At 36.7% G+C, this 71,542-nt stretch overlaps 6 protein-coding genes and 1 long non-coding RNA gene across 10 annotated transcripts; 5 read left to right on the top strand and 2 right to left on the bottom strand.

Moving 5' to 3' along the window:
• The first annotated feature begins 4,999 nt into the window (after nt 1-4,999).
• Nucleotides 5,000-7,341, top strand: LOC124402088 (homeobox protein Hox-C9a-like). The gene is made up of 2 exons (XM_046874755.1): nt 5,000-5,640; nt 6,885-7,341. The coding sequence occupies exons 1-2, from the start codon at nt 5,226-5,228 to the stop codon at nt 7,121-7,123; spliced, it is 654 nt and encodes a 217-aa protein (XP_046730711.1). The 5' UTR covers nt 5,000-5,225; the 3' UTR covers nt 7,124-7,341.
• Nucleotides 7,342-10,131: 2,790 nt separating this feature from the next.
• Nucleotides 10,132-39,910, top strand: LOC124402091. The gene is made up of 2 exons (XR_006928654.1): nt 10,132-11,896; nt 37,771-39,910. It is a non-coding gene; the product is annotated as an uncharacterized LOC124402091 (long non-coding RNA).
• On the top strand, nt 14,641-20,070 carry LOC124402087 (homeobox protein Hox-C6-like). The gene is made up of 2 exons (XM_046874754.1): nt 14,641-17,888; nt 18,455-20,070. Exons 1-2 carry the CDS (start codon nt 17,501-17,503, stop codon nt 18,730-18,732), a joined length of 666 nt encoding a protein of 221 aa, XP_046730710.1. The 5' UTR covers nt 14,641-17,500; the 3' UTR covers nt 18,733-20,070.
• Nucleotides 20,840-23,731, top strand: LOC124402090 (homeobox protein Hox-C5-like). The gene is made up of 2 exons (XM_046874757.1): nt 20,840-21,675; nt 22,592-23,731. The coding sequence occupies exons 1-2, from the start codon at nt 21,438-21,440 to the stop codon at nt 22,786-22,788; spliced, it is 435 nt and encodes a 144-aa protein (XP_046730713.1). The 5' UTR covers nt 20,840-21,437; the 3' UTR covers nt 22,789-23,731.
• LOC124402089 (homeobox protein Hox-C4-like) lies at nt 27,196-30,635 on the top strand. The gene is made up of 2 exons (XM_046874756.1): nt 27,196-28,201; nt 29,872-30,635. Exons 1-2 carry the CDS (start codon nt 27,862-27,864, stop codon nt 30,162-30,164), a joined length of 633 nt encoding a protein of 210 aa, XP_046730712.1. The 5' UTR covers nt 27,196-27,861; the 3' UTR covers nt 30,165-30,635.
• A 5,419-nt stretch (nt 39,911-45,329) lies between the features above and the next one.
• Nucleotides 45,330-48,692, bottom strand: smug1 (single-strand-selective monofunctional uracil-DNA glycosylase 1). Of its 2 annotated transcripts, none has more exons than XM_046874593.1 (3): nt 48,543-48,680; nt 46,542-46,839; nt 45,330-46,210 (listed from the first exon to the last, which is right to left on the bottom strand). In XM_046874593.1, the coding sequence occupies exons 1-3, from the start codon at nt 48,566-48,568 to the stop codon at nt 45,683-45,685; spliced, it is 852 nt and encodes a 283-aa protein (XP_046730549.1). In that variant the 5' UTR covers nt 48,569-48,680; the 3' UTR covers nt 45,330-45,682. The 2 variants fall into 2 exon arrangements, with proteins under 2 accessions (XP_046730549.1, XP_046730548.1); XM_046874592.1 differs by having other exon boundaries at nt 45,331-46,210; nt 46,542-46,842; nt 48,543-48,692.
• Nucleotides 48,693-54,957: 6,265 nt separating this feature from the next.
• On the bottom strand, nt 54,958-66,274 carry hnrnpa1a (heterogeneous nuclear ribonucleoprotein A1a). 3 transcript variants are annotated; one of them, XR_006928723.1, is made up of 12 exons: nt 66,140-66,274; nt 65,252-65,368; nt 64,792-64,938; nt 63,086-63,296; nt 62,909-63,001; nt 62,766-62,819; nt 62,616-62,687; nt 62,370-62,525; nt 62,146-62,277; nt 61,957-62,040; nt 58,477-58,559; nt 54,958-55,586 (listed from the first exon to the last, which is right to left on the bottom strand). XR_006928723.1 is itself a non-coding variant. In XM_046875454.1 (11 exons), the coding sequence occupies exons 1-10, from the start codon at nt 66,149-66,151 to the stop codon at nt 61,964-61,966; spliced, it is 1,071 nt and encodes a 356-aa protein (XP_046731410.1). In that variant the 5' UTR covers nt 66,152-66,274; the 3' UTR covers nt 60,295-60,465; nt 61,957-61,963. The 3 variants fall into 3 exon arrangements, 1 of the variants encoding a protein (XP_046731410.1); XR_006928722.1 differs by lacking the exon at nt 54,958-55,586 and adding an exon at nt 57,721-57,822; XM_046875454.1 differs by lacking the exons at nt 54,958-55,586; nt 58,477-58,559 and adding an exon at nt 60,295-60,465.
• Between the last annotated feature and the right edge of the window lie 5,268 nt (nt 66,275-71,542).

Genomic DNA, 71,542 nt, shown 5'->3' on the forward strand with positions numbered 1-71,542 from the left:
ATCAGTGTCACTGTATTAGATCCGGATCGCCTGAGCTGGCTTTTATGATCTGCAAATTACAATGTGGTGCTGCCGCAGTAAAAGTGTTTTTAAGGTTGGGGAGGAGGATGGGCTTGATGTGCTTGCTGTGCTGGGCAACTGAGAGGCGCTTCTCCGCTTCATATGCTGTAGGACGAGTCAGGATCTTACTTTGTGATGGCTGGATTTTTTTTAAACATTGCGAGGCGAGGGATGAAGCAACGCAGTGTATGGGGAAGAAGTAACTCGTATAAAAGGAACACAGAGACGCAGTGAAAGGTAAGATCTTGGGCAAAGACACTGGCATTTTTTTTTGTCTTGGGCTGACACACTGGACTTCATGGCCGTTCATCACCGATGGGCACTTAATATTGATTATATCGTCTCATTGCTACGGTTTATCGACAATTTTTGACGTCTGCTGTGGCGGGAAAATTAAAACATTGGGCTGTTTTATTTGCTCCGTCAGGGTGCACTAGGTTTGTTTTTTGCTTTTTTTTTGCAATTCGATTTATAGTAGGCGGTGCAGTTGATGGCTTGTAGAAGGAAAATGCTTCTCTTGATTGTCTTGCAGGTGATACTGATGTGTTTTGTGTCTTAACGTTGTGATCCTTTAATGTAAATAAATGCAATTCTGTTTATTTTTTACAATCTACGACTGCAGAACTCATATATGAGAATATCCAGATGTTCAATGTTTTAATTAAATGTGTTTTTATAGCACTTGCATACACGCGTTGTTGCACACAAACTAATCAGTGACGGCATTTTAACGCTTTTGGCTGAAATTAAAAGAGAATCATGGATGCACGGGTTGGTTGTGTTTTATGTTGACAGGTCTGTGCTATCTCTCTAGTAGAAGTGTTTTCTATTCCAATAAAATATATATCATTTAAGTAATAGTTTACTTCATTCAGGAGATGATATTGTTAGATGGCATGAACTTAATTCGATTTTTGCTGGTGTATATTTGGTAAACAGACTTCTGGCTACAGCTTTGCATGTGAAAGAAGCTATCTAAGCCATGCTTATTTTAATTGTCTTTGTCTGAAAGTCGGTGACTGGAGAGCCCATCCCTTCCAGCTGATGCGTGGTTTAGGTAGTTTCATGTTGTTGGGATTCAACTTCCTGCCTCGGCAACAAGAAACTGCCTTGATTACGTCAGTTCGCATTCATCAAGGGCGTCCCTGACTAATTTATTTCAAATTACCTACATCTCTCTCTCTCTCTCTCTCTCTCTCTCTCTCTCTCTCTCGTTCGTCTCCTTCTTCCGGTAATGGCATTTGAAATAATCCACCGTCTCGCCTCGCCTCTGTTATCTACAGAAAACCCCTGCCTGTTCCCTTTGGTTTTATGTGTCAATAAAAGTCTTCAGTCAGTTAAATTGGGGCTGTAAAAGAGAAAAGGCGAGCTTGATGCCTCAAGGCATACAGATCTCGTTAGAGGAATTGATAGTTTTTTTTCTGTCTTTTTCTTTTTTAAGAATATTTATTTCATTAGTTATGCAACAGATTCCTCAGTGTAACGTGGCATTTATTCAGATATAAATACAAGTTTTAGAGTTTTTTTATCAGTTAACATTTCTGATGTCACTTATTTATTTATTTTATTATTTTTATTTAAAATGGTAAATCGGTAAACTGCATTACTAATTATACTACAAATGTATTGCGTTATTCAATAACATTACTGTTTTAGCAATATAACATATTGTTTCCTTATATAGAATTAAGGTGTGGGTATTAAAGTTTTTGCAACGCTTATTTGGAAAAAAAGAAGAAAATAATATATTTTTTAAGTACAGATTGTTGTGCAGAAAAGCGCCCTGATATCTTTAGAATGATCTGGTCACATTATACTGAATATTATTACTATCTTACATAAACGGCCATACCTTACGTCAGTTGAAATTCTAATCAAATTTTCAAGCTACATAGAAATCCAATATCTTCCATACTTCTACAAGTCTGCTTTAATTACTAGTAAAATGATCAGTTCGTGTTTTGTCTGCTTTGTGGATTCTTTTCTCGCAGTAATCACTTTAATTTCAGTTTTCTCAATGTCGTCTGTTGTTTCGTTTTATTTGCTTCATATCTTTACATATGTGTAATTTATTGAAATATTGATTATCCTTTGTGCTCAGTATTGTCTCTGAACTCCCGGAACTGGCAGCAGCGTCTCACAGGCAACTCCTGTGTCAAAGTGAGGAATGGTTAAGGTTATGGTGAAAGGCGGTATGGACTTAGCGGCTGTAGTTCAGGACGGAATGTAAACATACTAAAGATTTCGTGTTAATTTTCTCCACATGCATTAATGTAATTTGGACGACAAACTATTACAGATTCGCAGATAATATATTACCATAAGTTTTTATACACTTAAGTTGCTATAGCACTCTGTAAAGAATTAAAACCATTGACGAACTGCGTTCATGAAAAAAAAAAAAAAAACATTTATACGTAGAACTCTTATTCTTAGAATCTTTAGTAGAGCCTTCGGGGTGTTTATGAGTAATATTTCATTTGCACTCAATTAAATCAACGAATAAACATCGACAGCAGCTGCACGTTATGAATTCTACAATCTTACTATCTTACAATCTTACTACTTACTAAAAGACGTTAATGTCAAATGAACACCATGTCAAAAATGTTCTTGAACGTTTGTAAACTAAAAAAATGCAGCTGACATTTGCATTGCGTTTTATTTAATATAGCCAAAATTGATTCTCTTTGCAGTTACGCTACTTTTCGTGCATGGCACCAAGACAGTAGGTTTTAAAACTCAAGTACCTAACACCAAGCGAGACAAATTGCATCATATACTACCATGCTGCTTGTAGAGCTAAATTTGTTTCCTGTAAATAAAGTGAATGTAAACGATAAACATTATTAATAAAAACTAATAGGATTAAAATAAATTACTTTTCCTGCACGGAAAGCAAAAAGAGCTATAAACGATAAAGTCTTCATTCAAATTCAATCAGCTGACCGTTTAAAATAGTTTTAATAGTTATAATAAAAGTAAAATAGAATAGTTCACATAAGTCTTCACAAAAAAAGACTTAAACCACTGCTTAAATATATCTGTGAGAAACCCTAAACTTGCTCCACCACGAGACAGGAGTCTGCTTGTCTGTTATACTGCAGTTGGCTTCTTTAAAAATAAATGAAGAGGTAAAAACACTGCAGCATTTGTTTTCACAGAATTCATCTTCGGCACGTGTGTAATACAACAGGAGATCATTGGAAATCATTTTACATGTATTGCACATGTGTAAAAAACAAATAAATAAAATAACAACAATTTTAACCTCACAGATTTGAGCATGTACTTTATATAAATGTTTCCCAACTGATATTTTAACAAAAACAATCATGCAATCAAACTGTTATGAAAATGCAGATATTATGAATTTCATTCAGCCAAATCTTATACACAAACCAGAACTATGAAGAGAAGAAAAAAACTGTTTAATCCACACGAGCCGAAGCCTGATTAGAGATCATTAAAAAAACATTAAAAATATTTTCTTTTAAACGCGACACCGCAAACACACACACACACACACACACACACACACACACACACACACACACACACACACACACACATCTATACACACACACACACACACACACACACACACACACATCTATACACACACACACACACACACACACACACACACACATCTATACACACACACACACACACACACACACACACAAGCTTGTATGCATTTTTATCACATTGGCGCTAAAATATTTACCTGAAGGCATGAAGGAACTTTGTTTAACTTTGCAGTTTTTCAGTCCTCCTGCTCTGTGATCTACAAAACCGAATGGCTTCTAAAGGTTTAGCTTAGCAGTGTAAACGATTTGAGTTTAAACCAGAGATAAAGTTATAGGTTATACTAATTACCGTTATTCTAGCTATGTACAGCTAACCTTAATTTACTAGCGTGATATTTAAAATAAATAAACCATACAGGATTTTTATATATTTTTAAAGCCTACTTTATATTTTCTATTGACAAAAAAAAAAGAAGTATCGTGGAGAAATAGAAGATTTTTTTAATTGCTTTAATTAAGCAGTAATTTTTGTTGTTATAATTTTCAACACAGTTTTAATAAATTAAATGTTCGCAATTAACTTTACTGATGCACTCTACATGTAGATATTTGAAAGAATCCAGGGGCAAACGTTACTTATTTTTTTATACCTGACTTTCAACGAAGCATTAAATGAAATATCGCTTTTAGTTTTTTGGGAAAATGTTGTGCTTCACATCCGAGATCAATTCTATTTATTTGTAAAAAGCTGGCAATATAAACACAAATTTAATCTCTAAATATAGTGATGTGGATAAAATCTTCATTACTTTTTTAGCTGTTGCTGTTCTGAAAACGCAAAACAAAACAAAAAAAGACTGAAATGCAAGTTGTTTAAAGAGACCGAGTGTTTAAAATGATTAAAGTCTTTAGCATGATTAAGATATTTAGCAGTTCGAGACACGGGGCACGAGCTCAGGACTAAACTCCGAGAGTTTTAATGTTAATTTAGCAGTTTATTGTCCTGTGGATTTTGTTGCTTTAACTGTAAGTCGCGCGTTTCATGCGTTTCAAGTTCATGCTGCGCATTTTATTTATTTTGTGTTTTATGATTTTACTACATCCTGCTCTGGCTATGACTTGTTTAATCAACGACTCCATGCCCGGATACAGTGCACTGTTGTAAAGTAATACTTTGCTTAGCATTTTAGTTTTAATGAACCATGTTGCAAAAATGTGACTAAAATAATATCAAAGCGACAACATAAAATAGTGGTTGAGGAAAATGACGAACCCTGGTGGCTTTTGCTAGAACCCTGACTAGGGCGGTGGGGGGTGGTTCGGGGGATTTCGATTACAGTTCGTATTAGTAACTTTCGTCATATTAAATAAATCCGGTTTGATAAAACTGTTTGATTATTGTTGCCATAATGAGTCACTATAGTGCGTGTAAAAAATAAGACCGAACAAACCGACTGTCCAAATAGTTCCACAGTGTGGATTCTTTTTCTCCTCACGTGTTCAATGTCAACCAATGGCTGTAAAGAAGACGAGAGAGGAATATTTACCTGTATTGACTGTACCACTAAACACAAACATACATTGCACTACATATTAATCCAAATCCATGCTTAGGAGGCTGAGAACGTCGTCATGGCAGCGAACTATTTTGTAAATTCACTGATAAACAAAGAACCTCAAAGTGTGTTCAAGACCAGCGCGCAATTCACAGACATGTGTACATCGCCATTTTTATCAGCAGACTCTTCACCCATTTCTTCGTGCAGTTTGGAATCCAAAAATGCCGTCTTCACGTCGCTGTGGGATCCTTTATGTTTACAAAACCCCGTCTTTTTTACTAAATATCTGGGCACTGGAGCAGACTTGAGGTTTTTACAACCGTGGATTGAATCTGCAGTGAGCAGCAGAAATGAGTTTAAATCTGATGACTTCTCAGAAAATTCGGGTTATTTCTATAAACCATCGACCCCCACAAAGACTCAGCAGATCAACTCTTCTCCACTCAACCCCGGGAAGACTAAAGCAGACAAACCTGGAGTAGATCCCAGTAAGTTTCCCACTTTACAATTAATTTGCAAATACTGAAAGTGGATTTATTTACTGCAAAACACACACACACACACACACACACACACACACACACACACACACACACACATTTGATGCGTTTTAAGGCTAATTATATATGAGACATATGGGCCATGTTCACTTAGGTGTTAGAAAGTTATATGTAGAAATGACATTATTAGATCGAATTAAAACTGTTTTTACTGGTTAGATGTTGCAACACTGAATAAAATAATAATAATGCAGGGTGAGTTTGATAATAAAAATATTTACAAACTTTAAGACAGGATGAATTAAAACTTGGCTCGAATAAATGAAATAAATTAGATACATTTTTGGATGCAATTATTTTGGTCGAAATCATTTAGAATGCACTCAACATTCAATCCAGTTTACAAAGTGTATAAAATATAAATACTATGTAGTAAACTAAATATGAAACATTAATGTGTCCATAACTGTGTAACTTTACAATCAAATCAGATATATATTAGTTTAGTAAGGAAAGGATAGATAGATAGATAGATAGATAGATAGATAGATAGATAGATAGATAGATAGATAGATAGATAGATAGATAGATAGATAGATAGATAGACATCATGCAGAAGATTCTAATGCACTGAGGTTAATCTGACACTTTGAAAGGCGATACATGGGGATTGAGTTGTCAGCTATGTGCAGTTCATATTTATATATTAAAGTGTTTCCACACAGGATTTAACTTTAATAAACACGAGCTATGAGGAGGTTATAAAATCCATAGTGGAGGAGAGTAGAAAAAATACATCAGACACTTCTTGCGAAATGTTAAAGAAAATTCAATCAAAATCATCTCCACACACACACACACACACACACACACACACACACCGTATCAGTACAATTTATATTTTTATTGTTCTTTCATAACAATTAAAAGTCTTAACAGGCGGATTTAAAAGCCTATTAAGAACATTCTTGTTTTTATGAGATATATATATATATATAAATTATACATTTTTTTGTCGTCTATTGCGGTTTAAACACAAATTGACTTGCTAATGAAAGGATTTAGAGTAAAAGTAGTTTTTTAAATAATCAGCCTATTTTTGATTGTGTAAATAATTAAAGAATACATTTAAAATTGATCTTAACTCATGGACATCAGACAAAGGCAGAAAGGGAGTGAGTTTAAAAACAGCAGGATAATAATGATTTATTTGTTATGAATTATTTCTCCAGATAACCCCGTGGTCAGTTGGATAAGTGCAAAGTCGACAAGAAAGAAGCGTTGTCCTTACACTAAATATCAGATTTTAGAGCTGGAAAAGGAATTCTTGTTCAGCATGTACCTGACCCGGGACCGTCGCTATGAGATGGCACGCGACCTCGTTCTCACGGAGCGACAAGTCAAAATTTGGTTTCAAAATCGGCGAATGAAAATGAAGAAAATGAACACAGACATGTTTCAATGCAACTAGTGACTAATGAAAACATTTTTTAACCAAGACTTTAATTAAACCGAATAATATCATATTAAATAACCCTTTATTGTAATAAATATTATGCTTCCAAAAATTATAACATTCTATTAACTTTATAATGCGAAAAATTTAACATTTTACTTCCCCATTTTGTTTTTCTTTTTAATTGTACAGATACAATGTGTTATTAAAGAACCATCTGTGTTAAAGTTAAATCATTCTTATATCTTTGCAATGTTGTATTAAATCTGTTCTTCCGCTGAGGACGAAAACAAGTGGAGTAAAGTGTCGAAACTCTGCAGCTTTTTTTACACTGAAAACAGCATCAACATCTATCTATCTATCCATCTATCCATCTATCCATCCATCTATCTATCTATCTATCTATCTATCTATCTATCTATCTATCTATCTATCTATCTATCTATCTATCTATCTATCTATCTATCTATCTATCTATCTCTGCATTCTTTCCGTCGACGTGTGCCCTTTGCCCGGAGAAAAAAAGCAAGAAGAAATATTTTTATTTTGGTCAGTAATGGCAGGATGTAAAGAGATGTTAAAGCTGTATCTTGTCAGAACCTTCCGTTCGGAGCAATGCAACTTTACGACCCTGATTCGGAAGCGCTGTTTGTCTCGGGGGGTCAAACAAAACAAAACGGAACTGGCTAGACGTCTGGCCTAAATTACTTTATTGTTTTTATTGGAGGCGACACGGAGGATGGTTACAATGGGGTTATTGCACTTGTTTTTAGTCCACGAAAATCTCGTCCATACTGTTTTCCTTTATCACACTCCTGAAGAAGGGGGTCCAAATGTCTAAATCTGTGCCTTTTCCCAGGGTGAGTGCGATTCTACAACATATACACGCTCAAGGTTTAATTATTTATCAATCTTTTTGTTGTATATATTAAAATAGCTTAAAATACAATTTCTCTCAGTGCAGTTAATGGTAACTTTCTTGAAATTTCGAGTCGTTACGGATCTGTTTTTGTAAGTTACTGACGAATATCGCTTAATTAATGTTCAGTGCTTTAAAAATGTATAAATAAGTTCATCTGAAAACGTGAGGCACGTAAGAAACCTTAAAAATTACTTATACTGGGACGAGCCGCTAGAAAATAAGCAAACTGCGTGTGTGTGTGTGTGTGTGTGTGTGTGTGTGTGTGTGTGTGTGTGTGTGTGTGTGTGTGTAGATAGATAGATAGATAGAGAGAGAGAGAGAGAGAGAGTAATAAATATATTCTACTAAAGCAAAACATCAAGAGAAATCAACAAATATGAAAACATTATTGATGAATAATTCGTTGTAATTATTTGAACAATAAAAAAATAAAAGTAGGAATTAAAGAATAATCAATGTAATCAATACATTTACAGTGTGTGACTGTGTGTACGTGTTAATACCAGGCACGCGACATACTTTTGTTCGGTGTAACACTGATTTTAAAATGTTGTTTATATCAAATAAAGTATTAAAATAAACACACGTCTATATAATAAGATAAATAGGAGGCTACTGAGACTGCGCAAGCAGTAAATAGAATGACCAATAGATGTCGCTGTTTATCCATGTTTTAACAATTCGATGCCACAAAGGTCGAGTAGTGAATATGAAGCGAGCTGAAGATCCAATATTTTGAAACACGAAAATATAGAAATGGTTTCGGTTTTTATAAAGTGCACAACTATTTTATTTAGGTAAAACAAAAACATGAAAACTACATGTATTCTGTATTTTATTATATTCTGTCTATCCTTTTAGACCTCACAATAATTTAAAGTCTTTAAAATGTAAGTTATCTTTATCCGTATGTATTTCGCAAATTTCTTAAAAAACAAAACAAAAAAAACCCTACAAAGTAATGACGTTCTAGAGGTTTTTTTTTATTTATTCCCTTAACCTTTACCTGTCATAAGAGTTTTGAGCATTGGGAAGGTTCTCAGGCTCCATGTTCTGTGGTTTGTCTTTTTTATTAGACGAGAGTTTTTTACATTTAGGAATTTTAAATATATCCTAAAATAGATATTGTAATATATATTCGTGTTAAAAAAGAGTCTGGGTCAGAACAGTGCATCAGAACAACGTAAATGAATGAACACAACAGGAAATCAAGATTATTGCTTGCAATAAAAACGTATTTCTGTTTGTCAGTAATGAAATGAGAATGTAAAGATCACTATGTTGCTCTGTTGTTGATGAACGCTGAAGAAAATGTATAAATCTGTAAAGAGAAGAACATCGCGAAATATTCAACAAAAAAAAAACATATGAACACATGAAATATTTTGCTATTAACTGCGGGCTTATTACAAGAATAGTCCGTGAGAACGTTTCATTCTTCTTAGGTTTGTGTATGAGCTGTCCACGACTCCACAAATCTCATCCACTCGTTCTTCTTCCGTCTCGCCAGCACGAGCTCGGGAAGATCAGTCACACTGACACCAGGACGTGTAAGAAAGATATCGCAAGATTATCGATATGGAGAACACACACATGCACAGACCCCTGTGACGAATATTCAACTATTTAGTTACATATCAGCACATGATTATGTTCTTCTATTGTTCTTGGTACAAACACAAGCATCTATTATAAAGATTTGACAGTCGCAGCATGATCATTTGCAAGGAAAGAAAATAATAATAAGTCACACAAACTAGATACATTTCTCCTGTTAGAATAACAGAATAAGTGATGTGGAATATTAACTAACAATACATGGCTGTTTTTAATATTTATTGCAATAAATAATCAGTTAATTCTACAATGCTTTTACTATTAGATAGATAGATAGATAGATAGATAGATAGATAGATAGATAGATAGATAGATAGATAGATAGATAGATAGATAGATAGATAGATAGATAGATGGACAGATAGATAGATAGATAGATAGATAGATAGATAGATAGATAGATAGATAGATAGATAGATAGATAGATAGACAGATAGATAGATAGATAGATAGATAGATAGATAGATAGATAGATAGATAGATAGATAGATAGATAGATAGATTTAAAACATTAAATATAAAACATATGCATACATATCTAAAGTGTAGTTTAAAGTGTAATTACTACATTAAATATAATTTATATTTACTGATTTACAAACTAAGAAATCGGCCTTTGCACAATTTGTCATTTTCACCAGTTAAATATGACAATGGTCCATTCCACCTTTCAAACGAAATAGGAATCATAATATAAGTAAAAACAATAAAAAAATAAAACTTCTTTTACCTGCACAAATGGGTTTTACTTCACTAGTGAACTTCAGGAAGTTTTCCTTCCACGCTGAAGTGGCATTTGTTTGAGATGTTTTTCCATTCTTCAGATCTTTGAACTTTTATGCCAGTGAATGAAACGCCCTGAAAAGGTTGTAAAAGCCTGTAAACTTTATTGGTGGACAATAAACTAATTAACGTCTATAAAGGGAAAAAACGATATCTTTTTTAGCTCCAGTTTGAGTCCCTACATTTCAACAAGCTAATAAGCGCTGAGATTATCATCATCTGACTATTCTCATAACGCTACTACAGAGAATGTCTAAAATTATTATATTATTTATACAGGTTACTGAAAAAAAACCCATAATATCAGGAATTGAAATATATATAATAACTATTATTGTATTTTTTATTATGTAATAAGTGATTATTTATTAATTACCTTTTCGTTGTCCCATTTGTCCCATTAAGGTAATAGTTCTGTTTCTTTGGTTTTAAATTAATATATTATATAACTCAGAGTTTGACTATAGACATGCCCCGAATTGTTACATTTCATTGTATACTTAGGGGAACTCATCCGTCTTCAAAAATAGAAATTGAACCTGGTCTTAAAAATTAGTAAAATAAAAAAAAATTAAACACGACAAAATTTTTTTTTCCAAACATTCAATTAAGTAAAAAAAAAGTTAAAAACACAGAGGGTTTAATAATAAATAAAATCTTATAAAAATCGAGAATTTAGAGCTTTATTAGAAAAATCTTCATCAGTACCGAATATTTCAATCAACTTATCAGCTAGATAAATTAGATTCCTTTTTTATTCAGTAATGTAACTGAGGTCATTTCTGATATATTCTGACATTTATTTCTGTTTTTTAGAAACGGATCATCCAAATACTACTCCTATATTAGCAATATATTAGTTCTTGTACGAGCTTTTCATGGTAAACAGAGCTGGATGTGCAGTGTGTGTACTGAGCTGAGGATTTGAGAGTTAAGTGTGGAGAAGAGTTGAGAAGGTAATGAGCTGAGTGAAGCGCTGAACATGTAGAGATCTGCGTATATGAGCTGCGAGCTCAGGGAACAGCTCAGGGTTGGAAGGGGGAGAAACACATTCCTGGATGTTTGGTGGTAAATTTACAGCTAAAGTAATAAAAACTTTACGACTGAACTAAGCAAGGGATTGGGTAGGGCTTGTCACGTGACCTACTCTCCGTGAACATGAACTTTATGCTGTTGGCGTTTGGTTTGGTGACTCAGATTCACTCTCAATCTCTAAAAGAGGAGCATGCAGTGGTTATTGGAGCTTAATTTTAATCAATCAAGGGGAACAATTATAAATTGGGCTAGTTTAGGTTTTCCCTCATTTCATCCTCAGATTTAGCCTGAAGAGCTAGCCTCGTTTACTGATCAAGGTTTGTGGTACACAGAATTTCCAGCACTGGCTCTTATTAAATCAGAGTCGATGAAAGACGGAATATCTGGATAAAATGACTTCATTTGGATCGATGTTGAGCTCGTGAGTGTTGGTGAGTCACCATTCGGATTTTTTATGCTTTACTGAATGCAACGCTTTTCAATACGGACTCACACAGTGTGTATGTTTGTCATCTATATATTAATTTATTTTATTTTAACAAGCAATTGTATATGTAAATAATGTAAATAAAGTAAAAAGAAAAAAGAAAGAAGCTTTACATTTATGCGGAATTTACGTAATTAAATATCAAATACTAAACGTGCACCCAGAGCTTTTCCATGTGTTTGGTTTTGATAATGCAGCTTTTTATAATACTATATATTTAATATATATTATATATACACAGTAGTAAAACACGATCGACACAAGCGTGATGAAATAATAACAAGTGTACTGAATAATTGTGTTGTTGTTGTTGTTGTTGTTGTTGTTGTTGTTGTTGTTGTTGTTGTTGTTTTCACAAGGAACTATGCATTATGAAATTCGACATATGACATTTGAAGCGATTCGCTTTACTTCTTGAAGCTATTTCCTGTACCACATAAAAACAAACAAAAATACTGGACAAACTGGGATCACATATTTTTGTTGCCACATCTTTTGGTGTCAGATCTTTATTTTTAAATATATAAAAATATAAACAGATAAATCTTCAACACTGACCACAAACACAAGGCTTGAGTTGATGTTTGCTCTCTAGAGGAATCAGAAAAGCGTCTTTGTGTGAGATTCATTAAGATGTTTCTCATTTTAGAACCATTTTACACGTAAAATAATAATCTACAGACACTGAACAACTCACGAATCTTAAAGAAATGCTCTTCTCCGGTCTCCGATAGTGTCAAAAGAATGATGTTTATAGTTGAGAAAATGATCACTTTAATATTCCGATGATTCACCGACAACATTTAAAAACTAATTTTATTTCATTCATTGTTTTTAATTCATAAATTTGACCTGGTTGGAGTTAATCGAATATCGGTGTATTTTGTCAACAGACCCCAGACACTGGAAGCATCGCCCATGTTAGTAAAAGAAAATAATGCTGCCATCTAGTGTTTTGTAGTATATCGTTGCTCTGACGCCGATCCTTGATGCACAGTTTATTTACATTTTAAATGTTATAACGTGCAGAATTTGCTATGTAGACTTAATAGAATAAACTAGATTCTAATAAATCAAGTTTAACTAGAACTGGTTACATCTAAATAAATGTAGAGTAAACTAATCATATTGGCAGCTTTAGAGATTTTTACATGACACTAAAAGGTATACAGAGAGATCACTATTGCCTGGAAAAATAATAATAATACACTTATTTTTTAACAAATAAATATATACACTGAAAGGCAGCTAAGAACTTTAAACTTTACAAAAAAAGTGACATTTTATATTTTATATGTGAAATTTTAGGTATGCATTAAGGTGTATATATATATTAAAAAAATATTGAATATATATAACATTAACAAATGTAATATTGAAGTTAAAATGGCTAAAATGTGTTAATATGATTATAATAATTGAAAAGGTATTTTGTCATGGCATCTTTAGTAGGCCCTTTAAAAATGAAGCAGACTTCCGGTTATGTAGATCTTACACTGTAGAGCTTTTGTTCGTGGTCAATGATCAACCAGTTTTAAAAATCCATAGAAAACAAAGTAATAATAGCCCGGATGTGTGGTCAGCAGTGTGTGCTCTCTGTGAGAAGGCGGAATTTGTGTTGCACACATTTCAGTCTACGGCCCCAAAAGGTCGGAAGTCTCCTTCTGTTGTTCTTTCCAACATCACCCACACTTCATAATGGCGTTCAGGCTAAATGTAAAGCAGACACGCACACACACACACACACACACACACACACACACACACACACACAGTTACAGTTCCGCCAGTTATACCACGATATAAATTAAAACATTTAAGGTTTTAATGTATTTAATCAGACAACATAATTAATAACAATCAAATAATCTTATAAAAGTGTGTATCCTGTGTCAGAAATTATTCAGGAACATTGCCAAATTATTTACCTCAATCTGTTTATAAGTGACTTTCCGATCAGTGCATATTCGGTTCTATGTTAAAATAACCTTTGCTCAGTTGTGCTGTTTGTGTTATTGGTTCCAGTGCAGGGTGTCATAAAGCACTTCAACAAGCCGAAAATCAGGCCGCTTTCTATCAGTCTGCCTTCATGTTAGATATTCAGCCGCCTCGTGTAGCGTCTCGCGAAATAATAGACATCTTTATTTACATGTACCTTCAAAGATCATTCCTTTTCCATTTATTAATCCAAATAGCAACATCTTTAATATTTTACAAGCATGATTATTATTATTATTATTATTATTATTATTATTATTATTATTATTATTATTATTATACTTAATTTAAAATGTATTCTGGAAAACCTGTACTTCAGAAATTCTGTTAAAAGAGAAACAGAGATTTACGGGTTTGAACAAAAAGCGAAGCAGTAAAACACTTAACTGAGCAGCTGTGCGGTTATTTCTCTCTCAATCTCTTTCTCTCTCTCTCTCTCTCTCTCTCTCTCTCTCTCTTTCTATCACTCTCACTCTCTCTTTCTCTCTCTCTCTATCACTCTCACTCTCTTTCTCTCTCACTCTCTCTCTCTTTCTCTCTCTCACTCTCACTCTCTCTTTCTCTCTCACTCTCTCTTTCTCTCTCACTCTCTCTCTCTTTCTCCCTCTCTCTAAAGTGTTTACTTATATATAAAAATATAAAATATATATATATATATATATATATATATATATATATATATATATATATATATATATATATATAAAAATTCTGCATCATTTATTTTATGCACTGCTAATATCTCGTATTTTAGTAGAAATTTTCGCGTTTGTTAATTTTGCTAATTATGCACGGCGCCAATTTCTTAGTTTTAATAGATGTATAAATGGTAATAAATGTATAAATGGTAATAATTGTATAAATGGTAATAATTGTATAAATGGTAATAATTGTATAAATGGTAAATGTGATCTGCTCACAGTCTTTTTCTTTTCTTTTTCTTTTAAATGTCTTCGTTTGTCATATGAATGAAGTGTCGCTGTAAAATGATACTTCGGGTTTCTCTTACAATTAACTCGCAAGTTAACCAGGTTTCTTTATGTACATTTTACACTACATTTAAAAACTTGGATTTGTGTTTTATTATGATAAATAATATTTTTCAATGTTTAAATCCAACATCTAATAGATACATGCTCGAGCTGGTAGTAAGTTCAATAAAAGTAATTTATCTTGGTTTTGAAACTTGCCTTTAGATACTCGGATTTGCTCGCTGTGGTTCATATGGCTTCAATTATGGAAATGAACTTCTAAAGGTCTCCAAAGTTACAGATCAGAGGGACATTTCACGTTTCTAGTTGACAAAGTGGAGTGTTGTTACATAAATAAATTCTGCAGTGTGAATCTGCGCCACTTTTGCTTTAGTATATTTATATTCATTGTTTACAAAACGGACAGACATGCAAGCAAACATTTATGCAGAAAAAAGATTTGCCTTGCAATGCATTCAGTTCCAAACCCTAGTTTAGAGTTAGTGCTGGTCTAGTCTAGGGTTACCATGATCATGCTTATTGATAAACAGCACATTGTTGCTTGAATTGTTCTTGCTGGTTGTTTTGCAGTCAGTGTGTTTTCTCCTGTCTGTGCTGTGGAACAGATGTGCTGGTTTAAGCTGTTTTTTAATCCCCAGTTAGGTTATTTGTCTTTTTCCCCTCAAACTGTCGTTTTTAGTTGGAAATGAAAATCTTTCAAGACTGCATTAAGAAGAGAAATGTATTGATTGCTCAAGTTAGTGTACTTTAATTCACTAATTTGTGGCGTACAGCGTTTCAAATCAATCAATTTGTGCAAGAAGCACTGACCGCACAACATGAGCGGGATTTATTCAAACTCTGATCATTTTTCATTTCTCAAATAGAACTAAAAACAAATTGCGCTGCCTTTTATATACATTAGAAATTGTACAGAATTAAAAATGTTTATAATGAATGTGATTATTATCCTTTCCATGAGCACGGCTGAGTCTTTGCGCTGCTTGTAAAGACGCTTTTGTTGAAAGTTGACATTTGTCTGGTTTTATGACTTTCAGCTCAGGCGTTAAGCAGTAAAACTGCCATAAACCTCCTTCTGCCTCTCTATAAATTTCCCTTCTGCACAAAAGGAGTCAACACACACGAAAGTATGCACAAAACACACCAAGTATGCGCGGTACTTTTACCAATTATACAGTACAATACGAACACGAAAGTGTGTTAGAGACTGGAGACTTTCGCTCTTTTGTTCACCATGAGATCAACCCCGATTCATTTAGTTCAGCCGCACGAGCTGATTAAATACCACTCTAGAGACACGGAATCAATAAAGATTAAACACATTATATAATTACATTATACTAAGAGCGAGATAGATAGATAGATAGATAGATAGATAGATAGATAGATAGATAGATAGATAGATAGATAGATAGATAGATAGATAGAATCGCACTTTATTAAAATGCTCGGATTAAAGCAAGGTAAACCTCAATAAAAAAAAATACAAAAACAATTACATTGATAGTATAATTGTAAAGTTAATAATAATAATAATAATAATAATAATGTTTTATGCACTTGCACGTACACATTTCTGTATGAAAATAAAAACAATTTCATGAATTTTTTATTACTTTATTATAAAATACATTGTCATAGTTGTATTATTTTATTTAACCAATGTATTGTTACATTTTTCATGCGTAAAAAACTTCTCGCTCTCGCGCGTCCACTGCGTTATGAACTGATCACAGTATTTATGACTTTATTAACTATTGTCCGCCCGTTTCTCGTTTTTGCAGTAACAGATGAGGCTCAACATTTGTGTACATTAATATTGCTGTACATTATTAAATGATGTTATCGGTGTGATAAATGAAAGATGAACAAGATGATTAGTCAAAATAATGACGCTACATTAAAGAGAATCAACATTTTATTGAGAACTGAAAGAGTTTGATGTCATTTTTTGTAACGGAGGAGGAGATTAAGAAATATTGTGGAAATGTATACGATCAGGCCAAGAGAAAAAACCCTTATGTGTGTGTGTGTGTGTGTGTGTGTGTGTGTGTGTAAAAGAGAGAGAGAGAGAGAGAGAGAGAGAGGCTGAATAAAAAAAATCTATTTTCAAAAACTGTGTAATCTAATGTTAAGGTAGAAAATCTTGGCTTCTCTTTTCTTTCTCTCTCTCTCTCTCTCTCTCTCTCTCACTCCATAATCAAGTCATTCATTGGATGAAATGTGGTCAGCTGACCCAGTCATCTCTGTCTATCTTAGAAAGGATGCTTTGAAAACACACGTTGAGCTGCGCGCGTGCAGTCTTTTATTGGTGTCCCGAAATAAATTAGACATCATACAGCACTGGAATTACAGAATAAAATAATTAAACAAAGAAATCTAGGATAGAATAGGATAGAAAGAAAGAAAGCGTGAATGAAGGAAGGGTAAGACGGAGGGAGGGAGTAAAATAGGGAAAGAGAGAGAACGAGAGAGAGATCATAGAAAGTAGGAGAGGGAGGGAAAGAGAAGAAGAGAGGTTTGGAGTGAGAGAGTGAGTGAGTGAGAGAGTGGACGGTATGAATTCCTATTTCACAAACTCGTCCCTCTCGTGCCACTTAACCGGAGCTCACGAGGTTTTGCCCAACGTGGCCCTGTCCAACTCGAGCGCCTACGACCCCGTGGTCCGCCATTTCCCCTCGTCCTATGGCGCGGCGAACCGGATGTACCGCGCGCCCTTCTACCCGCCGCAGGAAGACGTGATGTTCGGCGCGAGCCGTGCACCCTACGACTACGGATCGAATGCGTTTTACTCGGACAAAGACGCGATTTCCGGTTGCAGACAAAGCTTCGCGCAGGACTTCACCACCTCGCCGTCTTTAGAGCAATGCAGAAGCGCGTGCCAGGATCCAAAAAGCAGCAGCATACAGATTTATCCCTGGATGCAAAGAATGAACTCGCACAGTGGTGAGTTCACGAGATTTATTTATTCGTGTATTATTTAAAGACACGCAACTTGAGCTTCTCTGACCATAACGCTTTTTTTTTACTACCGCAACTACAAATCTGCGTTTTTATTGTTTTATTACCCCATAAAGGTTTGGACAGAGCTTTCGCTCAGGCAGTAAATGTCCAACCAGTCAATAAGAGAAATCCCATTTGGTCAAAAGAATAAGCAACAATAAGATTCAAAACAAAACTCTAAAAGAGTGGACTTGTGTGGCTCTGTTTGTGGACAAGCTGCTAATTAGAGAAATAAATTTGATAATGATTTTGCTCAAAACAAACAGTCAAATGTCTGAATAATGCTCTCGTCGTTCGTAAATTGAAAGTTAATTGAATATTAGAACCAAGAAAAAAATTACAGCGTTGTTACAGTTACAGAATCAATAGATTTGAGTGAAACTCAGAAATGCTGGTCTTCATTGTACCACTAACAAGTTGTTCTTAATGCAAGGACTTTTTAACAAACCTGAACAGAAATGTCTACATCCTTCTTTCTCCCTGACTTTTACCACATTTCTTTTCCTCAGGTGTTGGTTATGGCTCTGACAGGCGCAGAGGTCGTCAGATTTATTCTCGATACCAAACACTGGAGCTGGAGAAAGAGTTTCACTACAACCGATATTTAACTCGGAGAAGAAGAATCGAGATCGCAAACACGCTGTGTCTGACCGAGCGACAAATTAAAATCTGGTTTCAGAACCGCAGGATGAAATGGAAGAAAGAGAACAATCTGAGCTCCACTCTGAGCGAACAGGAAACACGGAAAGAGGATACAGAAGAATCCACTAATGACACTAAGGAGTAGATTTTGTTGTTTTTGCATCAGGCACGTTGTACATACATGAAACTACCTAAAACATGTGCCAATATTATGTGTGATATATCATGCATATATAAATATAGAACATTATGGTTAAAAACTACCCATCAATTCAACTACCTTAAACAACTATTCAACTACCTGTTGAATTTTGCCTCACAAAATGTTATGCGCTACAAGTGTGGCTTTTTCCACGTATATCTCTGCTTTATTATCCATCATGTAGAAAAATGGGTTATTAGAAAACTACCTGTTGACATTACCGTCGACTTTTGTTACTGGTTAAAATCTGATGAAAAGCTGAAAAATTGTTATATTTAACGATTATGTATACATTTGCATATATGGAAAACGTGTTTATATGAAATAACATTGCCTTAGTTGTTGTTGAGCGCCACAAGACAAAAAATGGACTATAATTTTTGTGTCTCGTTCATGCAACCAAGCAAATATTCGGTTATATAAAACTACCTGCTGAACAGGTATCATTTATAAATAAACATCAACATGTATCCTTCAACTTGTGTCACTTGTTGTATGTTATTTACGATCGCACAAGCATGATCAGATTCAGAAACTCATGAAAGACACATCAGTCACTACAATTCCTGAAATGATTTTTAGAAAGTCAAACCTTAAGGTCGTCTTGATTATGTACATTTTCCATATATTATGTTTCATTTCAGAGTCCATACTTTCTGTTGACATGTTAACATGACCCGCAGCCAAACGCGTCTACAAATAAGATTAAAGTCAATATTTACAATAAATAAATAAAACATTTATATTATATACAAATAGTATTTTAAGCAAGTATCATCCTAATTACTCGGGCTTTACCTTCATGAAGTGCATTTTGAAAACAAAATCTCACGACTTTAGATGTTTACTAGACAAACTAATCGCGCGGAGTACAAAATATGCAAATATGCATGTTTAAAAGTAATCAGTGCTGAGATTTGCGTTTTAATACAAACTGGAAGGGATCTTTAAAATGTGGACCAGCAGAGACTTTTAAATTGCAAAGAAATAAGTAAAAAAAAGAAACCTTGAAAACTATAAGAAAAGGCAACTAACTCTCTGTTCCTTTCACTCATATCGCAGGGAATACTCAGTGCACCAGTCACAAACTAATGTTTAGTGGAATTAGTATTATTTTCTTTAAGCCCTAAAGCTTTCAGAAAAGGGGAAATAATAAAAAAAAACTTTAATGAAAGCAAATAAGGATAAGGATGCAATGATCTCGCCATTCAAATAGATCCATAATCCTGATTAGGATGTAGACAAGAATAAAAACGCTGCTGCATTAAAATAAATAAAAAATCAAAAATAAACTCAATGATTTTATGATTTAATAAATAGAAAACTAAAATGTAAATATTTAAAAGCATAACTTAAAGTAATGAGTCGAATTCAAAACGGAGTCACTTAATAAGAATAATAAAAAGGGGAAGGGGGCAAATTTGGAGATTCTTTATATTTCCATCTACTAAAATCTAGTATTATGGCAAACTACATGATGAATATATACATTTCTACATTTTCGGTGTTATTTGTTAAACTGTAACAGAAACTTATCAAAATGCACGGAAAGCAGGTCAGAACCACATTTCTCAGATCGTAACATTCTTTACAGGTTGAGAAAGTAAAATTTAAAGCTCGGGTTTAAAGATACCTAATTTTAGTTTAGTGTTTAATAATTCAATATATTTAAAAACCCAAACTTATAAAATTGCATTAAAAGCAATATATCAATAATCACACATTAGCCTGGTAGTGAATAAACCATACAACTGAAATTGTAAACTATTACTAAAGTTATATTTGTTCCTGCAGTGGAATTACTTCAAAATGCAAAAATCTCCAAAACTAAGTGAGAAACAGAACGAAAATATTGAGGGCACGTGTTCCGGATAAAAATAATAATTTACAACAATGGCAGTCCATACCCTGTGCGGATTATTATTAAATACATGTTAAATAAAAAACATTCCGAAAAAATATTATTATTATTATTATTATTATTATTATTATTATTATTATTATTATTATTAATGTTTAATGTTTTGATATCTAAATCTAAACAGCTAAGCATCGCTGTTTAAATGTTGAAAGACTTCATGACGTCTGTCTGAGTTCTTTATTTCTGTGCGGTTGGTCTACAAGAAAATCAAAAGAAAAGTTTCCACGTTACAAGGAAATGAATTTACCGAATGAAATCTCTTGTCCTATACAGTCTTAATCACCAGGTGACGCTATTGGCTCTTGTTTGCCATGTCACTGTTGCGCAACTTGTGTTTTTACAGCTCCATTTCTAAAGCCCTGACACGATCTAACTAAATGTATGACTGGAGGAAACGAGCACGTGATCCACTTGAAGCGTTCTATATTTGGCCAATAGAAAATGAAGACTGTGAAAAAAAAACTTTCTGCTATAAATTCTAGATTAAATCCTATAGAATTCATGCGAGACACAAATCATACACATTTACACCAAGAAAAAAAAACCAGCCCAAAAGCTTTGCGAGATGACATCTTACGTTTCCGATTGAAGAAATCGGGTCACGCGGCGTCCGCTTTCGCAAAACCCCAGAACCGCGCCCACGAAGTCCACGCGAGCGATCGAGCAAGCGAGCAACGCGCGCCCCCTGCCCCGTTACAGCCACCGCCGCCGTAGCCGCGTGCGGGAGATGAGCTCCGGTCCACCTGCTGACCACGAACACCACCAACACCACGACGACTATGACCGCGCCTCGGAACCGCCGTATGATCGGCAAAGCGCACACGCCGACACCGGGAGTCACGACGACGCGTTCGAGGTCGAACAGAAAGCAAAAGTCGGCCCGGAAAAGAAAGTGAAAGCTGCACAGCTCTCGTGCACTCGACCGCAAATCTACCCGTGGATGACCAAACTGCACGCGACCCACGGTAACAACAAGAAAAAAGTTTTCTCCTGTTCTCACTTTCGCTCCTTCGTGCGTTTTTCTCTCGGTTTCCTCCCCCTGGTTCTTTCATTGTTATTTTTCCCCGAGTTTTATAGACCTCATTCGGAAATAATAAAACCGACGGTCGTAAATTTTTATGACAAAAGGCTTCAATTGCTCGTAAAACTGTCCGCTCGCGACCAAGAGACCATCCGCGACCAAATTTATGGTGGTCTAATTGGATAAGGGAAACAACAAACCTCCAAACCGAGTTAGGACTCGGAATCAATTTAATAAATAGAATAAATAAATAAAAATAGATTAATTTCACTCTAATGTGTTAGAAAAAAAGCTTCGAGTTACGAATAAAGGATTGTGTTTCAGTGTGTTTAGAGCTTTGTTTGGAATGTGTGCAGTGATGAATAATACAGTGTTTGTCTGTAAGCGACTCATTTAACGAGATGAATATAAAATATCATGGTGTTATTACAGCTAGAGGGGCTAATATGTTTTTAACACACGTGTCCAAAACTTTCAGTATTTGTTTTGTTTTTTTTAGTTTCCATACAACGTTGTTTTTATTTCTCTTGATAAAAAGCTTTTCAGTAAAATATCGACAGTGATCTATCCTGAGTAACCAGAATACAGTGTTGTGTTCATTGAGCTGATTAATGTGCTAAAAGCTGCTTGTGTAAATTCATCGCCTTGTTCAAATAAATAAATTACAATCTGAATTTAACTATTTAGGTTTGTGTGTGAATTCAACCAACTATTACACTAAATATATTCTAGACTTAGAATAAAAAAATAAAGCAGCACCAGTGCAGTGGTGCAACACGTCTAAATCTTGCATGTGGCCCATTTGACATTCCCCAATATTAAAATTAGACTTCTGTGTGTTTATTGTGTTTAAACTTCAGAATCGGATGGGAAACGAGCGAGGACGAGTTATACCCGATACCAAACACTGGAGCTGGAGAAAGAATTTCACTACAACCGTTATTTATCCAGACGAAGGAGAATCGAGATCGCACACACTCTGTGTCTGAATGAGAGGCAGATCAAAATCTGGTTTCAGAACCGCAGAATGAAATGGAAGAAAGACACAAAGACATAAAATTATACTTCAATTTCAACCTAAAACAGATTCAGAACATACATTTTATCTTTATAATGATAAACGCTCAGAGAAGAAAATCCCACCTGTACACCTTCATGTTGCAGGGATGGTGCAGATGCTTTTTATGTAGAAACATGGATATCTAGGAGATCGAATTGGGATTTATGTTTATAAAAACCATATAAAACAATATATAGGTGCCACTTCAGAGACAAGCAAATGCACAGGCCAGTACACAATTCTTCTAAGTGTGTATGCATTTTATTTACTCTCGAGTTTTGCGTTATGAACACGCAGATCGCCATGTTTAACTTTTACTGAACTTTGGAGATGAACCTAAAGTGCACGTGCACCTCTCCTTCCAATTAGTTCATAATAGGAAACGTTTACGTTACAAGCCTTGTGGTAATGTTACGCTGACCAACATGGCCACCTTGTGATGAATCCTCCATCAAACTAATAAATAAATAAAGCTGAGATGGTCTGGAGAGCGTGATGATGTCCACAATCTGGACGATAACAAACAGAAGCCTACTGATGATAATAACGCATTAGTGTCATTTTTACAGCAAGAATGAGTCACTTGTGCTGGAGCACTTAGATATAAGCCTAATACTGAGATATATATTAATATATACGTACAAAGATGTATTTTTGTCTAATTTATGAAATTATAACGCTTCATAACTTCTACTATGAGACATGTCTGTGAGTCACCATGTCACCGAGGTCAGTGCACATTACATCCATTTAAATTTGCTTAAAAATCTCTGCTTACTTTATCCATCTTCTTTATTCTTTAAGATTTACAGTGTTTTTTGTACGTCACTAATAGAGCAGATGGTGTTTACTGGAAATATGAGGAAATAGAGTTGTGCAAATAATGCATTCAACAACATACATGCCAATCCTGTACTAAATAAAATATTTCAAAATGCCACTTTGTGTGTGTGTGTGTGTGTGTGTGTGTGTGTGTGTGTGTGTGTGTGTGTAATTCGATGCTCAGCTGCTAAAGAGACACTGAGTAATTTCCGTTCGTGTCACTTGTCCAAATAACATCCGCAAAGTGCCAGGTTTATTTCCAGGGTGTCTGCTAAAAGAATTTCAACAATGTTGTTCTTTTATGAACAATTTATAAAACCGGATTATTTTGGGTTTAAGACTAAGGTGCACACGATTTCGTTACACCCTCTGAAATTAATCTCTGAAAAGATAAAAACAATTTTAAAGCGGTTTGAAAGGCTAATGTGAGACTTTTCCTCGCGCTGTCTTTCGGTTCTTCTGTAATTATTTACAGTACAGACAGATGCCTGTAAAACGTTTTATGGCTCTGACACCTAATAAAACTTTATGGCTCTAAAACGACGACAGTTGTATCCTGTCTATTGAAACAGATGGGAAATGAGAACATGCTTTAATCTGACTGGTTGCATTCCTGACTCTGATGTTCATTCCAGAACTGAATAATGTTGTAATCGTTTTATGAATAAGAATTCAAAATAATGTAAATAATAACTGCTAAATGTACGACAATTTTAATGTTACTGGAAATTAATTATTACAAATAAAATGGGCAATGAATTTAAATATGTAATACAATCTTACTTTGTCAAGGTAAATGAAACATTTATAGATGAACCTCAGCCACAGTGATTTACTATAAAAATGTTCTTTACTTTTCTCAAATGTGAAGATAAATAAATTATAAAAAAAAAAAAACAGAGGGCATTACAAGTACACACACACACACACACACACACACACACTCAGCACATTAACACATTATTTTAAGTCATGACCTATAAATTATGCAGGTTACTCACCACTGCAAGATTATTACTGATACAATGTAAACATTCAGCACTTGGCCAGGGCTGTTTTTATCCACTTTTTGAAACTTTTGCAGCCTGAATGAAGCCCATAGGGAGTGTGTGTGTGTGTGTGTGTGTGTGTGTGTGTGTGTGTGTGTGTGTGTGTGTGAGTGGCCAGCGTGCAGCACGTGACGCCATTAGAGTAAGTTTTATGGTTTATAGGCAGAAGTGACAAAAAAGCCCTCGAGTTAAGCCAATGCAAGTGGACAGAAGACCACAGAGGGTCCCTTGGATGATTTTTTTTTACTTCAAAATGGTGCTGTAAGTTAATAACCGAACTCATAATGAAATAGTCACAGCCCCTCCAACACCCTTGGGGGATTAATTAATACACTAATTTAATATTTTCTTCAGAAGATGTTCATTTAATGTTTCCTGAGCAAATGCTTGTGGTGTTCCCCGAGCTAATGTGTTTCAATTAGGTTCTTTAAATGCTCTATTTAATCTTGTTATGCTTCCAGTTTCCTTGTTTCTGTTTTCTGTTGATGATTTTTACAGCATCAGGAGAGTTAGAACCACTTTGTCGATCATAAAGTCAATGCAAATGGACAAGATGTTAATGTTGATTAACAAAAGAGAGATTATATTCTTTGTCTAAGGTTCGTTCGCTCCATCTGTCTCTTTCTTTTATTATAAATTCTAAGTTGTAACTATAGTGAAATGTGCACTTGACACTGTTTTGTCTGCAAATATGTTTATTCACAACAGTTGAAAATCTTTGCATCAAGACACTTAATGCACAAAAAACTGAGAAATAAAATATTTGGATTCTGTGAAAACTGGCATGTGTGAAACAGATTTGTAAAGTATTTACTGTATTTTTAGGTAGATCTTGAGAGCTTTATCTTGCAGATTATGTACTTTGTGTTAGATTTACCTGCTCTTGCATTGTTCTTGAATTTAAAATGGATTTTCCGTTTTATTGCGAATCATAATCATTATGATGAAGTGCATTTAATTTAACAAGGAAGGCACGAGGCCTTAATGCAGAAACAAAACTCTCTCTCTCTCTCTCTCTCTCTCTCTCTCTCTCTCTCTCTCTCTGTGTCTGAGCAAAAATATATTACATAACACATTTTGTATATTTATTACTATTCCATTGTTACTAGTACTACTGCAATAATTACAATATTAATAAATGTCATAAAATTATAATAAGTATTAGAATTCCATTTATTTGTATATTTGCTTGTTTGTTTTGTTTAAGCAGCTCGTCACTCAGAGTATCAATTTCATTAAAATATCCACAGACAAATAAGCAAATGTATTAATTTCTTTCTTTCCGGGGGACAGTGAAGGAGATTTTTGGAGATTTAGATTACTACAGTTTAGCTGAAAATGTGAGCTCTTCATCTATAAAACATGAAATTAAAATTAACTCTTTAACCCAGACAAACATCTTTCAGAAAGCATCAGGGTCTTGACGCATATTAAGTCCACATTGAGTCGTGAGGATGAAGGGAGGACAAATGGCGTTTTGTATCGGGACAAATTTCATTGACGGTTTCTCATCAATAACTCCGTGGCAGTGAACTATTGAAACAGATCTGATGGCGGGGTGAAACGTCGGTCACCCTGTCTAATATTAAAATATGTGCCCAGCAAGAGAGAGGAGAAGGGGGGCGTGAGGAGGTAAAATAGGGGGATGGGGTTGGCATTGAAGATTTATGGTGACATATATTAAAAAACAGATGCATCTGATCTGAGTTTTCGCCATAACGAGCAGTTTTGGTGTGTAAATATACATTTTACATTCTGATCTAGACATTGGTCGTGTGCAGCGATTAAATTATAAAAAAATCTATAAATATTTAGAAACAATAATACATGTACTATTATTAATATTATTATTATTATTATTATTATTATTATTATTATTATTATTAAGTTGATTGTTCAGATTGATGGTCAGAGAAAAGGGTGAGAGAATGATTGTCAAAATATTGCTTTTTTCTTCTTCTAAAGATTTTACCCTGTGAGAACATTCTGCTTTTTGTTTTTATAAACATATGTTTTTCTTTAATCTTTGCAGAGGCTAATGTTGGTGTAGTGTAAATGCAACATAGCGTTAATTATCGTCTGTAATAATGCGAGGTTTGAACAAGGATGTCAAGTGTGCGTGTGTGTGTGTGTGTGTGTGTGTGTGTGTGTGTGCTGATAACAGATTGTTTTGCGCTCTCGGTTGCTGCTGTTTGTTTGTAAGTCGTCTATATGAACCCTGTAGAACCGAATTTGTGTGACTTTCGGACAACCGCAAATTCGCATCTACGGGACTACATGGGCGATTTCTTATCCCAGGGTCTCTCTCTCTCTCTCTCTCTGTCTCTCTCTCTCTCTCTCTCTGTCTCTCTCTCTCTCTCTCTCTCTCTCTCTCTCTCTCTCTCTCTCTCTCTGTGTGTGTGTGTGTGTGTGTGTGTGTGTGTGTGTGTGTGTGTGTGTTTGGCCTAATGATGTGAGATTTAATGAAGAATAGAACGTATATATATATATATTGAACATGGTTAAAGATTGCTGTTGGGGTTTATTTGTGTTGTAAATATTAATAGCGATATGTTTACTGACTAAAACATATTTTGTATTTACAATAAGGAAAAACACATAGTATAACAATTCACTTTTATTATTATTACAATTATTATTATTACTATTATTATTATTTTTATTATTATTATTATTATTATTGTTTTTTATTATTATAATTATTATTATCTAACCATTTAAAGTAGCATAAAAACACTGTTTGCAGGATAAATTCTAATCAAAATACAACACAATATGTATATGTGTAATGTTTAGTTTACACAATGATAAATTGATTATGTGACAGGAGCAGGACAGGAACGTTTTTTTTGCAGAGCAGATCTGAGATCTAAAAGCCTCCTTTTAAAATGCAACCAGGAACATTTCCAATAAAATTCTGCCTGCGGCATAAAATCCCAGAGATGCTCCTACAAATAAACTGGCACAGTGATTTATCATTTTTCTTTGCATAATATTTCATTAGGATTGGATTTTGCCAAGAAAAGCTTGGCTTCCACATCCGGGTATTTTGACCCTAGCGCGTGCTATTGGCCTGAGCCGAGTCTCGTGATCAAAGAAACTTTGCAGGCTCCGCTTTAGTGCTGTGAGGGGTGGGCTTTTACAGAGCAGTAAAACGACACAAAGAAGGAAAATTTATTTCTTCCCCCTCCCTAAATTAATGATCATGAGCTCGTATTTGATGAACTCGAACTACATCGATCCTAAATTTCCTCCGTGCGAAGAATATTCACAAAATGACTACATCAGTGCTGAATGTTACAGACGCGCTCGCGACGCCGACTACCAGCAGGAGTTATTATATCCTCAAAGTGTCACCTACCAGGAGGGCAAATATGAGTGTGAAAGCATTCCTGAGCACGGGGGGAATTTACACGGGGCAAAAACATACACACCTCCGACTGCTGCCCCTGCCACCCAGACCACTGCCCCTGAAGTGCCCTCCGACAGCAAAGCGCCTGTGGTGTATCCCTGGATGAGAAAACTCCACTCCGGTGCAGGTAAGAAACTGCGCAAAACCAGAACCATGTGTAGATGATTTGATTTTTTTTTTTGCACTGTTTTGATCATTGTTTAGATCACATCCTGTTTTCATTCCCGCTCTTTTTTTTTTTACTGCATGTTAGTGTTTTCCTGTCCTAACACATTTATTCTTATCTTCTAGCTGTAAATGAGCTGATCAGCTGAACTCAGATCAGGAAAACGCTTAAATGTCCAGTACTGGGGAGAAATCAAGAAGCACATACGCAACAACTCTCATTCTTCTCGTTCCTCATCTCCCTCTGTTTATGTTCCCTTCCCTGTTTTACTTTCCCTTTATGTTTGCCATTAAAGCCCACCAGTCACGCGGGCTATGTGATGTTTGACGGTATTAAGAGAGAAATCCTTTGAAGCGACACACACACCAGGCGGATTTACTACCGAGCGCCGGCTATTACACCCGCCATAAATTTTACAGCAGCGCCAATAGAGCGGACAGCTTTGTGTGTGTGTGTGTGTGTGTGTGTGTGTGTGTGTGTGTGTGTGTGTGTGTGTGTGTGTCGGCGGAGGGAAAGTATTTGAAGAGATCCTACAAAAAATCCAGTGATTAATAATTCAGACCATTCATTATTTGTGTATCTTAAATAGACCAGGACTAGAGTTCATCTTGTGTTAATGAAAATAAAACGGTTTCAGATTGAATTTACATGATTAGAGAAATAAATGTAGTTATGAATGAAGGTTATAACAATTATTGTGGACTATCACGAGCTTTTCTGCTTTACAGTATTAATCATGAGATGTCTGTTCTGCGCAGTGGAGATGAACTGATCTGAGATTCGGGTGGAAAGAGACCCTGCTAAAGGAGTATATGGTCGTCACTTTAATCACATGAGCTCTGTGGTGGAGTCTGTAGTGTTTTACACTGGTGTTTTTAACTTGAAGAAAATGCCAGTGTTGATGTCCTGGTGTTGGAAGCGGCTCGTCAATAAAAAGGGGTTCAGTCACAAACTCATCCAAGGAGAATGAAGTGCATTTTCTTTGTTTGGAAAGACTGAAGTTCACAGCAGCTTTTACTTCAAACTAAAATCTTTCCAGGGTTCCAAAAACTCGTCCAGTTGGACATCAGTTTAATTGAAAATAATCATAGACTCAACAGAGAGCAGTCAAAATAATAATTCAGGCGAGTGTGTGTGTGTGTGTGTGTGTGTGTGTGTGTGTGTGTGTGTGTGTGAGACTCATTTTCTGTACTAAACATAAAAAATAATACATTTCTATATTATAAACATTTACTAAACACTTTAATCGATACTACTACTACTACTACAATAATAATAATAATAATAATAATAATAATAATAATAATAACAACAACAACAATAAGAAGAATTGTATACAAAATAATACATGAATTTAGAGTCATAATCAGCTTAATGCTTAATTTGCACTGATTGAAAATCTCCAGGTTTAAAGGGTTTTGTGTGTCTACTGTTGACTGTGTCTCAAAAATACGGTTATTTTTTTACATCTGCGTTCCGTCTCGGCTTTCACACACACACACACACACACACACACACACAGCACAATGATCAAAGATCATGTTTATCATCGACATGCATCACATTATGAATAATAATAACTATCGTTGTTGTGGATATTCGATTAGTTTAAATGTATTTCTCTTTTTCAGCAAACTTTGGTTCTGAGCCGAAGCGTTCCCGCACTGCTTACACTCGGCAGCAGATCCTCGAGCTCGAGAAGGAGTTTCACTACAGCAGATACTTAACCAGAAGGAGAAGAATCGAGATCGCCAACACGCTGTGTCTGAACGAGAGGCAGATCAAAATCTGGTTTCAGAACCGCAGAATGAAATGGAAGAAGGATCACAGGTTACCCAACACCAAGGTCCGACCTTCATCCTCCTCTTCTTCCTCCTCTTCTTCAAATGATGCAGCGCGAGACCAGGACTTCACAAAAATTTAGACTCGAAAGACATTTCATGGACACCAGAGCGCGACTAAAAACAATTTCATACTTTCTTCTTTTAATTAGAAAACAAATGTTAATTTATTTCAGTGTATTTATTTGTTTTTAAAACAAAATTCATTAATATTGCTGACTCTTAAGTATTTATTTCGTATTGTCTTTATATTAATATTTAAACAGGACAGATTCTATCCAATATCCAACATTTGCACAGTGTTGCTTATTTATATCATTAGATTCTTTATTTTTTTTTTACCGTTTTCTTGAATGTAATTAATATAAAGATGTATAGCCTGTTGTAATATGAGGAAACTTACAACAACAACAAAAATAGACATTTTTCTTTTAGGTTTTGTGCCGCGGACTGTTTCATTTTATTTAAACGCGTAGAAAAATCATGTGAAATGCACTTGCTGTTATTTGGTGCTATACGTGATTGTGGTCAATAAAGGTTGCTATTGCATCTAATATGACTGAAATGCTTTTCATAAATGTTTGTTTTCCCCCAAATAATTAGAGCACTGATCTCTAAACAACAAATAAATACAATCATCAAAACACATCAAAGCTAAAAGCAATACTGATCATCTAACACTCATCATTTATAATATTTATAGTTTTTCAAATGCTTTGGTGTGTGTGTGTGTGTGTGTGTGTGTGTGTGTGTGTGTGTGTGTGTTTATATCCGCTGAATAATCCCTGAATAAAGTTAACTGCATAAACTAACTTCAGTGCATTTGGGTTTAAAAGAAAAAGCAGCTGTTTCTGGTCGATCTTCACTTCATGTAAACTCACACACGCAGTTCTTCAGGCAGATGATGAGCAGTTCGTGGGTTCAACTGGAGGCCAAGTGTCTTTAGCTAATGGGTGATGACCTTTTCAGAGGCTTTCCCCGCCACACAGGCTTTAGTGTGTGTGTGTGTGTGTGTGTGTGTGTGTGTGTGTGTGTGTGTGTGAGAGAGAGAGAGAGAGAGAGAGAGAGAGAGAGAACTTATTGCGACAAATTTCGTGAACATTCCCATGGCTCTGAACAGCACTGGAAACTTTTTCAGATATAAAAACTGATTATTTATGTGTCGCTGTTTTCCCGGTAATTGTAATATTTGTAATTATTATGTAAATTATGTTTTTTAGATTCAGTGTAAATTATACCTACTTAAAGGTAAAGCCCTCTCTTTAGGGTCCTACCACAGAAACAGTGAGACATTTCTGAGTGTGAAGAAACAGTAGAAGGTTATGGAAGGTTTCTTTTTAAACGGCTGGTGTGATTTTGTTATGGATAATATTGAATATAACTCGCAGTACTTTAAAATCCCTTTGTGACAAATAGAAAGTATTAAAGATGATAAATGAAATAATTTGTGTGTTCTGAAAGTAAAAAAACAATGATATCTTTAGACATGAGCAGGTTTCCTGATACTGATTATGAAAATAAAAAACAGAAGTGATTGTATAGACAGACCTCTGCTGTATGGTTCATCATATTTCAGATTTATTGTGCTGGTTAGCAGATTAAATGTTCGGCACCTTAACAAAGGACTGGTTACGAAATATTAAAAAAAGAAAAGAAAATTTTGTACAAGTACATAAGCAGCGCGTTCTGCATGAATCCTGTTGTCGTGTGTGTGTGTGTGTGTGTGTGTGTGTGTGTGTGTGTGTGTGTGTGTGTGTATGTGTGTGTCGGCTCGTTTTCTTAAAGGCTCTGACTGCCGCCCCAAGGTGAACCAGAGGTCATCTGGCTATTCAAAAGAGAAGAGTTGGGCTGCTATTTTCCTGTCTCGTGTGTGCGCAGGCGCAAACGACCCACTTCTAATTCTATGAGAAAAGTAAAACCGTTCAGTAATGAAGCATTTCCATTCCGTCTCGTTTTCTAGACAAAAGCTATTGAAGCTCTGAGCTCTGCCTGGACCATAGTGAACATAAGATCATTTTAAAATGAGAAATCGGTGGCGGTGGATCATCGGGCCATTTATGTTTTAGAGTAAATTAAAAAAAAATCTAAACGACAATAAAAAAATTGCTCTAAATAAATACATATTTTTGCGTCAGAGTCAATAAACTTAAAAAACGAAGGAAAAAGGGTTTGAAATTAATTCTCACATGAGGTTTGTGTAATTGGTGCAAAAACAAAAATGAAAGAAAATTCGTTTAAAAGTAATCTAATGATTTTTTTTTTTACTTTTACAAGATCATCTCTTGAGCAAAAATATTACCAGAGCAGCGTAATGATCCTCCTCACCAAAGGGCAAATATATTACAATGAAAAGATCAGGAAAGCGTTCAGGGAAGTGTTTCATCAGAGCTTCTGTTTGCGCTACTGTTCATGACCAGACGAACGAGTTAATGAGAGAAAAGATTAATAAAGTATTAATCAAATGTAGATGATTTGCAGACAGGATGCAGCTTCGGGCGACTCTCTGTTGCTGTCAAGTTCTTTAGTGTCAGGTTCAATAAATTAGAAATGAAAAAAACATTAAGGTGTACTGTCAGGGCATTTTAAACGTGTGTGCGCGCGCGCTAAGTATCAACGGGATGCTATAAAGACATTAAGCATCCACACACACACACACACACACACACACACAGTTCTCTCCAAACACAGCACATCGTCTTCTGCCTTTATTGTGTTTAAGTTACGAAGTTTTGAGTTTCTGTGACTTGGGGGAAAAGTCACTAATTAACACTGTGAGGAAAAAGAATAATGTAATTAGATGTTTGGTAATAGACACAGATCATCCTGAGTTCACTCAGAGTTCACTTCAGTCCAAAAAAGAGATCACCGTGCACTCGACTTTAACATGCACGTGATAAATGTCCGATCAAAAATAACTCAAAATGTTTACAAATATGTTAAAGATCGTATGACAATAAATATAATTCAAATTACATGCAAAAATGTCATTTACTTTTTCATATTCCACGATTTAATTTGCTTTATGGATCATAAAATATGAAAAAACTGTATTATTTTCTTTTCATGTATTTTGGTTCTTTTCGTTCAAGATTAAAAAACATTTTTTTCTAGTATAAACTCATTCCTTTTCTGCGCGCTCTCTGAGACTCTGCGGTCGTTTTCAACATAAATAATAAAACCACACCATGTGGACATGTTTACTATATAACATTAAATACACTGTGAATATGAAGGAACGCGTGAATGCAGTTCGGTGTATTTGTACATTTGTGTGTCTGGACCACACAAAGATCCTCAGTTTCACAGAGTTCAGCTCTGAAAAACACCACAAACAGACTCGAAATCTTAAATAAACCCTAAAATAAATAGTTAATCTGTTGTGGGATCTGTAGAGCTGGAAATTAACGATCTGTCCCAAAATCCTCAGCCAGTTTCAAAGTTCAATTGGATTTATTAGTGACGAAAAAACAAATATATAAAACGACTTAACTCGAAAGATGTTGCAGATGTTACACACAGGAATAAAATGAGAACGACACAAATAAGGATCCCAGTTAGAAATTGTTAACAGAATAACAGATTGTTATAAATGAAAATATTTGTATTGAACATTTTCATTGCACGTTTTTATTGTAGGTTAAAAATCTTGGAACCTCTTGGAATGATGTCTTATTTAACGTTCTGATAAAATGTGAATTGGTAATGATTTAATTGATAAACTAACACCGGAACCTCACACTCCATCTCTCTCGCTCTTTACATTTTCTTTTCTTCTTTACATCAAATCTGCTGTTTAGACATGCAAGTGTAATGAGTATGAGGCTCTGGACCAGCACCTTGTTCTAGCAAGACATATACCAATATCAATAGAGATAAATAAGAAGTTCATGTTTCAGATTAATTTCATAATCTACCACAGTCATATACCGTAATTGGCAAATTGGTTTAAATAATCAGTGTTAAACCATTTTTTATCACTTGCTCACTTGCAGCATCTTGCACAGTGATATTTTCACTGATCCACCATCTTCCACAAACAGAACTCATACAGCACACTGACACACACCATGATATTGTACTTGGTCCTGGACATAAGTACAGAATTGAAACTTGGATGAAGCTTTAATAAATTTGTACTGTATGTTAAGAACAGATTCAAGCATTTATAGGTTAACTCCAAACAAGGACACTTTACAAAATACTGTACATCATACAACATTTTTATTTTCAAGGCATTAATGTGTTCAGTTTGCCAACTATGTGCTACAAATCACAGAGGAATCAGACATTGTAGCACAAATCACTGCTTTTGGTAAATGGAAATTAAGACCAAAACTATACTTTTAGTGTTTCACAGTAATTTTACTTTGTTGCTACACATACATTTAAATAAAAATCTCAACAAAACTCAATTTATACAGAGCCATAATTAATGTTCATTCATTTAAACTAATAAGACTGGGAAGTACTAGCCACCTAGCTTGGCGAGCTTTTCTGACACATCTAAAAATCTATAAAAGATACAAACTTTGGCAGAGAAAATACACAATTTGGCTTTTAATTGGAAAATGCTAAAGAAGCTAAGCTAGCAAGTCATTGTGTTTGGCAGCTAGCTTAAAAATCAAGGTGAAGATGCAGGTCTTGTTTTATTACACTTCAGCCACAGCAGCTACAAAATCATACCAGTAGCAACAGCACTAAACTATAAAACATTTCCAGCACAGGTTTGAACACAGTTTGCATTGATATTTCTTACAGTACAAATGTAGTTTTATAAACATTTGAATATTAGATCATCAACTATATTGTGTATTTTTAATAACAATAGTGTTAGAAATGAACATAAAGTTCAGTTTAAGACACAGTCCCTTTTTTCTTTTGTAAAATGCTCAACTTAAAGCATTATAGAGGAGCCGAAAGTGAAGAATAAATGCATGTGTGAAGAAAACACTAAGTTAAGCCAATATACATAATTTCCAGACTGTCATTATAACTCAGAAATGTGACATATAACATGAGGAATGTAGTAAAATTGCCTACACAGTTATTTTCATGGCATGATTTTGAAAGAGATTATATGGTTTCCTTTTTGTTAAACCTCAAGATGATTAGATATTATTTTATTCATCATGTAAACGTAATCAGTACTGATAAGATCTCTCTCTCTCTCTCTCTCTCTCTCTCTCTCTCTCTCTCTCTGCTTCATCAACCTCTGAACTAGATGTCACTCTACCATCATGTTGAGAAATGAGAATATGATGATGCGTGTTCAGGTCAAAGGTCACATGTTTAGCATCAGGTCAACTGATCAGGGCTTGTAATCTCTACCAGTTTAGTTATGAAGGTGTGAACTCCAACACGACCTGCTAATAAAAATCTGAGCAGCAGAACTAAATTGTGTAAAAAAGTTGGTGATATTAAAAATAAAGAGACTTATTCCTCTCATGTTAGACTTTGATGTTAGAATCTATGTCCTGATCTAAGAGAATACACGAATAAAGAAAACAAGGTTTGAATTTGAAATAAAGTACATTTAGAAGCTCTAATGCAGGAGAGAGACTTAATAAAAACTATTAATTATATCAATTTATTGTGATATTGCAATGAAAAAGAATGAGCTATTGGGAAACCACATGGAACTCAATCTAACGTTAACATTTTGCTATTTTTTATTTCTAGAGTAGTTTAATTCAGTTTATTAATATGCAAAAGTGTGATATTATTTAGTGAATTTCGATCAGTGAAATTGAAAATAAATATATTAAGAAATCGTAGATACTAATCATTTCAGAATTTCTATATTTCTATATTGTAAATTCCATGCATATATGTGCATAGATGTCAAATTAATCTAAATTATCACTCTGATCTGCGCAATAAAACCACTTTAAGCTAAACGGAATGAAAAGAGAAAAGGAGAGAGAGAGAGAGAGAGAGGGGGGGTAGAGAAAGAGAGAGAGAGAGAGAGAGAGAGAGAGAGAGAGGGTAGAGAGAGAGAGAGAGAGAGAGAGAGAGAGATAGCTATAGAGAGGGAGAGGAGAGAGAGAGAGAGAGAGAGAGAGGGGGGGTAGAGAAAGAGAGAGAGAGAGAGAGAGAGAGAGAGAGAGCTATAGAAAGGGAGAGAGAGAGAGAGAGAGCTATAGAGAGAGAGAGAGAGAGAGAGAGAGGAGAGAGAGAGAGAGAGAGAGAGAGAGAGAGAGAGAGAGAGAGAGAGAGAGAGAGAGAGAGAGAGAGAGAGAGAGAGAGAGAGAGAGAGAGAGAGAGAGAGAGAGAGAGAGAGAGAGAGAGAGAGGAGAGAGAGAGAGAGAGAGAGAGAGAGAGAGAGAGAGAGAGAGAGGAGAGAGAGAGAGAGAGAGAGAGAGAGAGAGAGCTATAGAGAGGGAGAGGGAGAGAGAGAGAGAGAGAGAGGTATAGAGAGAGAGAGAGAGAGAGAGAGAGAGAGGAAGAGAGAGAGAGAGAGACAGAGAGAGAGAGAGAGAGACCAAATTGATATTCTGAGCATAAACAGAGAAGCTGCCGTAAGACATTTATCAAGTGAAGTGCGTGTAGGAGAGACGCAGTGAGGCGCGTGTCCCCTGGACGACCCCAGGAATCTGTCACGCGCAGAAATATACGCTTATTATGCAAATGTGTAATGTGGTGCTATTGATTGCAGCCTGTAGCGGCCCATTACCACTCCCAGCTGGGACTGTGTGTGTGTGTGTGTGTGTGTGTGTGTGTGTGTGTGCGCGTCGCGTCCGATGATTTCGTCCGCTGTTTGGAGTTGGGGATCTGATCATACATCATGGACGAGAAGGACAAATGAAATTAGTCTTAAAGCTGTGAAACACTGAAGACCACCTGCTTTGTACATTTGACCGTTTTCTTGCTTCCACAAACTAAAATTCATCATCATCTAAACAAACCGAATGAGAATAAGTGTTTTATTTATCTAGTTTTATTTAGTAGATTTTACCCTCTTGTTATATAGTTTTTGCTTATTTTTAAGTTCTCAATGTGCAGAATCACAATTACGTTTTGACGCTTTTGGGTCTTCATACGTCATGAGTTGTTGTTTTTTTTGTGCGCTGCGCATGACGTCATTTTTCCAGCGACGATCACTTGCTAGGCTTGCTAGGATAAACCTGAACAGTGTGAATACACTTCATGCGTTCTTCACTTCCTTCCTGCAACTTTTCCTAATAAGAAGACTGTTTATATTTTTATCAGTTGGACAGAAATGCGTTTCTAAGAGTTTAAAATAAAATAAAAAATCAATCAATGCAAGCTGTAAGATTTTAATCTGTTTTATTCACAGAACAACTCCAAGCAGTAAATATGAAGCAACCTGGTGAAAATGTCCCAGTAGTTGAATTTTCAAACCAAGAACAGTAAATGCTAAACAGATAACCAGGGGATTACTGTACATGACATTTAACCAGTATATTTGTTGATTTTTTTTTCTATCTGATCTTATTTGCATAATTCAAAATATTCAGTATGCATTATGGAAATCATGTAATTCAGAATATAATTAAGTGAATTACTGATTTATTTATAACATCAATAGACTCATGTAAACAATGTTTGGCTCAAATAAATCAACCTTTATGATTTTATTTATTTAAACAAGATGTGCATATGGGGAATGACATGTCTTTATACTAAAAAATCACTATAATAATATGCTGCTATTATACATTTATTCAGGGAAAACGAAGAAGGGGTACCCCAGACAGATGAGGAGATGATGGTGGTCTCACATTGGAATTTGGTGATTTGCAACAAATGAAGATAAGAAAAATAATACCATTGTATGAAATAATGCACTGAGATGGTTTGTTAATTGCTCAATGGACTAAATATGTTTTACAGTCATTTTACTTTATTGCAAAACATGCAATATGAAAATTACCCATGAGCCTCTGCCTCCGTTGGAGACGGAGCCAGACGTGCTGAGTGACACGAAGAAAAGAAGGAAATTCGTGTCCATGAACACGAATCAATCGATTACATTTCGTGACTATATCATGAAATGCCGTGAGACTGTGTTGAATCAGTTTTGCCGTGAAATTCCGTTATTGGATTGTTTTTTAATTATTATTTCATAATAAGGGTTCACTAATCGTCACTAATAATCCTTTTCATCTGCAGCGAGTTGTGTGTTGGGTTTAGAAAAAAAAGGAATAAATATAATATATTCAATAAAATATATTAAATATGTAAAATTAAAAATCTAAACCCCTTAAAATGCGAGGGTTTGATAATATCAGCTATATGGTAAAACATGTTTAGAACAAAAAAACAACAGATTTATTGAAATTAATGTATATTAAATATTGAAAAGATTCCTTTTTATTAGCATGTATGTTGAGTAGTTATAAAGTTAGTTTATTAAGAAAAAAGTTTGATAATGCAAATGTTTAAAATAAGTTCAGGCAGACTAACATTTGTACTTTTGCTATACAGCAGGTGAAAACATTTTGATTATGAATATTATCATCAGTCTGAGTTTCTGTATGAGGAAAAAGGTTATTAATATCAGCATCACAATTGCAAAATGGTATTTTTGCAGTCTAATAAAATATTATAATAACCATTTCAGCCAAATGTTAGCCCATGATTATTACTGAGACATGATTCTAAACTTTCATGAATTTATAGAAAATTATTTCTCCATCACGCTGAGAAACTACCCAGCTGTCTAGTTAAATAAAGATATTAAACTAGGCTAATATTGAGCTATTTATATCATTATCAGATACACTCACACAGATATGATTGTAAATGTTCTTGTAATTTAATAAAAGCTGACTGGTTTCTTCACTGTTCTTCCAGGTAAATGTGAGGTTCATTTGCTGGATTTGTAAAATAATTGTAGTATTTTATCCTCCCCTGTGACGCTAGTCAGCAGTTTTTCTTTTTTTACCTGTCATTCTAAAAACCCACATTAGTCTAAACCTCTTTATTTAGCTTATAAGAAATATAGCTACTTGCACGTCCAGTTAAATGCTAACTGCATTTCAATGTCTCTGTATACAATCTAATACAATCTAATCTTAATCTAATCTAATAAAGCAGTGTGGAGTAACTCAGTGCAGGGTGTTGTTACAGTAACACACTGTAATGTAGATTACAGTAAGAGAAGTTTTAAACGAACAGGAAACTTGTGGACACACAGCGCATTAATGATATTAGTGAATCGTTTCCAGAACGTGTCTGTGATATAATGAGTGAATTGAAGTTCAAGACTTCTGGTTGTAATTAGAGTGAAGCGATCACACAGGATCACACGGTGTTTCGGTGACACTAACAATGCTAATTCTGGTGTACAGCATAATGAAGATGGAGATGAGCAACATTAACATTGAGCAAATAAATGAAAACAGAAAAGAGGCACAAGGACAGAGTAGGAGCAGTGGGAGGAGGATTCTGAATGATTCTTCTGGAGTCAACATTCAGCACATGAATATTAATTCAATGTTCCTCTCAAATTTCCCCTCAAGGCTCCTCTCAAGGTTTCTTTCTTATACCATCTCAGGGAGTTTTTTCCTTGTCATAATCTTATAGGCACTGACATACAAATTCACATGTTATAACCTCTTTCAGTAAAGCTGCTTTGGAATAATGTCCATTATTAAAAGTGAACTGAATTTGATTTAATTGAATCTTATTATAAAGTGTGTGTTTTGTTTTGAATATTCTTCCTCTTCTTCTTCTTCTTATTTACAGTATCTTTGTGTTTAATGTCTGTAAGTTTCCCCCTGCAGGTTTGAGTGACCGGATGGATGGAAGTGATGGATGACGCCTTTCCTGTAAAATAATAAATAAATAAATAAATAAATAAATACATCAGCGGAAAATTTATTGAACATGCGGCACTTTTGATACGAAAACACTTAAGGATATTACACACACACACACACACACACACACACACACACACACACACACACACACACAGCCTTGAGTTAATTCATCTTATATCTAACAAGGCAGGAACATTTATTACGTTTAAAGCACAAAGCAATCCATCATCCCTCTCGGCATGCACACACTCGAAGGTTTTATCCTTTTTTCTTATAGTGATGTATTTTAAAATATCTATATTGTTTCAATGTACTCTTCAATCTTTTAAAATATTTGTAAAATATACATCTATAACTTTCTATTATCTTATAAATCTATATCTATTTAATTATGAATTAATTTTATTCCAAAACAAAAATCATTGGAAAACATTTAAATGTGTTTAAATGTAAAATTTGTTGTCTAACCACAAGTGCGAAACACACAGTACACAGAGAACTCGTCAGAGTTATTCTTTTATTCAGTTTATTCCAATAATATTTGTTCTTGTTCTCGCTTACATTATAGCAGCTGTAAACACTCATTCCATCTCCAGCTATCTTCATTCTTCCTCTTTATGTTAATAAGACAAAAAAACACGGTTTGTGGAGAAACTGCAAAGAACTCTGTGAGGACGAAGTTACAGCTTTACCTCTGACACTGGAGACTCCTTCCCTACACGTTTCAGAAACACAAATCTCCTAACAGATCAACAGTCGCACAGCACAGAGCACACTGTACATGTTCCTGCCAACCTGCAACTGCTATAGAAACAGCAACGTATCAGAACATGGACCAGCACTACTGCCAGAGCTGCTGTTACAGAAACCCAATCAACACCCTCTGACCAATCACGATCCAGAACTCAGCAGCGCTGGGAGTTGTAACGTTACCATCTCTAAGAGAGAGAAATAGAAAGAGGGGTAAGTAAACAGAGGGATGATGGAGAGAAGGATGTAAAACAGATGGTTGATAAAGAAAGGGATGATAGATAGAGAGAGGGATGGTAGAAAGATGTTGGTAGAAAGAGGGATAGTAGCTAAAGATAGATAGAGGGAAGATAGATGATATTACCCATCATTCTTGCATCCCTTTCTCTATCTTTCTATCACTTTCTCTACTTCTTCTTCTTCTTTCGGTGGCTCCTATTACCCCCCTGTCCTCTACATCTGCCTCTTTCACACCAACTACCTGCATGTCTTCCCTCACCACATCCATAAACCTTCTCCTTGGTCTTCCTCTTTTCCTCCTTCCTGGTGTCTCCATCCTCAGCATTCTCCTACTGATATACCCCATGTCCCTGCTCTGCACATGTCCAAACCATCTCAATCTCACCTCCCTCACCTTGTCTCCAAAACATGTGCTATCCCTCTAATAAACTCATTTCTAATCCTGTCCATCGTCGTCACTCCCAACAAACATCTCAACATCTTCAGTTCTGCTACCTCCAGCTCCACCTCCTGTCTTTTACTCAATGCCACTGTCTCTAATCCATACAACATCTCAGGTCTCACCACAGTCCTATAAACTTTCCCTTTCACTCTCACAGATACTCTTCTATCACAAATCACTCCTGCTATCACTCTTCTCCACCCACTCCACCCTGCCTGCACTCTTTTCTTCACTTCTAACACACTCTCCATTACTTTGCACTGTTGACCCCAGGTTCCTGAAATCCTCCATCTTCTCCACCTCTTCTCCTGCAACCGCACCCTCCACTGCCCTCCCTCTCATTCACACACATGTACTCTGTCTTACTCCTACTGACTTTCATTCCCTTCTCTCCAGCGTGAACCTCCACCTCTTCAGGATCTTCTCAACCTGCTTCCTACTCTCACCACAAGTCACAATATCATCCACAAACATCATAGTCCACGGAGACTCCTGTCTGACCTCGTCCGTCAACCTGTCCATCACCACTGCAAACAGGAAAGGGCTCAGAGCCGATCCTTGATGCAGTCCAACCTCCACCTTGAACCAGTTTGTCGTTTCAACTGCACACATCACTTCTGTCACACTGTCCTCATACATGTCCTGCACCACCCTCACATACTTCTCTATCACACCAGACTTCCTCATACAATACCACAACTCCTCTCTCCACACTGTCGTACGCTTTCTCTAAATCCACAAACACACAATGCAACTCCTTCTGACCTTCTCTATACTTCTCCATCAACATTCTCAAAGCAAATAATGCGTCTGTGGTGCTCTTCCTCGGCATGAAACCATACTGCTGCTCACAGATGGTCACCTCTTCTCTCAGCCTGGCTTCCACTACTCTTTCCCATAACTTCATGGTGTAACTGATCAACTTTATTCCCCTGTAGTTACTGCAGGTCTGCACATCTCCCTATCACTGTCTCAACTATCTCTCTCTTTATCTTTTCTCTCTTTATCATCCCTCTCTCTATAATGTCTCTCTCTACCATCTCTTTCTATCATCCCTTTCTCTATCATCACTCTCTTTACCATCCATCTCTTCACTATCCCTCTCTCTCTATCATAACTTTCTTTATCAACCATCTGTTTACCATCCCTCTCTCTACAATGCCTCTCTTTTCCATTCTACTCACAATCATCCCTCTCTCCATCATCTCTATATTACTGTCTTTATGATCCCTCTTTCTACCATCCCTCTTCATCATCCATCTCCATATCCCTCTATCTTTCTCTCTCTATCCCTATCTTTCTCTCTCTATCCCTTTATCTTTCTCTCTATCACCCCTCTCTCTATCTCTCTTCCATTCTTTTCTCTATCATCAAGATTTATCAATACTTTCTATCTTTCTCATTTTTCTTTCTCACTACCATCCTTCTTTAAATTATTACTATCATTTCATCCTGTAATCTTTTTCCAACAGTTAGTTCCTCCTTCCTGATTTTTATTTACTGCTTTTGTTGTTTTATATTCCTTTACTTTATTATTTTCTTTCCTCTGTATCTCTTTTTCATTGCTTTATTTTTTCCTCCTTCTATCTTTCATTGTTTCTTCCATTCAATTTTTTTTTTACTTTTTACTTTTTCTTTCTTTACAATCTTGAAAATGAACTTGTACTAATGTCCCCTCTCTCTCTCTCTCTCTCTCTCTTTTCTGGATTTTCAGCATCTTCTCATTCTCCCTGACAATCTCCATCTCTGACATTCTTTTTGTTTTTTTTCCTTCTACACCTCTCACACCATCCATTTACTTCTTCTTTTTCCATCTGTTTTTCTCTCACTTCCATTTACTTTTTTCAATGCCTATTACAGTTTCAGCCATTTCTCCATGTCTTCCCTTTGCTTTATTTTTCCATTCTCACTCCTTCCTTCTCTCATCTCTTATTCACTTATTTCCACTTCTCTCTCTCTCTCTTTCTCTCTCCCCAAATCAACCACATTTCTCTCACCTCTGCCTGTTTCTCTCATTCATCCCTTTCTATCCATCTTTCTCTCTCTCTCTCTCTCTCTCTCTCTCTCTCTCTCTCTCATTTTTCCTCTCCATCCGGCTCCATTTATCTCGCTTTTCTCTAATTCTGCTTTAATAACCCGGAGCCTTCATTTATCACAGTATTGAAGAGCGTCAGGTCATCTGAGGTCACCATCTCTCTCACACACACAAACACACACACACACACACACACACACAACGCATAAAAGAAGATCGCAAAAGAAATCGAAATATTTAGAAAAACTCACGAATGAAGTTTATTGCTGATCAGATCAACCTGAATGACATTCTCTCTTTCTCACACATACACACACACACACACACACACACACACACACACACACAGAATGAAAGACATGTAATTAGACATGCACACACACTCAGACACACACACACACACACAATAAAACACCCTAAGCACTCAGACACACACAGCATGAAACACACACACTCAGACACACACACACACACACACACACACACTGTGTGAAACAGTGATACACACACACACACACACACACACACAGAATGAAAGACATGTAATTAGACATGCACACACACACACACACACACACACACACACACACACACACACACACACACAATAAAACACCTAAGCACTCAGACACACACAGCATGAAACACACACACACACACACACACACACACACACACTGTGAAACACATGTACAAACACCGATACACACACACACACACAGAATGAAAGACATGTAATTAGACATGCACACACACTCAGACACACACACACAAAAACACCCTAAGCACTGAGACACACACAGCATGAGACACACACACTCAGACACACACACACACACACACGTAGAAACACAGACACACAAACACACACATGCAGCATAAAACACACACTCAGACACACAGTGTGAAACACACATAGAAACACACACACACACACACACACACACACACACAAACAAAGCTTGAAGGCAAAACAACTGTGTGTGTTTTACGCTTTGAAATGTAGTTTCTTAACACAATGTTTTGTTCTTTTCATTTAAATTCCCTATAAATGTATTTTATTTATATTTTAGTGAATGAACTGATTTATTGCACCACCAGCCGAATGTCAAAATCACTTTAGTTTCACTGTGACTTTTAAAACAGAGCTACAAACAAGATCAACTTTTTCATTTATTTATATTATTTTTATTATTAGTTTTGTTTCTGCACATCGTGTGAGCGAGTTGTGAATAATTTTGTTCAGAAAGTCTCAGTGACTGAAAAGTGAAATAAATAAGCGAACAAATAAATACAATAAAAATATCCAATAGAAAAAATAAGAAATATAGAATTATTACAGAAACAACCAGAAATTTCTGATGAGTTTTTAATGTTTGACCATGCGATTTACACGATTATCATCATTACACAATTCACAGATTAATATTCACATTTAATTCGATCAAATGTCCCATAATGCTCCTGGTGATCACATGACAAGCCGTGACACATGGAAACCCCGCCCACTTTTTTTTTTAACATCGAACATTTTAAAATGATATAAAAGTTTACACTCGCAGTGTTTATTATTTATAGTTACACACTAAAGTGATAAATTCAGCACCTAAAAGAAAATGTACGTCTTTCTCTACATCTCTTTCTTTTTTACAACTTTCTGTATTTCTTTTTTCCTCTTCATCTTTCTTCATTCCTTTCTTTTTATTGTGAATATTTATTTATTCCATTGGCCAGTTATCTTTCTATCTGTCTTTTTTGCTTCCTTCCATTTTAATTTTTCTTGTAAACTTTCTTTCGTTCATTACTTAATTCCGCGCAATTTTTCTTTCTTTATTTACTCTTCTTTCTTATTACAGCTTTTGTTTGTTATCTCCTCCTTTCATTTTTAATAACTTTTTTAGAATTTTTAGTTTTTCTTTTTATAGCTTTGAATTTGAATTTTCTTTCTTTCTTTCTTTCTTTCTTTCTTTCTTTCTTTCTTTCTTTCTTTCTTTCTTTCTTTCCTTTTTTATAACTTTTTATTTGAATTTTTAGTTTTTTCTTTTTTATAGCTTCTTTCTTTCTTTCTTTCTTTCTTTCTTTCTTTCTTTCTTTCTTTCTTTCTTTCTTTCTTCCTTCCCAGGCTCTGAGAGAGTCTGATGCTGAACGAAGCTGGACGCTGGGGTTTAAAACATTGAGTCTGATGCTGAAGGACCTTCTGTGCTTGTTAGCTCTTTTATCCATGGAGAGAGTATCAGACCCCGGTCGTGCCTCGTCTGATTAACTGTACTGTAAAGTATGCAGTGAGTGTAGTGTAACTTTATATAAAACAATATATACAAATAAAAACATTCTATCAGTATACAGTCACTTGAGGAGTAAATCCAACACCCCTATCTGCTCCAGCTTGGTTCGAGCCACAGAAGCCCAACCTTTGTTAGCCAGTGGGTTCCGGGGTGAAGGGTGCATGATACCCTCTACCTTCACCTCCACTCCGGCTTCAGCGAGGGCACGTCGAGCTCGCTGCTCTGCCACCTTGCCCACTCCGATCACCATGGAAACACCGAGGGCACGTACCACCTGGCACAGCGCAGCGTCGCAGTGGAGCAGCAGGGCCTCCCGGTCTTCAGCAGGCATCTCGGGGGGGGTCACGTTCCTCCCCGTCTCGGTCATGAACATCAGAGGGCACAGGTTATGGACAAAACAATGACGGAAAAAGTGTTGCGGTTCTCCACAGACCTGCTGGAAAAAACTCCAGAACCGCGCGCCACTCACTTCGCTCTGAGAGCAGAGAAAGCCTCTGATTGGACGTTTCGGATGCTCGTTAGGAGGATGACCCACCTCACCGCAGATCTTCAGCCAATCGCGGGTGGCCTTTACCTCACCAAACGGAACCTAAATAATAAAATTCAGAGCAAAAAAAATTGTAAAAATATATATTAATATTAATACAATAAGTGACTGAGGATGATTAATGTCCTACAACAGCACAATCTCACTTCTGTCCTAATAACTTCAGATTACAGCTTTACCTCCACAACATCTGACTCTGGAGACTCTGGAGATAAATCAACATCTCTATACAGACAAGGACTTTTTTTATATAACTATAAATAAAGACTATTTTGTTAGAAAGTAACTTTTTGTTAAATAAAACATTCTTGGTTATAATAAATGTTAGTAGGACATTAGTAGATGTTAGTAGAAGGTAAAGAGTTGCATGTACTCCGGTCTGTGCCATGCCGAACGGTCCCGGGTTCATCCCCAGGAACAGGACGCTCTGTCTCCCGTGGCAGTATTTCTCAGCATAGAGACGGTGTGTGTCCCACGCGTACTCCAGCGGGTTGTATATATAACGCACCGGATCCCTGAAGGTCAAAGTTCGCAGACAGGCACTAAGTTCCAGCTCGGCCTGGAGAAACCGAGCTGCCACTGGGGAACAGTTCGGGAAAAATTCATCAGAGTTTAAGATGATTTTCTCCGACTGCTGTTCCTCCACCTGAGTTTGGTCTCCAGTCTCCTTCCTGCTGCCAATTACAGACAAACACACAAACAAATTTCATCCTTTTGGTTATTTTAAAATGTTAATACACGAGTTATAAATAATTCTTATAAGTAAAGATTAATTTTGCTACAAAACAGTAACCTTTCTAATAATTAACACCAAAAATAATAATTCATTGAAGTTTCTTTAATGATTTTCTTTACATGTTTAATTAGTCTAAAGATTGTTTATTTTTTTTTTTTAGAAGTAGTTCAACACAGTTCATGTCCTATATGATCCTTCTCAGGTAGAACCTGGATGGTGTTTTAGTACGGATGTGTGAATTAAAACCGGTTACAGTAGAAAAGATCTACAGTAGAAAGATTCACAGTAGAAAAGTTTCTAGTTGCTGTTTTGCAAACATTTCAAACTGCCACCAACTGCTACTATACAGAAGTCTATATGTTTATTAGAACCCTCTTTGTTTATATTTCTCTCGTTTTTTTGCAAATTGTACTGGATAACTTATTATATAGAATGTATACTGATTAGTGCTTTTTTGTGTATCTGTCCTGTACTGTCTTGTTTTTCTCTTGTCTTTTGTCTTACACTGTTTGGACTCGGTTGATGCCTTTTAGTAGCTTGGACACCGAATGACAATAAAAGCTTCTTACCTTGACTTGAGTATGAAGTTTACAGTAGGAAACTTTACAGTATAAATGGTTATAGTAGAAGAAGGTAATAATATAAAGTTTTATGCAAAAAAAAAAAGAGAAAGTTTAAAGGGGTTACAATCGAAAAGTTTATAGTAGAAAAGTTAATAGTAAAACTTTTTACAGTAAGAAGATTTACAGTAAAAAGTGTTACAATGGAAAAGTTTACAATAAAAAGGTTACAGAGGAAAGTTTTAGACTATAAAGGCTTACAGTAGAAAAGTTTACAGTAGAAAAGTTTACAGTAGAAAAGTTTACAGTGGGTTAATTTACAGTAGGTAGGTTTACAGTATAAAGTTTTGTGATGGAAAGACAGATGTGTAGGTGTTTTGAATAGATTTGAAGCCCCGCCCAAAACACCTACACGTCATTCCATCACTGCAGACTGAATAGTGATTGGCTTGTTTTTATTGATGACATATATTTGTGGGGAAGTTTGTTGTTTGTTTTTACAGAAAACGTTTAAAAGCAGATGATACAAAAAACATGTTTTTTTTCTATGATACATGAGGCATGATATAAAGATATAAAAATTATTTTTATTGATATAATTAAATTAAAGGTGTGTGTTATAAACAGTTAAAAGGATGTAATATTTATATTTCAGGTGCAGTGACAGTGTAAGATATGTAATGTTATATTTAATATATAAAATACTGAAATTGAACCAGAGTCCGTGACGTCATGGTCACGTGACTCTCGAGTTCCTCTATACACTTTGTGTGTTGTACTGTAAATCCAACACGTTTGGGATTTTATCACAAACTGGAGCAGAAAAAAATATTTTAATGTGCAAAAAGCATTAAATTATCTCTATAGTTTATATGACTAAATGTTTAACTTCTTAATTCTCCTAAAATTCGCTGTGCTGCAGATAACAAAAGAGCCGCAGCGCTTCCGGTCTGCACGCGTTTATCAGACACTAAAATCCAATCTAGCGAAATAAAAGAAATAAAAAGTTCATGCTCTTCTGTCCGTTTATATATTTATCTATTTCACTCAACTAATACACAAAAGAATCTGTTTTTACCTCGGAGGATCATTGTGTCCTAGCATTCTCCACTAGCGTTCCGGCAACAAAAGGACTATGAAGCCGTGGTGCATTCTGGGATGTGTAGTTTACACAAACAGACTGGCGTCTCCAAACACCTTTAACGCAGATTTTTAAGTCGACTGATTTAATTAAGACTTAATTTTAGACTCTGTGAGGACTTTCACACCAAAGGGTCCATTATTTAAGAAGTAGAAGCTCTTAATGTGCCTAGCATGAACAAGAGACTACTTCTGACTAGCACATTTATAACACACCTAATGCTGTGTGAACACAAACCCACAACTGATCTCACAACATCACATCTTCTACACATCACATCTTCTACACATCACTAACATTAAAATGTATTCAGGAGAAAAGATGTAAAAACTATGACTATGTATACAAGGCCTTCCTGAATTTATCACCTAAAAACTTCTAATGTCCTTATCACTGAATATCATCGAATATTTATAATCATTATTTAATATAACTATCATCTAATATACAGAAGTATTATTAAGTAATACTAATTACTATTCAATTTAACTAGTTATTAGCTAACATCTAATTAGTCGCTATCATACACAGTTAAAAGCTAATACCCCTCGTTATCATCTAACAGGTAACTAGTTTCAGTTAAAATATCTAGCGTTAGCTAACATGCAGTTATTGGTTAACATACCAACATATCAATAATACCCCTAATTATCATCTGATACCACTAGTTAATATCACTAATATTAGATAACATACATAGTTATTAGCTAATTAACCTAGCTTTTAGCTAACATTAGAAATATTAGCTAATATCCCAATTATCATCCAATAATCCTAGTTATTATAGATGTCTAGCTAATACATTTACATTAGTCTCACTTTCTCTCTCTCTTACACACACACACACACACACACACACACACACACACACACACACTTCTCTTTAATTGTATCTAATCATGAGTATTATTAGTGAAGTGCTAAAGAGCAGAAGTCTAAGAGCTAGCACACAATAAACAGTGAAAAATAAACACCAGGTTCTGGCAGGTTCACCAACCCACGAGTAGAACATTAAACACGGATGTGATGAACACATGCAGCTTCAAGGAATTAATTCAAGTGCTAGTTGATGTTAGCATGCTAATCCAGCCAACAATGTTTTTTAACTCAAACCGAGAAGCAGTGCAGCAGATGAAAACTTTCTCAATCAGCAGCCATGTTTGTTCTGTCTGTCCCGTGGGTTCTGTGGTGCACAATGGAAGCATGAAGGTAGCTTTGATAAAGAATGTCAAGTCCAATGAAATAAAAAATGTGTTGTGGAATAAACCCTACTCCTCCTTGTGTCTTTTATTTGACCTTGATGCTGCTTCCACACATGACCTCTTCCTCTCCGGTTTTCTCCAAAGGAAAGGTCGACCTTTAGCACAGGTTTTTACCCCAGGACAAAGCCCCACACTTTACATGACCTCCGGCTTCTTCTTTCAGCTTCATGATCTCACTTTCGCCAGAAAACCACTGCACAAGACCCAACCGGATCAGAAGATTCCATCGTCCACTACACCACTGCAGGAGCTGATCAAACTCATCAACACCCAATAATTACCATGATTTACCCTGGCTGTGTTTTGGACCCGTGTGGCATTTTACATGTGTGTGTGTGTGTGTGTGTGTGTGTGTGTGTGTCCACATTCCTGCCCTGTTATTCTGGGGAGAGAGAGAGAGAGAGAGAGAGAGAGAGAGAGAGAGAGAATGAATAAAAGAGAAAAGTGAGATATTCTCTGCAGTGCCACATTCGAGGAGATCCCTATCTCTCTTCGCCGTCTGCTTCTGTTGCCATGGCAATGACAGACAAAAAAAAAAAAAAAGGTGTCTAGCACAAATGCAAGAAGTCTTTAGGCTTGACCTCCATCTGAACCAGCCTGAGGTCAAAGGTCACAGTCCTACAGTGACACTGAGCAATGAAAGGAAAAAAAACGAGAGAGAGAGAGAGAGAGAGAGAGAGAGAGAGAGAGAGAGATATGAGGATGAAGAATGGAAGAGGAGAAGAATGTGAAAGTAAAGATGGAACAGGGAAAATATTGGATGTGTGTATTTTAAGATGATGTTATTGCTTTTTAAGATGATGCTATTTGGTTTTATACTCAATTCCAATTGGCTGACAGGTTTTCATTCTCGGACGCCTCTAATGCACAGCTATTGCAAAGGTCCTGATGCTGGGTAACCATGGCAACAGGCAGAACTAACGGTTCATTAACTACAGTGGCAGGCCGCCAGGGCCAGCAAGGCTTCAGAATCACTCATTTCATAGCTGTTCTCTCGGGAGCTCTGCTTCCAGTAGTGTATGTTTGTGTTAGAGTTTCTATACAATTATTTTTCAGCAATCACATGTTGCCAGGGTCAAAATCCCCCTTCAGACCTTCAAAAGCAGCACAGTGGGTGGCTGTAGCAGGAACTACATTTAACTCAAAGTTGTTATTTTAATCAAAGATTTTAAGTTGGCCAATCTGAGACCCTCAAGCAAGCAAACGAGAACGTCTGCATTTTTTCCATCCTCTGATTGGATGGTCAGAGTGCGCACTAGTCGCAGTTCAACCCGCATCTGTAGCAAACTGCACAAGTTCAAATGTGTGGATTTAATACCTTTTTTTTATTCCACAACAGCTGCCAAAGGAGAAGAAATTGATTTAGTCGCAGAAACACTTCCAAGCACATTTACAAGATGGACTTTTCAAGAAAAGCTAGACATCGTGAGGAAACGTCACCAAAACAGTTCAACACAGTTGTTAAGCTTTTTCATGACCCATTTATACTTGTGTTTTCTTTCCTGTATAATTTGCACAAAAACACACAATTTGCATTTATTTCAAAATCCCAGGAAAACCGTGATGCACGAAAATAAAGCACAGAAACGCAGGAAACCCCGGGGTGATGTGGTGAGGTGAAAACCAAGGCTTCTGCTGGAGATGATGTATGAGGGAGGTGCAGTTGTGGCTCCAGTGAAAGGAGACGTGTTGAATTGTGTTCGTTGGGTTTCTTGCTTTAGTGATGACGTTCATTCTCAGTGTATGAGATCCTGTGTGTGATGCAGCTCTGATCTACTGCACTTCTCTATAACACTGGTGGTTTCTAATACCGTAGCATCATAATGATGGATTAAGTGGTGGATTGGTTCAGGCAGGACACCACTGAAGGTCTAGGAGTGAAAAACACGACCTGCAAATGATTCATTATTACACTGATGAATGACAAACAGCAAATTGAAGAGTGTGAACGATTGAATAACATCTGTTTATTGATGTGGGCGGGTTTTCTGAGTAACAGAAAATAATAAATGAGTGCATATTAATATGATCTGAGGACATGAAACATGTGAAGCCTCTCCTGGTCAGTACGGCTATGACAAAACACAAAGAACTATAAACAGGTTTGATCATTAAAATGATGCTGTGAAACATTTCTGAAGTGAATACGGTATTAGATTCAGCCAGCTGTGACCTCCTGTGGTACTTTTAGATGGCTATCAAAAATCTCTTTATCCAATTGTAAACAGCTAGCATTCATTACCTGTGCTACATTTACCTTTAAATGAGCTAAATATCCCAAGTGATGTGATAATGTTAGCACGTTAGCGAAACACTTCTGCTGTATATCTAATGAATAGTAACTTTCCATAGTGACCTTCACAGTGGTAGCTTACCTAGCTAGCATTAATATTAGATTAGCAATTACATGATGTAACTTTAGCTAGCAGTCAGTGATATCCTGTGGTAGCTTTAGATATCTATTAGTAGCATCCTATAGCTAGCTAAAAATTTCTACAATATTTATGAGGATTAAGAGAACTTCAGGTCACCTTTCAAGTGATCCCTGACATCTCAGAAGGTTAACTGCAGAAGTCATGGCTGTTTTTCTTTTTTTTTTCTTGTGATTGAATTTATGGATTTTAATTAGGAAATGTGAGACAGTGGAAATTTCTCAAGACCAGGAACATGAAGTACATGCTGGTCTTCCTGAAAAGAATCTCCTAGCCAAGTTTCTCTGTAAAAATAAACCATCAATGACACAAATGCATTAAAGACCCTTGGAAAAAAACAAATAGCTTCCATGTTGGAGATTGTTGCATGATGGCTATGATTTCAACTTAAGGTTATTTATTACTGGCTAGCAAACACCAAGAGATATTTTCCTCAGCAAGTCTCATTACCATCAGAGGTTCTATCTCTGATTAAACACCACAAAGGAAATGATTAGTGTCCAAATAAAATGACTACTGAGTCCCTGCTACTTAGGTAAAGTTTTTGCAGGAGGTTTTCTGTAGCTCGCTAAAGTGACCAAACGAGGTTGCTGTTAGCTAGCTAGATGAAGTTACGCTGTAGCAGCGATCAACACTCGTTCCCTCATTTGTCGCTCTTTTTTAATTCACAGAGGAACCGCAAAGAAACGTAAACTTTACTGCAGAGCTTCACTTCAGACACTGAACCTTCACCACATCAGCAGTTACAGTCACGTCTCTTGGTTAAATAAAGAACTCTAGTTAAAACTTTTCCATCCAGATGAATGAGTAGTTACCATAGAAACGACAAAGTATCAGGACAAGTGTGTGTGTGTGTGTGTGTGTGTATAATGTAAGGTTACTGCTAGCTAGCTAAAATAGCTGTAAGAGTTTAAGAATTTAGAGCCCGGATGAGACGCCTGTCTGGGACTATAACAGTCTTGCTGACTGAGTGGGCGGGGCTTATTATCAATCAGTCTAGCGTTATCCAATCACACAAGTACTCTGAGGTTTTACATAGATAAAATAAATTAAAAAAGTGTTAAATTTTCTATTATATAGGAAAGATTCTGTTTTTCAAAAAAATAAAAATATGAAATGATTTGTATTACAATATAAACATTATGAATAATTATTAAACTATTACTAGTTAATTTGTAAGAGTAATAGAGGAGTGTGTTTGTATTTAATTTTCTGAGTATTTAAATTAAAGGGATTATTTCCGCTACAGAACCTCGAGAACTCTGAACATTAAGCCGTAGTCAGGACGGAAAACAAATCAATTGCGCCCCCTGGTGGTCTTCAGCAGAGCAACACTCTCAATCCGAGAGAAAACACGAACATCATGCTGCAACCGACCTGAACATTCACGAAGATCCACGTCCTGTGTTTTGTTGAGTCACAATGAAGTCTAATGTTAATGAAATGTAAAATAAAACTGCTTTTTTAATTGCTATGGTGACTGTAGTTAATGAAGAGTTTTAATTCTGACATTTGTTTATAAAGATATATACTAAAAATAATAATAATAAAAAAATAAATGATCATTATTAAGCGGTATTTTTGTATAAAAAAAGCAACATGTGTTAGATAATATGTAATAGTATAAAATAAATATTTATATTCACTGCTAGTTTATATTAGACGTATATACACACACACACACACACACACACACACACACACACACACACACACACACACTTATAATAAACATAAAGCAATATTAACAACAAATCAACAGCAACAATAACAAGTTGTTGTAAATTTGTATAAATAACGTTTATGTCACTTTTACTAAAAGATCAGAAGAAAATTCGAGTTAACACAGAGGCCAGAAAACCACAGTTCAAATACTACATGGTCAAAACACACACACACACACACACACACACACACACACACACACACTAATATGTTTATTTAGACCACCACAGACACCAAATTATCAAAAATGTTCAGCAATAAATACACTGAAAATTAAAATGCCAGTCGATGCATTATCTCTCGTACACACACACACACACACACACACACACACACACACACACACACACACACACGTACTTGCCTCGGGCCTGAGTTTATGGTCGTCTGTTCACACAGCCGTTGTGTTCAGGCATCTGAGGAATGAGGAGCGGCTGAAGAACCGAAGTGCATTAAACACACACCCGCTCACACAGTCACCCGGTTTTACTGTCCTTATAAAGACCTTCTATTTACATCATTATTAATACAACACTTCACCTAAAACAAACTAATGTTGGATTAACAGAGAAGTTTAAGACTTTTTAAAATAATGCAGAGTCAAAACACACATTTAATTTGTTGAATTTTGGATTTAGGAATCATTTTAATAGAATGAATAAACGGGTATAAATTAGAGGTGGAGAATAATAAACTCTGATCCTGTGTTCATTAATAACTGAAGGATTTGATGAGGAAGAAAACCATCCTTTTTTTCCTTCTCTCTTTCTCTCCTTCCCTCTCTCTTTACTCGTCTTCTCTCCTCAGCTTTATTCACAATTCTATTTCTTAAAATAAGAACAGATTTAAAAGTGTTGCACTCACATGAACTTCAGTTCCAGTGAATGCGGTTTTATTCTTCAGAGTGTGAACAGAACACTGGACGAACCGAACTTCTTTCACCCTTTTATTTTCGCTCAGGTTTTTTTTTACTTTACATTTTTTAAGCGGATTTTCCCCCCGAGACCTTCAGCTGTTCCACAAGGTCAAATCGAATCGGATTATTTCATGATTTTATTGTTACTTCTCGACAGCATTCGTCGCATTATTTTGCATCCCTGAACTTCACTTGAATGTTTGATCAAAAACAGTAATAATAATGAAACAGGGCCAAAACCCACAGCAGTGACTTTCAGCACAGAACCAGCCTGAGATGTGACTCCAGAATCATCATTTAGAGCGAATCATTGCTTTTTCTTCTACTGCCATGGAATGTGTAAAAGCAGTTACACAACGCAGTGTGTTATTTCATGGCGTTGTTGTGTAATGTTGTGTATTTCCCCTGGGTGGGTTTCTATTTCTGACTCTCAGAAATCGAGCCAGCAGAGAAACACAGCACCACATGGAAAAACCAAAGAAGAAGAACTTAGCCTCATTTCTGCTCCATCGCCAACCTGAAGAATTTCTCATCTGATCCAACCGACAGCGAGGGATGAAGGGATTGAAGGAGGCCTGGATGGACATGTGGATGGAAAAAGGGAGGGACTGCTTTGTTAGGACACAAAACCTCTGATGATCCCTGGCTGGATGAAAGAAATGAAAAGAAAATTAAACAAGGGTGTGAGGAGTAAATGAGAAGGACTTCAGTTCAAGCACTGTTCTGGTGGTCTGAAATGAAACCTGGAGGATACCCAAGATAGACACGTTCATGAAGCTGAGCACAAATCTCTCAGACTGAGAAACAAAGAGACGTGGACGAGTCTGGGGGCATGGCCAGTTGCAGGACACGGGGTTTTGGTGGTTCTTTTAATTCATCAGGCTGTGATGAATCAGATCAATAAAAAAGCAGGGATGAAACGCTGGTTGACGGAGATGTAAATAAATATGAACTAATAAACAGATATACGTGTTATTTTCTCTAAAGAGTTAGAAATGTTAGACCTGAAGCTTGAAGATGAATGTGCAGTATTTTTGTAACCTTCTCCTGATCTGTGCCTTGCATTGATCCTGTCTCTGAGCTCCACCACCAGTTCCTCACAGCTTGGTTTTGGATGTCTTGTCAGCTATACAGAGGTTTGTGCCTTTCCAAAGTATGTCCAATCAGTTTAATTTAGCAAAGCTGGACTCTAATCAAGGTGTAGAAACCTTAAACCCCAGCAACGATCAAGAGAATTGGAAGGAACCTTGAAGAGTGTGAAAACTTGTAGATGTGATATTTCAGTTATTTTTTTTACTAAAAATAAATAAATAAATGACTACAGACATTTCTAGATGTATAGAACTTCTCTAATAAAACCAGAGCTCCAATAAGGTTTCTATTTGCTTCCTGAACAACCATTTAGTCACCATTTGCTCTTATATTAAGCTCCACTCTTCTGGGAAGATGTTCCACTAAGTCTTTTTGGAGAAGTCAAGTAGTGATGTAGGTGAGAAGGTGAGGAGCCCTGGGGTGCAGTCAGCATTCAAAATCATCCTAAAGGTTTTCAATAGGGTTGATGCTCTAGAGCAGGAGATCTTCCACCAAATCCATGTAGATCTTCATGGAGCTGGCTTTGTGCACAGGGGCGCCGTCATGCTGGAACTGGTTTGGGTCTCCTAGTTCAAGCGAAAGGGAAATTGTAATGCTACTGCATCCAAAGACGTCCTACACAATAGTGACAGTGCAACAGTTTGAGGAAGATCCACATCTGGCTGGAAAAGTCAGGTGTCCCAATACTTCAAAACCCACACAACACACACTACTTCTGAGCTGGAACAGAAATTCATCCATATATAAACCTACACATTGGATGGAGACAATTTCCTGCATATTCACTGTATTTCCTTTTTATTTCCTCCTCATCTCTTCTCCACTTCAGTCTGATCTTCATCAATCACTGGTTAGTTCACGTACAGAAATGTACAGAATCTCCAGTTCACCCTGAATTAACCATAAACTCCGTTTCATTTCACTCGAGCAGCTTCATCTCCTGAACTCTTTGTGAAGGAACGTTAATTCTAAACAAGAAGCTCCAACTTCCTCCTCAGTCACAGCCGACAGGTTCGCATGGATTTTAGATAAAAACCGCATTAGCTTCAGTTTTATGGAGCTCACAATTCTTCAGAAGCTTCGACGAATAAAACCGAGGATTTAAATAGAAGTTAAGAACGGATGAGCAGGAAACATTTCTCACCATGGTTTAGATCTGAGACATCTGTTTCCTGAGAACCAGCATGAGGCAAAAAACCCTTTCATGGGTTGAAAATTAAATACAAACCTACTGTTTAAATATGAATAATATAATAAATTATAATAATATAATATTTTAATATATAATTTATTATATAATAATTACAATAATAATAATAATATAATAATAATTTAATATATAACAATTATAATATAGGAAATATAATATAAGAATAATATAATAATAATATAATAATTTAATATATAACAATTATAATATAGGAAATATAATATAATAATAATAATAATAATAATATAATTTAATATATAACAATTATAATATAGGAAATATAATATAAGAATAATATAATAATAATAATAATAATAATAATAATATAATAATTTAATATATAACAATTATAATATAGGAAATATAATATAATGATAATATAATAATAATATATAATAATTAGTATATAATAATTCGGGTTTATTATTATTTTTAAATGTATGTTGGATGTAGTGCAGAGGAAAGAGATCAAAAAGAGTTTTGCTTGTAAATTTTATTATAAAACGTATAAAAATCATAATTTAGAGTAATAAAAAGGTAAAAACTTCATCCAGCAGCAAACATTTGGTCCTGAAACACCCTGAGAGGAAAAAGAAATCCAATCAGATTGAGTTTATCGATCAATAAATATCCAAAAGTCAATAAATATCTAATGTGAGTTCCAGGGAACGGATTATAAAAAATTACAAATTAAAGCTAAAATGAAGCTTCTCAATGAGTTCTTTGTAGCATTTCTACTATAAAAAACCCCCTGAAAGATTTAATATCAAATGGGAACCAAAAGGTTCTCTACACTTTAACAAGGTTCTCTAAAATCTTCAGTCTTTGTTGTGTTGTAGTTCCTGCCCAATCACCTGTACAGAACATCTCTGTAGACACAAATATGTTTGAATTGACATTTATTATTTATTTATTTATTTATTTTTAGATGTTTTCGATATCTTTCACTAATTATTAGCCACAACTAGATCTTTATTTAATCAATGGTCCAGGTGTGAGGTGTTACAGGATGTTGGTGCACGATTGTGAGGGTGAAGAACAGCCCGAGGTGAAGCATTATAATGGTGTAATGCTTCAGTCATGGATCATCACTTTATTCCAGCATTTACGTGTTAAAACAAAACAAGGCTTCGTTTTCATGACGCTTTTTAAATTCTGCTCTTCTTCTCAAAATCCATGCAGCTTTTAAAAAAGGAAAAAAACTAATATATACATACAGAAAATAAGGACCAACCTTCTAAGAGAGAACATCTCCAGCTTTCTGCCCTAAAGGAACCTCCACACAGAAGAAAGGAATCCATACTCTGGTTCTGTCATCTGTTAAAGAAGAAACACGTGCATCAGGAGAAAAACCCAACACAAGAGAAGTTGGTGTTGAGGTCTGGAGTCTCATGCACCACCAGTGAACACATCACACATCTGCTTTAGTTTTCTTTGGACCAGTAGATTTTTTTTAAACAAACTAAATAAATAGATGAATGAAAGAAACATGTAAAAGAGAACCCGTGGTCCTCTTACCTACCAGTCCTGCACGTTTAAACCCTCACTCTCGCTAGTCTCACATGAGAAATTAAGCTTTCACTCTGTCTGAGCTGCAGACTCCCTTCAGCTATCGCTTTTCCTCCTCTCTTCTGTACGACGGATGTTTTTCCCTCCGTCTCTTCTCATTGGCTAGGCTTTTCCTAATCGGCTGGCTCCTTCAGCTGGCACCTCAGCTCACTGGACACATCTGGCAAGCGTCCGTGAAAGCGCTGGTTTGAAGACTGAACTACGCCGCTGATGCACTCAAGAGTCTCATCATCATTCAGCACTAATAAGAAGTTTACAGGAGCTGCACATCAAAATCATTTCTTTGTGTTTAAGATGTTTAATTACCTAAACGAGAGGTGGGCGTGGTCTCACCTGCTCAACATGAACATCTAATTTAAAGTAACCTTCTTTTGAGATCATCCTAGTAGGACCTGTAAATCAGTGAGAACATGTCCTGACTACAGCATGTGCTTTTTATCCACTTATAGTTCCATGTAATGTTGTGGAGCGTCAGGGAAATGCGCTAGTTCCTGTTTTCACTTATGTTATAGCAGCTATAAACGCTTAACCGCCTCTCATTCATCCTTCTTTAAACTAATATAAGACAAACAACAAAAAAAATCAGCTTGGTTGCCAGATGTTGGCGAGAAACATTCAGAGCTGCTGTGATAGAAAACGAATGAACACCTTCTGAACACCTACCATTTCCCTGAGAACGGGTTTGTTCAGGAACGTGCTGAACTCACGCTTTGCTGGAAAATATACAAAACCGGCTGTTGGTGTCCATGTGTGAGGTGAAGGAGTCTCCAGTGTCAGAACTTTGTAACGTGTAATGTTTCGAGCTCATACGTGTATGGGAGGAGTCTCCAGGTTTAGAGGTGACGCAGTAACTTATAAAGCGGAGTTTACACTTCAAGAAGATGTTTTTCAGGAAACCCTGAACGAGTGTTTAAGTGTTTAATGAAAAGAAGCGGACATGCTGAGAAATCGTTACGGTATAGGAGGAATAAAACACTCAGAGGGGATGTAAATAATTAGCTTCAGTACTGAAAGTGTACAATTAGTATATTATTGTCCTTTTTATTGTGTTGGTATTGTGAATATTTGTAGTGAACATCACGCCGTATCGCTTCTTTTAAATACGTAGTCGAAGTAAAAACACTGAGAAATACAGAGATAAATAAATAAATAAATAAATAAATAAAAACTCATGAGCGATTTATTTCTTCTTGATTGATGGCGCATTACAGTAAAAACCCCCCAAAGTTCATAAAAAAAGTCGAAAAATAAAGTAATAAAATAAAAGGAAGTTCCCTAAAAAGCGGAATGGAATGATTTTACACTTCACAGGACATCAAACGTTACACTAAAAAGCTCCAACAATAAAAATCATTTCGTCCAGATTCCAAAATGAGTTTAGACTTATGAAAAAACCCAAACCCACACACACCACTGACCTCCGACCCCTAATCACCCCCACCCCCTGACCAAAAGATGATTTTTTTTTTTTTTTTCTTTCTTCTCTATCATACACGTTTCATGGTGTGTGGCAGGTGTTATTATCGCTGAGCAGATTCTAGGTGTGTAAACCTGCTTCTTTCATTTCTCTCCTTTCCCTGTCATCATCATCCTCATCATCATCATCCTCATCCTCCTCTCTCTGGCTCTCCTCTCCTCTCCTAAGTACTGTGGCCTGTTGGACAATATGAACATAACACATTGTTACACACTGATCCTTTCTGCTTTCCTTTGCTTTTTTTTTTTTTTTTGGTTTTCTAAATACGCAATCATGAGCTACACAGAAGCAAACCTTCAGCGAGGGAAGGGTTTGGACCCGAGCGCATTTTTGTTGTTCACGTGCATCTCTTGGAGAACAACGCAACTCGATTATTATTATTTTGGTTTTAAGTGAACGACGTTCGTGTCCAGAATTCACCAGGAAACAACTTCATGTCATTAGATAAAACGTACAACCAGGTTTCCCCTGAATGAGGACACACATTGATTCAGATCACCTCCTAAACCACAGAGTAGAGGTCGACCGATTCATCGGTTTTGCTGATTAATCATCACCGATAGTGGATTGCTGGAACTATGTGCAAACATCCATACTGATAGTTTTTCCGGGTTGCGTCCGCTGCCAACACGAGAGCGGCCTCTAGAGGCGACTCACCGACATCACGTGTTTGTTTTTACATGCGAGTTCTATTACATTAGTTATTTACAATTTGTTATTTAATAATATAATGAATACATTCATATTTATATCATTTAGCACATTTTCATGATTTAGTACCGTTTTCTATTTTTGTAATAAAGTTCAGTACTATTTTACAGAGTGTTTTTTTATCCAGTATTCATTTTTTTTTTTTAAACGATCGGTCGAATAATTAGTTATCGGTAAAATCCACTATCGGAGACTTCTACCAGAGTTTGATCTGCTTGAAAGCTTTCGGATGACCGATTAATCCTTCAAACCTCAGGTACGGACTAAACTGCCGACACGAACGCTCGCTCTTTACAGAAAAGGGAAAACGAGGAACGACAAAATAATTGTGGTTTGTACAAATCTGTTTAAATCAGTTCTGAACGCTTGAACTATTTCAGGACACAAAACAGCAGCTCAGGTTCACACTTTGATCAAACCATTCGATTGTTACGTCAGGATCAGGTTCTGAACTGGTCGTGTGTAATATGACATCACTAATAACGATCAAACACGCAGCTTTTGAAATGAATTAATCTGTGTATAAGGAACAATAACGATCAAACGAGCGGCGAATTAAAAAAAAAAGAAAAGAAGAATATGAGACGAGGAAAGGGGCGGAGCTTCCGGTGTACACCAAGAGTCGTATGCGACTTGAGGAAAATCAGGGTCCGTGTTGTTTAGGAGTTTTGGGAATTAAGCGTGAACAAATTTTGGGGATTTTTCTGATGATTACAAATTTTAAGAAACCATTTGTTTGCTAACGTGAATGTTTGAAGGTTTGCTGCTGAACCTGTTAGACCACACACACACACACACACACACACACACACACACACACACACACACACACACTCTCACACACACGTTCCGTGTCACCACAGATCTACTGATGGTTCTTCTTATGAAGTAAAGTGATGGAAGCTAGAACACAGAACCTGGTGGTGAGACTCTGAAGTGCATAAGAACGATTCTTACCCAGAACTTAGAACCTCCTTCCTCCAGATCCACCTCCGTAACCACCGCCACCGCCGCTGCCCCCGGAACCACCGCTGTAGCCGCCTACAAGACCATTTTAATCAGTACACACTGCAACAACACTGGATTCGTTCACACAAGCTCACATACTGGCTTGTGGTGGGTGGATTGTGTGAAATTGACCCTCACCGCCGTATGGGCCGCCACTGCCGCTCCGTCCTCCACCTCCGTAGTTTCCTCCCTTCATCGGGCCGTAATTAGATGACGACTGGTTGTTGTAGTTGCCGAAGTCGTTATAGTCGCCGCCGCCTCCAAAGTTTCCTACAAGAGTTGTATTTTTCTCTCGTTATAAAGTGCTGATGATCTCCACCAAACAACAAGACAAACCAAAGAACATCAATCGTAACCCAAACCTCCTCCGTAGTTTCCTCCACCTCCACCTCCTCCATTGTAGTTGTCGTATCCCCCGCCTCCGTATCCACCCCCGCCCTGGTTTCCATACCCGCCTCCGCCGCCCCCTCCGTATCCACGGTTACCGCCGTAGCTAGGACCACCTCCCCCGTACCCACCTGTTACAAATTTCTCACTTTATTATACAAACAAATCCAATAGAACAACCACGAGTCAGCGTTTTTCATAGCATCCTAAAACCTTCTCACCGTTTCCTCCGTAACCGTTTCCATATCCGTCTCCATCCCCATATCCACCACGCCCACCTCCTCCATATCCACCTGCAGAGAGAACGCCATTTAAAACCTCACACTGCTCCACCTACGCTCCTGAGGTTCAGCGTTCAGAAAACTTCTCACCTCCGTATCCTCCTCCTCGACCGCCGAAGTTTCCTCCACTGCCTCCGCGACTTCCTACAGCGGCACGAGACACGCCGGAGTCCGTTATCTCACCATTACTCTCAAACATAACGCTCAGAAAATAACATCTCCTTCTCTCTCACCTCTGTTGTTCATGGACACTCTGTTCATCTCTTCCCTGGAAAGCGCTTTCCTCACCTCACAGTTGTGCCCGTTCACTGTGTGGTACTTCTGAACTGGAACCAAGAAATTATTCATTCATTATGATGTTCGTGACTCCAGGGCCAGTTCATCACCACGTCTGCGTGCGAGATACTCACTGACTATCCTGTCCACCGAATCGTGGTCTTCAAACGTAACGAAGGCGAAACCCCGCCTCTTGTCGCTGTTCTTCTCGGTCATGATGTTCACCTCCTCGATTTTGCCGAACTGAGAGAAGTAGTCACGCAGGTGCTCCTCGTCCGTGTCCTCTTTGATTCCTCCAACAAAGATCTTCTTCACCGTGGAGTGAGCGCCCGGCCTGCACGAGTCCTAAAAATACATTATTAATCTTATTTTAATTTAAAAATAACATTTGATCTGAACGGCATCTCGACTTAATGGTGCCAAAACCCAAACAACAATGATTTTCACAGCTGCTGAAATGATAATACACACGTTTTAAAAATTATTACTTTTTCTTTTGTATTTATACACTGTAATGTTTATACTTTTATTTTGTCTCTACTTTGTTTTTATATATATTTACACATTTCTTTTTTTTTTGCTGTAACACAGATTTCCCCACTGTGGGACGAATAAAGGTGTGCAGTCCAGTCCTGTCCAGTCCAGTCCAGGCTAGTCCAGTCCAGTCCTGTCCAGTCCTGTCCAGGCTAGTCCAGTCCAGTCCTGTCCAGGCTAGTCCAGTCCAGTCCAGGCTAGTCCAGTCCAGTCCTGTCCAGTCCAGTCGAGTCCAGGCTAGTCCTGTCCAGTCCAGTCCAGTCCAGTCCAGTCCTGTCCAGTCCAGGCTAGTCCGGTCCAGTCCAGTCCTGTCCAGTCCTGTCCAGTCCAGTCCTGTCCAGTCCAGTCCAGTCCAGGCTAGTCCAGTCCTGTCCAGTCCAGGCTAGTCCAGTCCAGTCCAGTCCAGTCCAGGCTAGTCCGGTCCAGTCCAGGCTAGTCCAGTCCAGGCTAGTCTAGTCCTGTCCAGTCCAGTCCAGTCAGTCCAGTCCTGTCCAGTCCAGTCCAGTCCAGTCCTGTCCAGTCCAGTCAGTCCAGTCCAGTCCTGTCAGTCCAGTCCAGTCCTGTCAGTCCTGTCCAGTCCAGTCCTGTCCAGTCCAGTCCAGGCTAGTCCAGTCCAGTCCTGTCCAGTCCAGTCCAGGCTAGTCCTGTCCAGTCCAGTCAGGCTAGTCCAGTCCAGGCTAGTCTAGTCCTGTCCAGTCCAGTCCAGTCCAGTCCAGGCTAGTCCAGTCCAGTCCAGGTTAGTCCAGTCCAGTCCAGGCTAGTCCAGTCCAGTCCAGGCCAGTCCTGTCCAGTCCAGGCTAGTCCGGTTCAGTCTGGTCCAGACAAGTCCAGTCCTGGTAACACCCTTTTTTTTGCCAACCTTGACCTCATCCAGCACCATGATCTTAACTTAATGGCGTAATTCTGGCGGTTCTCATCTCTATTTTCTATAAAGAATCAAAGGTAACATGTGACTGGTTCATGGTGCAGGTTCTCATCCATGTCTAATTTTCAAAAAGTAGCAAAAACGATCATGACCCGTCCATGACCTCCTAACATGAAGTCATCACACTGAAACACTCGCTGCAGATCAACTGAGGCTTTCACACATTAATCACTTTCTTTAAATATATAAATTACTATTATATTATTTACAAAAACACTAATTACAAAAATATTAATAACAAATATACTAATTATAAAAAGGGAAGCAAAAGGTGAAGGTTCAGGAACCCCACCGTGTGGAGGTGAAGCACCAGTCATCCATACACATCACATTAATAATACTGTTACAGGTTGAAAAGAAAGCGCAGGGAAATGTGATCACCTCTCGCGAGACGGCTCTTTTGGGCTCCACGGCTCTCCCGTCCACTTTGTGAGGTCGCGCGTCCATCGCCGCGTCCACTTCGTTCACCGAGCTGTAGGTCACGAAGCCGAACCCCCTCGACCTCTTAGTGTTCGGATCCCTCATCACCTGTAACAATACGCCCATGGGTCAGTCTTATAGACGTGCAGCTGCGGATTATACGTGTAAATCAACCAGCTCGTTCTGATATTGTTTCCGTAGCTCAGGGAAGGAGTGTGTGGAAGGAGTCTCCAGTGTCAGACAGAAGAAAAAAGAGACAGTAAAAGAAAGGGGCCACACACTCGTTTCATCGAGAATGAATGTAACTATAAAAGGATAAAAGCTCCAATGTTTTACTCTTAAATAAACATTCAGTGTCTGATTATTTCGCTTTAGCAGCATGTCCTGGAGAGTCTCCCAGACGGGGGGAAGTCACACTCACCACACAGTCTGTCAGAGTTCCCCATTGTTCAAAATGCGCCCGGAGGCTCTCATCTGTTGTCTCGAAGCTCAGACCCCCAATGAAGAGCTTTCGCATCTGCTCTGGTTCACGAGGCGTCTTCACAGAGACACAAAACACAAGAGATTTAGATTATTAGATTATTAACATGCACAAATGTAAAGGAAACGTGCACATCTGAGAAGAATGGAAACAACAAAACCACCAGGAATCATTATTTTGTATTATTATTATTATTATTTAAAACGGAAGTGCATTTCTATTCAATACAGGATACAGGATGTGAGGATTCATCCCAGTCCTTCACCCCCACACCTCTCAGAGAGAGAAAAAAGGGCCTAATTCAGATCATAACCGTTATAACACTGGAAAATAAACCTCACATCTCTATTAAAGATGTTTAATAAATAATCATGGACACTTTTGAATGGAGAAAAGCCTCTGTGACAAAGACCATTGAATTCAATAACAAAAGACGGCGGCTCGGTCCCAATTAACTCCATTACCGCTACATTTGTGCACTACACAGGGCGCGACTGAAACACGCTCTGCGCCCTATCTAGTGCACTTCGCGAATAAAACACAGCCATTCGGAATTCAACCCAGGACAAAGGTTCAATCGTGCATGAATTGCGTGCAAGATATAGTTATTATTACTAACACAGTCAAATGATTTTTTATATGATTTTAATATACAAAACATGCAGCAGAGTCAAATTTACACAGTTATAAATAAATAATATCAACATCCATGCTACAAAGATTTTTTTTTTCGCGATATAAAAAAAATACACGGCAAATAAACAACACATTATAAATAATAATAATAATAATAATAATAATAATAATAATAATAATAATAAATGGCACCTCTTTTGACATGGCGGCGGCTCGGTGCTGATCGGATACGCGGCTCGGCTCGACCGACTGCGCCTCAGAAAGAGATGATTACGTCATCACGCACGGGAGACGCGACCCTGTCGTGCTTCCTGACGCAGACGGCGCTTCTCGACGCTGATTGGTCAGTCCGGCCCCCCGGCACGCACGCAAATGGCGTACGCACGCTGGGTTTTTGAATGGAAAGGAACGTTGACATGCGTATTGTGGATATGAGAAGAACATGCATAGAATATCCATAGAAATAAATAAATAAATAAATAAATAAAAAACAGGGCAATGAAGACAAATATATTCGCACTAACAAACAATTTATGCTTTTATCTGATATATAAAAAGGCTTTAAAAATCTAAACTAACTCATACTGACTTTATCTGCTTCCTTTGTCTGTTTTTCTGCACCTTAAATTGTTATATTGTTCATGTGTTTTTGGTTTTGTTGCTCTTCAGGTTCACATTCCACTGCAGGTCATATTCTGTGCATAACTACGAGGTAGTTTGAAAAAAGTTTCGAGACAGGTTTTGTAACACGAGGCTGCACGCACAGGCACAGGGAGCACCGACCTTCATAAGTCAGTGTGCCAAAAGACACGTACGTAAGTCTCAACTCTCACACGTGAGTTTCACACCGGAAACATGATCTCACACCACCCTACTCGCCAAATTTGGCTTCTGCAGACTTCATGATCTTCATGATGAAGATCCAAACTTCCAGGACACATTCCAGAAGTGGTGGGAACGCTGGGAGCACCACGTTGCTGCTCAAGGGGACTTTTTTAAAGGTGACAGTGTGTAAACAAAGATAAATAAAGTCCTTTCTTGTGAGCAGAGTGAGTCTTAAATCTACACCTCATGATTGTGACCTGAACACGTGAGGGAGTGGATTAATCACGTTTAACGCCAAAACTACTGCCGGAACGCAGGAAAACGAGCAATCGTCATTTTACGCTACAACAATTACAAGATAGAAACAAAATGCAGAAATGACCCACGTTATTTACAATTTTAACATCAAAACCGTTTGTAAAACACGGCTCCATTAGTTCAAGCTGCTTTTCTATCGGCTGCACTTGATTATAAATGTGGCTGTTTGTAGTTTACTGTTTGACAGCTGTGGGTTTATCAAATCCTGTCATATACGTACTTATTAAATGTGTGTTGAGATGTTATGGAGGAAGTAGTAGAGATGTGTGTGATTCTGGGGCCCTGTATGTCGTGTTCATTTGTATTTTGTTTCAGAAAAATCTATTAACCATTGACATCACATTTATGTCATTTTGGAACACAGCCTTATCCAGATTGGCCTATAATTAATCATCTTATTTATACACTGAGCAGTCGAGGGTTAAAGGCCTTGCTGAAGGTCTCAGCAGTGGCAGGTTGGTGGTGCAGGGATTTAAACTAACAACCTTTTGATCCAAAGTCCAGCATCATATACATTGTGCTCCCACATCCCATCCAGCACAGAATCCATCAGTGACTTCATGGGGGTTTGGATGTTAAATTATGAAAATATTGTGCCTGTTAGGAAACTGGTCATTTTTGATATTGTGAGATTGTGAATCTTACACTGTGTGTGATAAAAACGAGGGGAGGAAATTCATAAATAATTAATTTTCTCTTTGTTTTTGTGTTCAAAACAATCAAAAAGCTATTTTCTCCTTTTTTTTTTTTTTTTTTTTGCTTTCAATATAAAAAAAAAATGGAGTGAAAGTGTCGACGCCTTTCTGGTCATTCTTTAGTCTTTGTTTTGCTAATCTAATCCGAGAATCATGTTAATGCAAATCCGCACACATAGAATGTAAATCACATGTAAATTCTGAGCAAATACACAATGCAAAATATGTGCAAAACTGTCTTTTCCCTGACCCTTACACCTGATTAGTCCAGAAACCTGTCAATCAAACAAGTTGCAAACTAAATCATTAAGTTTGTTACAATTTTCTGGCAAGAAAATAAAAAGGATTGTGAGAAGATCTGCAAATAAATTATACACATTCCTATTATAACACATTATCATCAGAATGCTGCATGTTCACACCAGATGTCCAGCAGTGCCATCAGCAAGAACCAGAGGAAACCAGTGGGACTCGGGTACAGCTATACGCTGTCTGGAGAAGTGTGGTCAGAAGTGTTCTTCATGGAGGAATTGTGGCCAAAAATCCAAACCTCCAACATGGAAACAAGTCTAGATGAGCAACTTCTCATGAAAACAGAGGAACTGGAGATCTGAAGTGATGAGACAAAATCTGAAACATTCGGCTGTAGAAGGAGGAAAGTTGGAGACAGTCATGAGAAATACAGACTACTGCCACCTGCTGGTATGGTCTCGGGTGTGTGTGTGTGTGTGTGTGTGTGTGTGTGTGTGTGTGTGTGTGTGTGTGTGTGTGTGTGTGTGTGTGTTCACGTATGCCATGTTTGTTTCACCCCTGTTTTCACTCAAATAACGACTTTGCACGCGACTAATGATGAAGAAGAAAACGATGATGATGATGATGATGTTCTCCTCTTCCTCCTTTCTATCTATTTTGTTAATTGCAATTCATGTCCAATCAGTTCTCTTTCTATTGTTCTCTTTCCTTTTCTTCTTCCATCTCTCAGTTCATCTCTGTTCTCATCTCTCACTCATTTTAGGCTTTTTTCTTTTCACTCCTCTTTCTCCTGCTCCATTCTTTTCACCTCATCTCAACACATTTCTGTTTTCTTTTTTTGTGCCATTCTTCCCTCTATCGCTCTTTTCTTTTACGTTCTCTCTCTTTTCTTTTCCGAGTTTCATCTATCTTCTACCTTTCCCCCTGTTTTTACACTCACCCTTTACCTCCTTTTATTACACATTCCCCTCTCTCTCTCTCTCTCTCTCTCTCCTGCAGTATCAGTAATTCACTCCCTCTGTTCACTTGCTGATAGATTTGTAGCCACTGTCGTGCTATTGGTCGTTACCTGACGGCTGTGATTTAAAGCTCGCTCCTGATTGGCTGAGATTAGACAGAGGGGAATTTATTGCTGGCTCCTGATTGGTTGATGTCTCGGTTAGAGGTAAATTACAGCCGCAGAGCTGATGGGAGGCAGAAGCAGAGCCAGATTACAGCCATAAAACTGTGTGTGTGTGTGTGTGTGTGTGTGTGTGTGTGTGTGTGTGTGTGTGTGTGTGCGCGTGCGTGCGTGCGTGTGCGCGTTTAAAACCCACAAAGGAAAACATACAGAAATAGAAGCAAAGCTGCAAGAGGACAGAAAAATCCTGCAAACAAAAGAGCAGGAAATTTTACCTCTTAAATTAATCTCTCCTACAAATCCATGATTCAATTATTCTTCCAGACAAATTATATATATATATATATATATATATATGTGTGTGTATATGGGTAAATTTGGTGTTTTTTAAATATAATTTCAATTCATTGTGTTGCTTTTAAATGGTTTGAAACTAAAGAAGAAGAAAAAAAGTATCTGAAGTTCAAACATCAAAATGGAGTCAAAAGAAATGATGGAGACACAAAAACCCTCATAAAAATAAAAGATTATAAAATTATCCAGTAAAAATATTTTATGAACATTATCAACAAGAAAAAAAATACTAAAATGATTTGATTTTTTTTAAATAATTTTAAAAAAGGAAACAAGTATTAAATAATTTGAATGTTTTGGTTTCACTGATATTTTACAAAAAAAATACACAGACCAAATTAATTAAATGAATAAAATCATATAGACTAAATATAAATTAAATAAAAATATATAGTACCATTTAAACAACAAATAAAATTGATATATATTTCAGTGGAAGTGAATTATTTAATTATTTTTTTGTCTGACACTAAACTCTATTTTTAACAAATAAAAATGAAAATGAACACTGTTTCCTGTCTGAAATAAAAACATAAAACAAAACACGATATTTTAATGTAATTGTATGAATTTGATGATTTGAATGTTTGGTGAAAAATTAATTTTCAACATCTTAATTTATGAGTTCACAACATTCCGTTTCTCAAATATTACACACATGAGCTGTTTTAGAGAATTCTTTATAATCATAGAGAATTATGTAATGTATAATAATATATTTTATAATTTTATATAAATAGTTTTATTTTTATTTCTTTTTTTTTTACTTTTGCTCACGAGTACAATTTATGAGAAATAATCAACAAAAATAAATGAATGAATTAAATATATTTACAGCGGATTTGTACATTTTTTGTGATATGAAATAAAATTAGTAAATGAACACAACACACACGGTTTAGTGCACGCGCCTGATTCATTTTACAACCGTGCAGAACTAATAATCACAAACCGGTTTTATTAGCAAATAAAAGAAAAGAGAAGAGAAATGAAGGAGAGAAGATCAGCTCTGGTCTCCTGCTGCTTCTTCACACAGCAGTGCTGAAATATTCATTCAGTTCTCCTGCTTCTTCTCATCTCGATCCTCAGATCATTTTCACCACTGAAATAAAACACAAACTCGAATGAGTTCAAAGAAAAAGCCATGAAACGCCGCAGGTCGTGTTTTTATGCACGTGACTGAGGAAATTCCGTCTCTCCCACGAGGAGAAGCTCCGAAGCCCAGAAGATTTGTGTCTGCTCTGGTTTATGACTTGTACAGTGAAGCACGAGCTTTTCAGGCCTCCAGCAGGAGAAGTCACGTGGGTCAGGAAACTGCAGCGGGATTTCGGGTTCAATCCGGAAATGACGTAACGAGGTTTCAGCTCATTAAATATAATTACATTAATAACGTTCAAATAATTTAATATGACAGTAAAAATCTTCTGTGTGAGTCAGAGAATGCATTTTTTATTCAATGTATATGTTTCTGATGTTTACATGAATTATGCATATTTACATTCTTACTTTGCATAAACACGAATATTAAATACATTTACATTGACTGAGGATGAGGAGAGGATGAAGATGTGGAGGGGATGAAGTTGAGGAGAGCATGAAGTTGAGGAGAGGATGATGATGTGGTGAGGATGAAGATGTGGTGAGGATAAAGTTGAGGAGAGGATGAAGATGTGGAGGGATGAAGTTGAGGAGAGGAGGATGAAGAGATGAAGATGGAGTAAGGATGAGGGTGCAGGAGGCAAGGATGTGTTTGTGTGTGTGAGTGTGTGTGTGTGTGTGTGTGAGAGAGAGAGAGAGAGAGAAAGAGAGAGAGAGAGAGAGAGAGAGAGAGAGAGAGAGAGAGGAGGGGAGAGAGAGAGAGGGGAGGGAGGGATAGAGAAAGAGGGGGGAGGGGAGAGAGAGAGAGAGAGAGAGAGAGAGAGAGAGAGAGAGAGAGAGAGAGAGAGAGAGAGAGAGAGAGAGAGAGAGAGAGAGAGAGAGAGAGAGAGAGAGAGAGAGAGAGAGAGAGAGAGAGAGAGAGAGAGAGAGAAA

Source organism: Silurus meridionalis, chromosome 19, assembly GCF_014805685.1.
Source record: "Silurus meridionalis isolate SWU-2019-XX chromosome 19, ASM1480568v1, whole genome shotgun sequence".
Classification (NCBI taxonomy): Eukaryota; Metazoa; Chordata; class Actinopteri; order Siluriformes; family Siluridae; genus Silurus; species Silurus meridionalis.

What these genes read in the sequence shown, in the direction of transcription:
- LOC124402088 (XM_046874755.1), top strand. Translation starts at nt 5,226, where the DNA reads ATGGCAGCGAACTATTTTGTAAATTCACTGATAAACAAAGAACCTCAA. An exon ending in CAAACCTGGAGTAGATCCCA is followed by an intron (nt 5,641 to 6,884) that starts GTAAGTTTCCCA and finishes TTATTTCTCCAG; the next exon opens with ATAACCCCGTGGTCAGTTGG.
- LOC124402087 (XM_046874754.1), top strand. Translation starts at nt 17,501, where the DNA reads ATGAATTCCTATTTCACAAACTCGTCCCTCTCGTGCCACTTAACCGGA. An exon ending in AAGAATGAACTCGCACAGTG is followed by an intron (nt 17,889 to 18,454) that starts GTGAGTTCACGA and finishes TCTTTTCCTCAG; the next exon opens with GTGTTGGTTATGGCTCTGAC.
- LOC124402090 (XM_046874757.1), top strand. Translation starts at nt 21,438, where the DNA reads ATGAGCTCCGGTCCACCTGCTGACCACGAACACCACCAACACCACGAC. An exon ending in CAAACTGCACGCGACCCACG is followed by an intron (nt 21,676 to 22,591) that starts GTAACAACAAGA and finishes TTTAAACTTCAG; the next exon opens with AATCGGATGGGAAACGAGCG.
- LOC124402089 (XM_046874756.1), top strand. Translation starts at nt 27,862, where the DNA reads ATGATCATGAGCTCGTATTTGATGAACTCGAACTACATCGATCCTAAA. An exon ending in AAAACTCCACTCCGGTGCAG is followed by an intron (nt 28,202 to 29,871) that starts GTAAGAAACTGC and finishes TCTCTTTTTCAG; the next exon opens with CAAACTTTGGTTCTGAGCCG.
- smug1 (XM_046874592.1), bottom strand. Translation starts at nt 48,568, where the DNA reads ATGCTAGGACACAATGATCCTCCGAG. An exon ending in GGACACAATGATCCTCCGAG is followed by an intron (nt 46,843 to 48,542) that starts GTAAAAACAGAT and finishes TGTAATTGGCAG; the next exon opens with CAGGAAGGAGACTGGAGACC. An exon ending in TCGGCATGGCACAGACCGGA is followed by an intron (nt 46,211 to 46,541) that starts GTACATGCAACT and finishes TTTATTATTTAG; the next exon opens with GTTCCGTTTGGTGAGGTAAA.
- hnrnpa1a (XM_046875454.1), bottom strand. An exon ending in GAACTCTGACAGACTGTGTG is followed by an intron (nt 64,939 to 65,251) that starts GTGAGTGTGACT and finishes GTATTGTTACAG; the next exon opens with GTGATGAGGGATCCGAACAC. An exon ending in AGTGTCCATGAACAACAGAG is followed by an intron (nt 62,820 to 62,908) that starts GTGAGAGAGAAG and finishes GTGCCGCTGTAG; the next exon opens with GAAGTCGCGGAGGCAGTGGA.